The sequence below is a fragment of the Cyprinus carpio genome, chromosome B17 (assembly GCF_018340385.1).
Source record: "Cyprinus carpio isolate SPL01 chromosome B17, ASM1834038v1, whole genome shotgun sequence".
In the NCBI taxonomy this organism is placed as follows: domain Eukaryota; kingdom Metazoa; phylum Chordata; class Actinopteri; order Cypriniformes; family Cyprinidae; genus Cyprinus; species Cyprinus carpio.
Window position 1 is genome coordinate 23,252,961 of NC_056613.1, and position 72,089 is coordinate 23,325,049.

General features: G+C 37.6%; 1 protein-coding gene, 1 long non-coding RNA gene and 1 pseudogene across 2 annotated transcripts; 2 read left to right on the top strand and 1 right to left on the bottom strand.

Annotated features, from left to right (window-relative positions):
* Positions 1-2,154: 2,154 nt before the first annotated feature.
* LOC109107375 lies at positions 2,155-31,866 on the bottom strand (annotated as a pseudogene).
* Positions 31,867-48,950: 17,084 nt separating this feature from the next.
* LOC122140190 lies at positions 48,951-55,514 on the top strand. Its single transcript, XR_006156880.1, has 3 exons — positions 48,951-49,814; positions 53,742-53,777; positions 54,930-55,514. It is a non-coding gene; the product is annotated as an uncharacterized LOC122140190 (long non-coding RNA).
* Positions 55,515-59,855: 4,341 nt separating this feature from the next.
* Positions 59,856-64,390, top strand: LOC122140136 (intraflagellar transport protein 43 homolog A). The gene is given in 6 exon segments (XM_042742054.1): positions 59,856-59,873; positions 62,718-62,756; positions 62,759-62,793; positions 63,695-63,770; positions 63,990-64,052; positions 64,182-64,390. Coding segments are annotated over 6 exon segments (300 nt in total). The 3' UTR covers positions 64,251-64,390.
* The last annotated feature ends 7,699 nt before the right edge of the window (positions 64,391-72,089 follow it).

The following is a 72,089-nucleotide window of genomic DNA, read 5'->3' on the forward strand; positions in this document are numbered from 1 at the left end:
CTCAGCTCATTGATTAAGTGTTTTTCACAAGCGCCTATGGGAATATTACTGTACACGCTGACCAGGGTTGGAAATAAACAGCCTTGGGGAAAAATACCACCAGAATAAACAAAAATGCAAGAAAATGCCCCTACCCAATTATACTAGATTGATTGCGACTGTTGTGACGAAAGTGTAATGTAAAATGAATGAGTGGAGTAAATCAGGTGTAGCCAAGCTTCAGCCATATGGTTTCACTGCCAAAAAGCAGAAAAAGCACTCGAGAGACTTTTGCACAAGATTGCACTTTTGTTCTTTAAGTGTTACGAGGGTCCACTTAAAACATCTAGTTTTAGGGACCAATTCTCACTATTAACTAACTGCTTATGAGCATCCATATTACTAGTGTATTGGATGTTTATTAGTACTTATAAAGCACATATTATTCACTTAATCCTCCCCCCTTAATAACTACCTTAACTCTTAATAAGCAGGAGTTTTTTCAAGCATAGTTAATAGCTAGTTAACAGTGAGAATTAGTCCCCGAACTAAAGTGTGAGCGAAAAAAAACACATGAAGTGTAAAGATGTGACGGTTGATTCTTTGTATGACTAAAAAGTATCAAGCATTGCAAAAAGTATCATTGTTATTTCACAGATTGAAAACACCTTTGAAATGATTGTGTATTTAAATCAAAAGGAAACCCCTGGATCGCGATGCATCATCGGTGATTTAGTTTCAGATCAGAACTACAATGCAGCTCACACATGTGTGTTTGTGGGTTGATTTCATTGTGTTGTTGTGTGTTCACAGGTCTGTCAGTGTACAGTAAACTCTTCCACACTCAGGGCTCCAGGAACAGATGAATGAGGTCAGAGGTCAGCTGCTCTGTGGGATCGCTTTACACACTGAGACACGGACATGAAGAGTTCACCTCTTCACTCTCAATACGCTGTCTTCTGATAATCATTATTTCCCTTCCAACCGGCCTTATGTGTCTTTTTTGAGTGTGTGATTGTACGTGAAATCCTTCGCTTTGATTGGATCTGGTCGACAGTCTGAAGGCGTCCTGCTTCTCGCTGTCTCATGTGTGTAGTTGTCCAGGCTTCACATCTGATGCCATGTGAAGGTTGTGCGGACTGACGGCTCACAACAGCTGCGACACGCGCAGCAACAGCAGACCCCGAGCTCACGAGAGCGCCCATCACGTTTATCCATGTTTACATGTACAGATAGAAGATGTAGTCTTTCAGCACCGCTTCTGTTCAAGTGCCTGGGTTCATGTGTGAGGAACCGCTGGAGCAGCTCTGAGCTGCAAACTAGAAACATCGACGTCCAGGTAAAGCTGTGATGAGTTTCTGTGCAACTGAACACTTGAGCATTTTTGACCAATGTCCTGGTAATACTTGATGCACCGTGATCAACACTGCTGTGCTGAAGAGATGGCATTGTTTTCAGTTTGATTTTAGTTTAACGCTTCACTTTTAGTACCTGGCCAAAAACTAATAAATGACAGGGCCTCATTCATGCAGCAGAAAACGGAACATTTCTTATCTAAATTGTTGCATTGAATTGAGAGTATCGGTTGATGAAAGAACAGTTTACAAGGATTCATACTGCGTTTCATGAATGAGGCCGATTATGCAAGATTGAATTTATGCAACACAGTTTTATTCTCAGAATTTTAATGTTTGTATAGCATTTGTATTGCATTTTCTCTCCTGAATTTACGCATGACCAGATGAAACTTGACCAATTATTTGTGCATTTATGCTGTTGTACCTTTTTAGCATGGAGGAAATCTCAGCTACTTTTTGTGATTACTTCTGTTTTAAGGGAAAAAAATATACTGTTTAAAGCAAGCTATGCAACCTGTCGAGATTTTTAACAGTCGAAGATGATGCAGATTCTCTGAAACTCATGACAAACTCTTTTTGTCCAAGACTGTTTAATTAAAAAAAAGTGTTTTTGAGGAGTACGACAATTAAAAACCACAAGAATAATGCAATCTAAAATAACATTTAAAGACATAATTCAAACAAAAACTCCATCTTCATTGAAGAACTATAAAAATCCCTAAAACTTCTGCCGAGTGAACAGAGGTAAACATAAGTCAAACACACATGTTTTCTCAAAAGATTTCTTTCCAGCATGTTTGTATTAAGATTAAACACCGTCGCGTTAGACAAACGGTGCTGATTACACACTACAGCGTTCAGTCTGGGAAATGCCGTGCTCAGATGAGTTATACGAAAACACTAGGGTCGGTGTATGTCGATCGGTGTCGTCCTCAGTGAAGCCGCTTCTGTGGATCTTACGAAGGTCAGAGCTCACAAATGCCCGTGAGGTTCGCCGTTAAAAGAGCTGACCAAAAAATACACATTAAAACTGGACAAGTCACTTCAAACGTCAAACTAGAAGTCCGAGGGATCGTAGGGCAGCGTACTTTCTAGTGCTTAGAGAAGCCTCTGGCTCCCGGGGTGGATGTGGGTGAGAAGGATGTATGGAGGTATTCATTCAGAGTCCAGTTCCTGGCACGCAACCTTCCTGTTGGCCCTCGAGCTCTGGAACCCGCGTCGGGCTCAGTGCCGGGGTCTCGGGCCCCTCAGCTGCACTTGCAGGATTTGACGATCATGTTGGAGAGCTGCTCCACTTTAGGGGTTCGGCCCACGTAGTAGAGGATGGTGAGCGGCTCCAGGTCTTGAGGAACGCAGCAGGGGGAAGCGGATGCCTCGGGGTTCAGCGTGTTGTACAGGCTCAGCAGCTGATGAGAAACCAGGAGACACATTGTAATGCTTTGTCCAGAAAGAGACAGAGTGCATTTATGCCATGCCCACACAATCCAACCCTCCCCATTGACTTTGTATTACGGGAAGCTGCCTCCTTGTCATTTCTGACTCATTGACAGAACAATGCCTAAAAGCTGCTGTGGGACAAGGTGTACAGTAAACAAGCTAAAAAACCCAGAACTACATTTTTATAAGCTGTCCACCCAAAAAACTTGTCGTAGATGTCGTTGTAGATGTCGGGGTATTTTATGTTGGGGCGTTCAGTTGGATCCTTTCTCAAACAATAAGAAGGTAAGGAAATACAATTTAGCTTCTCAATATATCTCCTCCTCTCTGATTCACATAGGCTTGTGAAATAATTCTTTTATATGGTTAAAAATAATAAATGGTCTTGTCGCCGGTTACGTTTCCCTCCTTTGGGCGCAGTTCTCAGAGTAATATGACATGTTGTGCTCTACTTTTGTGTCCTAAATGCTCGTTCTTGGGCGGACCGCTTATAAAAACGTAGTTCTGGGTTTTTTAGTTTGTTTACTGTACACCTTCTCACATAGCAGCTTTTAAGCATTGTTCTGTTCTTTATGACTCAGAAATGACAAGGAGGCAGCTTCCCGCAGTAAAAAGTCAATGGAGAGCGTTGTTGAGAGTGGTTTTCAGATTATGATGCGTCTCTGTACCCACACTTGCAGTTGTTGCACTTGACTACTTGACTACTGTGTCCAAGTGAGGATGAACTCACTGTCCTGATGGGACACACTTATGCTGTAAAAATGCAAGTGTTTACATAGCTTTATTTTATTTTAAATACTTTATTTTAAAATCAGCTTCTAAATGTCTGTTCAGTAATCCCAATAACATGACAATTTAATTTGTGAAGTGATTAAAAGCAGTTGCAAATGATGTACAAAATAAATATCACCACTACTCATCTTTGCACCAATAAAACGTGCACCCTTGTTTTTCTACAAAATTATATAATATCTAATTAGCCTATTATATTAATATTTAACTTACATTGGAAAAGTTTCCATGACCTTGCGAGATCTTGGCCAAAAAGTCTCACGATTTATTTCCAGAACATGATGCATGATGGGATACACTAAGCTTCGGATAGCATTAGTTTTAAGACTTGGGACAGTCTTGCACACTTACTTCCTGTCGCACACGCATATGCACACTTTCAAGTAGCCAAGACCGCAAGTGTGGGTAACTGGACAAAGGGTTAGTCAAGTCACATTTGCTTCTATAGCGCTTTATACAATACAGATTCATGAAAAAATTAAACGCTGAAACAAAGCAGCCCAACAGAAGAAAGTAGTCTCGTTATTGAGCTCAATTTAGACCAAATTTTGTTCAAATTCTGATGCCACCAAATTAGCTATATTACTGAATAATAATAGTCATCAATTAATATTCAAATGAATCATTCACTCACCCTCGTGTAGTTCTAAACCTGTATGACTTTCTTACATGGAACACAAAAGATTAATCAAGCACGTTAGTGATTTTGATGTTTTAGTTTTTACTGAAACAACAAAATCGAAATTAAAGTTTTTATTAAGCTAAAAACCGAAAGTGGAAATTTTTGGGGTAATTCACCTTGGGTAACTGGGTGATTGCGCTCTTTATGCTTTCATGTCCACATGTGATATACCAGTCATAGTAAAGTTCTTTGGCAACAATCCACCTCTTGATATTTCAGCCAAACCAGTTCTACACATTGCTAGTCTAGCATCATTTTTGTTATGCTGAAGTGCACTAAATAAATGCTAACACAATTAACAAAATGTGCCATCGGAGAAGATGTTTTTGGACTTCTAGAACTATTTTTAAACTGTTGAAACTACTAATTCAGCCAATTATTTTTTTGTTTTTGGTTGCTAAAAATTTGGTGCATCACATGTGCATGCCTCCTTTTCAATACAATGAGTGGAAATAGAGTCAAGAATCTGAAAAGCACCATAAAAATTGTCGTTTTCTTTTTCATCTGAAGTCTTCTTAAGTCCCGTGATGACGCTTGTGAGGAACAGACTGATATTTAAGGTCTAAATTGACCAGTGACATAATGGTATTGTAGAGTATATAATGTACTGTAGCTCTCAAATCTCATTTGAAACTCTTAAATCTTAGGATGGCTGTGATCAGATACGAGTTGCACAAGAACCGATGCCACTTGGCATCACTGACCTCTTGTCTTGAAGCAGCAAATTTGTATGTATGCAAACACAAAGTGGAAGATTTTCAGTGAATAAAGGCTGTTTCTCACACAGAGCATCATGTGACATGATCTGGTGGTCCTGGTCTCAAGACATCTTGGTCTGAGACTCAAGGGTTTAGTCTTTAGCCTAAACCTCTGTTTATGGTGCATTTTTGGACAGGTCTTTCCATTTCATTTATTGTATTGCAAAGAGCAGCTTGGACATTCTTCACACTCTCTTTCATTTTTTCCATGAAACAAAGTCACACGTGTTAAAGCGACATTAGTAAAGGTGTGAAGGAGACTCTCACCGAGCTGTGCGTGGTGTCAGCGCTGCGGAGGTACGGGCACGGCCCCGAGCAGAAGTTGGCGTGATACCCTTTGGGCTCGTGGATCCACCTCCAGCCCAGATCCTGCCGGAAGTCGATGTACAGCTGCCGAACGCAGCAGTTCTCCTCGTAGTTCCTGAAAGCAGAAGGAAAGCCGTCACTTTCTCCACCTGCCCGTTCACATCCTGGCGTGGGTTCTGCATTCATTCAGAGATGTTTCCATGCACTTTTCACTTGGATGTTTCGGAGACTTCTATTTCGGTTCTGCATGGCCTTATAAACATGTCAGACAGTCTTTTGAGGCTCAGAAATTCCACTGTGAGGTGTGTCATTTTTTCCCTCCTGGATCCGACCCAGGTGTGGAGTGCTAACAGAGAGCCACACACTAAGGAGCCAGTGCACTACATAGCATACTGGGACAAATTCAAACTTGCAAGCTCTTGCAGAACCTCCTAGACGCTTCGAGCAGTCAGGTGCCAATTAAAAAGTTCATTCTCAAGGGCAAAATCTCTCTAGACACATGAGGTACGCTGCTGCTTACTGCAACATGAAGCAGAGACGAGAATACGTATTTTAAAGGTCTTGCCATCTTTGAGAGGAAAGCAGATTGAATTCACCTTGCATTCTTACCTACAGATTAACATTTACGTTAATGCATTTGGCAGATGCTTTTATCCAAATGATACTTTTCATAGTTTATCTTTTATACTTTTAAAAATCACTTTAGAAAGTGGCTTATGATAAATCAATACTGTAACCGTTTTACCTCTAAATTTTAAACAATGTTTTTGGGGTATTTTGTATATTTGTGCACCTGCCAAGGGACTGTGGATGTACTGTACATTAGCAATGTTGCTATAATCCGGCTTGTTTACATTCTGTATTTTACACAAATGTTTCTTTACATGCATTGTCCCTATCAAATAAATATGCAATCAAACAATAAGCCCCTGCGATGCATTTAATTGTCTAGCTAGGCAGCTCAGTAATTTTTGGAATAGGGCTGCAGTTTCAGTAAGCTTAGTTTTATTAGTATGTTGAAGAAATGCTCACGAGAAGCAGTAGTTGGTGTCCAGCGCGCGTTTGCGTCGTCTAGAGGTGGGCAGCACGTCCAGCCGGTGTGGCGGCAGCATCATCAGGATCAGATGAGGGAGAAGCTGCTCCTTCTGCTTCTTTAGTCGACCCAAATCCCAGCGGTTCTCCTCGTACTCGCTCTCCATCCCTGAGGACGCAGCAGAAGCACAGTCAAACCAGAACTGACAGAGCGGCTCGCATTAGAAACCTTAAAGCACAAATACAATCTGATGTTCATGAATTCAGTTCTATTCAATTCCAACGTGACAGCTGCCAGATGAGGAATACAAAACAACCTAATTTATTTTAATAAACACAAGCAGTGAGATTTACTGACTACGGATCTACAGGAATCTTCTTTGTGATGTCATTTCAAGTTCTATGTTGGTGAAGCCACACTGACTTTTGATTTAGACCCAAGTTTGTTGCTTTTTGCCTGTTTGAGGTACAGAAGTCTTTTAATGAGACTTTTTAGCTTTAGAATCTCAGGACAATCTCAAATTGAAATTCAACGTCTGTTTGTATGAAATGTACTTTTCTTTATGCAGAATGCATATTTATAAACAGATTGGCCCGACCGCAAAAAGAGACGTTTTTCAAACAATATAGTCTGTAATAAATAAATGAGGTGGCATCGTCGTGCTTGCTTCAGAGCACTCAAGCACATCATGTCACAGAGCGTCTGATGTGTACTGCGCACATTAAAAAGAAAGAGCTTCGCAAAACAAAACCAGTCTTTACACAATGTCTCAGTGCACTCAGTCGTGATACAGCGAGTTCTTCCAGTCACATCCATACAGTCTGCCTTGCCTGAAAAGCATTGCTTGCAAAATAATAGATGGAAATTCTGACATCTACACACGTTTTCCACTCAGCTGTTTTCTGCGATTCTGCAGCATTAGTTTACCACTTTGTTATGTGCTATTATTGCAGTATCAATGGTTTTGGATAAAACCACGCTGAAACTAGAAGTGCGTTTGGTAGTTTTATGTGTCAGAACCTGTGTCTCGCTGCAGAGTGGACCAGATTTCACGCTGGCGGTCTGGATTCGCCACAGACGGCAGCTCTCCGTCTCCTGGAGCATCTGCGTATTCAATCTGTTTGTGATCGCAAAAGCAGCTCGGGTCCCAGGAGAGGCATTGCCCGTAGAGACAGACGCCCCTCTTTCATTGAGGGCCAAGAGTCTGCGTGCCCGCAGTGACGGCACATTCCAGCCAGCGCGCGCTCCCAAAACCCCAGACACCCCGAGGCCCCCAGAACTAAGTGAGATTCCATACGCCAGAGCCTTTATCTCAGCAGAACGCATGTGCGGTGAAGCTCAGGGAAGAAACCTGAGGAACTGACTAATCATCATACTGTACGCTGTGAAAAGATGATTGGATACTATAATACTCTTTCAGTCTTCTTCAGAATTTCATGTTTAATTCAATGTGTTACCATTTCTTTGGAATTATTTGTTGACGGTTTCTAAGTGAAGTATGTTTCAAACACCAGCTGATCGTGCACCAGTTTTTTCAGTGTCTTAGAAATAAACAGTACGGAGAGTCTGCAGTACCACGATCAGCTCTAACTCTCACCTTAATTTATTCCTCATCCAGGTGTTATAACTATAGCAGATGACCTTTTTAACTTTTTTAAACTAGTTAGTGTGTAACGTTACTGTTTGAGCATTTAAAAAAAAAAAAAAGATCTGGAAGGTTATAAAGCTCAAAGTCTACTTTTAAAAGAAATGTGTTACAATATTGCGTATAGTTATAAATGTAACTAATTGCTTTGCTTAGTTACTTTTAATGGATAGTAATGTGTTACATTACTTTTGCGTTACTTTTTCTCACCTGGGCTGGGCTTGCTTTTTGTTTTAATATAAAAAGTTGTATTTTTGGCAAACGTAAAAGACCTTTTACACCAAAAGTGAAATGAATAAGCCTCAGGCTGAAGGAAACTTATGAAGAACAGGATGCAAGAGAAGAAAGCTCAACACTCTTCAGCAATACAAATTAAAAATGTTATGTTTACCTAAAGTAGTGTTTTAATATTAGTATGGCTGAATGGGATCACTGAAGGTCAGAAGCAAAGACACTGGATAATAAAATAGGATTAAATGCATAAATGATATTTGGTTTATTTAACATTTAATTATTGCAGGTTTGTATAATATTCTGAGTTTGCGTTAGACTGTTTTTATTCAATTTGAGGAACACTGAATGTGTTTGTGTGCAGGTGAGATGAGTAAACACATGTTCATATTTAATGTAAGATCATGTTCACACACAACGCTCTGCACTTACTCCTGATTTCTCTCAACATGGCAACACCAGAGCTGTCAGTCTTTAAACAGGAAAAAACAGTAACTGGCATTACTTATTTGAAAAAAGTAGCTCAGATATGTTCTTGTAAATTAAAAAGGGTGATGTTTTACTTTACTTGAAAAAAACCAAAAACAAAAAAAAAGTAATCTGATTACATAACTTGTGCTACACACTGTCTTTACACAGAAAACACTTTTCAAGAACTGTTCAGACTACAACATGCTTCTTCCAGATCTTGTGAAGTCACAATGTCACTCTGACGCAATAACTGAAATATCTCCACCCACAGAATACACAGAAAAGGGGATGAGGCCTGGTTCAGCTGCGCTGGAGACCGTAGGAAAATCCTATAAAACCTGTGCTTGAATGGGTTCTCTACAGTCCTCTTGTTCATAAACATTCTCTGGCTCTGAATCAGACTCAAATTCATATGGCAAAATTGGCGCCATTGTTAATATTTACAGATGAAACTGAGCAGATGAGCGTAACTGACCAATCACAACACACTGGGCCAGCTAACCAATCAGAACACATTTTGTATTTCAGGAGGAGGGGCTTCTTCGGAGCGGTTTTTTGAGACGGAGTGGGAAGAGAATTGCACCAATAATGTAAAATATGTGAAAAATAATGCTTTTTTTGGAACAATCAAGCATGAAAACTTTTTCTAGTACATCTCAAAAACTGAATCCGGTTTTGAAAAAAGGCAAAATAAGAAATAAATCCATTAGAAAGCTGGTGCATGCTGGATGTGTTTGATTTCAGCATTGGTTTTTCTTCACTCACCTTTGAATCTGACCTCCAACACCTCATTGATGTTCTCAACGATGTCTCCGTTGGGGCTGAACGTGTGGCACGGGCAGTGAACGCTGACCTCCAGGCCGAGGTTGGTCTTGAGCAGTGGAACAACACACAGATTTTGGGATACGGTTTCTGTGTGTGTTTGGACATTCACAGCCTAAACAGCATCTTTGAGCAAATGTTACTCACGGTATTTTAGCCCACATGAGGCACTGGCCAAATTATTTGAATAAAAACTGCTTCTGCGTTACTAAACACTGTTAAAGTAATGGTAATCTGCCAGATTTGGGCTCTTCAGAAGGAGCTGGACCTGTGTAGTTCACAGCCAATTACTTTTCTGTACGTTTCTCAACTTTTTTAACATGGGTTTTCAAATTGTCATTTTTTTCATTACATGCAAACTGGTCGTTCATTGCAGGGTAACTACAGCGATTCCTACACAGATTGAATATTTAGTGACTCTTGTGATTCACAATATATTCAAAATATATTATGACAGAGTGTTTGGTGCAGTTTATCTCATTACAACACATGAAGCTGTCTCTGTGTGGTCAGAATCACTCACACAACTCAACTGGGATTTTTTTTTTTTTTATTTTTACATTTGTACATGCTCTGCCAATATCCTCACTAATTATAGTGACAGCTGTAAATTCATACACACACTTTTGCTGGAAGACCAGAGAATACAGCGAAAAACACTGATATGTTTATCATTTTAATGGACAGTGTATGTCATTCAGATTAATTACTTCAACCCTGAGGTAAAAAAAATGATTACTGGAGTCAAGGTTTTACAAGTATTATTTCAGTCTTTCTACTTTGTTGTTGTTGTTTTTAGCACAGCTGACATAGGCCTATTAACAACAACAATCTAAAGTACCTGATGCAAACCACATGGCATAAATCACATGTATCTGATTCAGTGTCCTCATACATCAGTTCACATATTAACAGGACTGACCTCTGATGTAATAGCGTTTGGTAAAGGTTTACTGACCTCTGTACATGAGCCACTCCCGTACGGTCTCCGTGACGTCAAAGGAAACCCACTCCGGCGTTCCTTTCGTCAGAACGTTCTTGCCGCCGATGTACCGCTGCTTAGCGATGTGCTCGTCTGGACGAAGAATCTACCAACAGACACGCCACGCGTGAGCTTAGAACTGACATTATATGCCATCAGCATTAGCAAACAACTTTAAAGGGATAGTTCACCCAAAAATTAAAATTCTGTCCTTAAATAGTCACCTTTATGTTGTTCCAAACCCACAAGACCTCCGTTCATCTCTGGAACACAAATTAAGATATTTCTGATGGAATCTGAGAGCTCTCTGACCCGTAAACAGCAATGCAACTACAATGTTCCCAGGTCCAGAAATGTAGCAAGGACATCGATAAAACGTAATCAATGTAATCAGCGTTGATTACTTTCAGGAGAAAGGTGCACGTGCATCGTGGTACTCCACAATGGTGCAGAAGAAGAAGAAATTGTTATTTTCTCGTAGCTTCGCAAAATTGAGCCACTGGTGTCTGGGAACATTTCAGTTGTGTAGCTGTCTATGGAGGGTCTGAGAGCGCTCATATTTCATCAAAAATATCTTAATTTGTGTTCCAAAGATGAGCGAAGGTCTTAAGGTTTGGAAGGACATGAGGGCGAGTAATTAATGACAGAATTTTCATAATGGTTTTAACAGGTTTGCTGCTCACATACTAATTGGTTGAGTCAGAAGTTGACATGTCACATAACAGGAACAACACCGTTATAAACAAAAATCTATTGGAACAATATGTGTCACCTGATTAAACATGCATCATCATATTCAAAAGCCTCCATTTTCACAGTCCACACTACAATGCAAACACAGCTTTTTCAAATTTATCCACTTTGGAAAGCAACTCAGTGTGGACAGAAGGCCAAAATGGAGATAAAAAGATGTGTTTTCAAACTAAAACGTGTTAGTGTGGACAAGGCCTAAACTGCATGTAATAAAAAGCATAGCCTATATAGTAATTCAGTTTACAGCATAAACACATCCAGTGCACATTCATCATTCTGTCCCTGCAGAGTTGAAAAATCTCTTTGAATTTCATGCAGAAAATGTACATCACCATCTTTCTCCGAACAAAGTGATTTAAATACACCTGACATCGTAATTGAATTTCCCATCTCAACTACATTCAACTTTCCAAGGGGACCTGAACGCACCAGTTTCTAAAAGCATCTCACAGTCAGTGTTTCACTCTTCTGATCACTGAACTGAGATACGAGAAAGTGTGTTAACATGGAAAATAATGACACACGTGAGCTTGAGGAGAACACGAACTCTCTCCTGCACACTACAGACAGACAGCGAGGCCCAAGGCCAAACGCTTCTGCTCTCTCACTCATGGAAAAACTGAGTCTGACAGCCCATAATACAGCACGCCTGCGCCTGCGAAGGAACGGCCGAACCCAGTCAACACACGCCGAGCTCCTCGTTCACGCCTCTGATTGACAGCTACATCTGAATGCAGGTGGAGATTCTATTCAGAACCAGTTCCATTATTTTCAAATACTGGAACTGAATAATTTCCATGATGTTGTTGGGACGGTTTCTGAGCTAAAATACTCTGGCAGACATCGGCTCTGTTCCACTCGGTCTACATAGACAGCATCCCAGACAGAAACTCATAAGGGAACCATCAACTCATCACACACACATAACTTTGTATTGATACTTTTCAAAACTGAATTAATTCAGTTTGTTACCAGGCGCTCTGCTTGATCCTGATTGGTCAGTCGCGACTTTAACAGATCATCATCACAACATTAGATCAATCAGTTTTAACGTGTTCACTTCAGTTTGGTGTCTAACCTGACTAAAATAACATTCATCCAGATATCTGAAGCTATGGCATTACAATCTTGCGTCTGACTAATTATTGATTAGAAAATGCATCTGAGGACTTCAGTATCATTAACAATGCATTTTTATTGTATACTACAATAAGTAGTATGAATGATTATACACTGTAATGGATTATAGGATAATAAACAGGTATGATTTTAAAACAGCTTCATCTCAAATCAATATTTAATGTCAACATAATTCTTTATGAGGTTCATTTACTACAATAAGTAGTATGAGTGTACCTTATCCCTTACATTTCTCTTGTTTGAACTTGTTTGTTCATCTTGGCCAAAAGCCACTTTCTATGAACTGTTATTCTTCTCAGAAGCTTTGTATTTAGTGAGTTAATGAAAAATGTAAACTCATATCTATATTTTTGTGTCCAGTTGTGTAGTTCTGTGGAGAGCAGCCGTGTAATGAGCAGGATAAACCTCTTCATGGTGATCAGGCTGTCAAGGTTTATTTGCAATAACAACCCATCCGGATGTACATTATCCCTTACTTATAACTGACATTTCTTTCCCTTTGGATATGTTTTTTTTCACTAATCTCTTCACAATGCATTCTGGGATTGCCTTCTCCATGATGAATACTATACACTTTGCTCCAGTGTACGTTTAGTGTATGCATTTTGTGTTCAACAGTGCATGTTCAACACTCAACACCTAATGTTTTCAGTTAAATAAGTGCATCCCCAAGTGCACCTGCTTGTTGGGGTTTTCAGTGTGAACACACTACTTGCACTAGGCTATTTATACAACAAAATGGCACAGAATAGTGCAACATTTTGACGCAGCTAATGTTTCCTGCATTGTGCTGCACTGCTACTGAATATACAGCACTACGGCATGAGAAATGATGTTTCAGCTGAGAGTTTGCAGTCTGAATCAAATATGCATAAAATAACACAAAGGTAATATCCACACAGGATGTGTGATTCACAGATGGATGAGTCATATGGTTGATTTAATGAATCCGTCAGTCTCAGTCTCAAATGCATGAGCTATCAGTTCGATCAGTTTAATGACTGAATCACTGACTGAAGTCATTACTGTTGTCATGTCCAGCTCAAAATCAGCCAAGAGCTGTTACTGTGTCTGCTCCAGAGACTCAAAGCAGTGTAATCACTGATGTGTGCAAACGCCAAACACAAGCTCAACGAATCATTAACGTGATTATTGAGGAAGCGGATTTCATTTTTAAACTGTGAAGCTCTCAAGTGTGACTTCTTTAAGGCCTTTTAGCCTTTTCTAATCAATTTCATAGATTTTTATTTTTTTCTGTGTTCATATGCATATTCCACAAAAGGAACAAAGTTCAGTACTTCTGAAGTACTTCTAAAGAAGTAAAACATTACAAAAACATAAAATTGGCTACAGAGAGTGGGGCTCTAGACTGCAACCATTTCAGTCAAGTTTGAAACCAAAAATTCATATGTGCGACTGAAAATATATTTAGGCAATGAAAATATTTTCAAACAAATCACAGTTTGCACATCTAAGAGCAACACAAAGATGTGTTTCACTGCTGAATGAATCAACATTTTTTGAATGAATCAGTCAGTGATTCAATGACTCATTCGTAAAAACAGTCACTTGCTTCACTTATGAATGATCAGCCATTCTGAGCGAATCAACTGAATCCGTGAATCACTCAATGACTCAGTCGTTAAGACGTTAAACATGCTGCCACCTACTGGCAGTTTTAGTGTCATCTTTAGAGTAAAATTCTTCCCCATCATTTCATAGTTCTATATTCAAAAGTTAAAGGCGTTGCATGTAATATTGACAGCTAGTGGTTGAAATGGGTACTGTGGTCCAAATTCAAAATATTGTTTCTCCCAACCCTCCTCCAAAGACTCCACGCTCACATGGGTTGCCAGATTGAGGACACACAACAAGAATGAGTGCAATTGACAATGCAAGTTACACTGCAAGTTGATTTATTTGTGTTTAATATGCTTCTGTTCAGAGCTTTTTCCATGTTTTTTTAGGTTGGGTACGTTCTGCAATCCCTGACCCAGTTCGTTTGCTGGCTTTCATGGCTGCGATACTGCTAACTGAACTGGCAACCCAGGGTGTCGAAATCCTATTGGGTAAACTGGCAGTGGGCGGAGTCACACAGACATTCCAACACAGAAAGCTCATTTCAAAGCAGAATAACTGCTGTAGCGCAAGTATGTGGACTTTGCGTTTCCTAAATATCTGTGAAATATTTAAAGTTATTGTCTGTCATTGATCACAAGGTGCAAATTACAAATTTGTTAACTGTGCAGAGTCATTTAATTTCTTACAAAGCTATCCCATCCATGAACTGCACAGAAATTGCAGTAGGAAATCAGAAGACCCTTGAAAGCAGCTGTAAGAATGCGGCCCCTCGCTGTCTGACGCTTCAGTCTGCCAGATAAAATCACAGAGGTCCCACCACGGCTTGGCCCATGAAAAGCAGGCTTGGATAAGTAAGTTCTGGAGCGCTGCGAGGAGCTAATCTAACATCCTGAGAGTGCGTCTGTGGAGAGCACTTGAGCGGCCCACGCCAGAGCCACGGCGCTCTCTCCTGCGAGGTGAAGCAGCTTCTGACGCGAGGCCCACGACCAGCGGCTCCTTCACAGGAAATACTGGAACCCCGTCAGGAAACCCCCACTGAAAGTACAACACCTATAGAACATATACTCGCGGAATGAATCTGTTATATAACGGCTCTCAGGCCTGCAAGCCGCAGGGTTTATATTGCGTTCTGAGGCATCGGCATGTGAAAGTAAAGCTCTGAGTTTCTCAGAATGCTTCTTTTGTTCGCTCCCAATTGTGCAAATGTTCTTCTGTATAATCCATCAGCACCTGGAATACAGATCAGGCCTGGAAAAAGACTCGCGCTCCGTCTCACTTCAGTACTGTGCCATCATCTGTGTTTGTTCTGTGTGTGGAAACTCTAGTATTTGAGGCTTAGATGTGAAGGATGTGTTGCATGGTGTATTGGCGCTGTATTTAAAAACCTGCAAAAAACGACAAAGGCTGTGTCTGTATGAACCAAAGCATCGCCTAGAACTGAACTGCAGAAAACATCTGATGTGTAGGCATTTTAACTGATCTATCAAGATTTGGTTAATTGTTAAAAATATTCATTTACACTACAATTGGGGATTTTATAAAATGTTTTTGACAGAAGTCTCTTCTGCTATCCAAGACTATATTTATTTGATCTAAAATACACAAAAACAAATGATTACAGTTTAAAACAGCTGTTTTCTACGTGAATATATTGTAAAATGTAATTGATTGCTGTGATCAAATCTGAATTTTCAGCATTGTATGATCCTTCAGAAATCATTCTAATATGCTGATTAAAACTTTATTAATATTTCTGAAAATATTATGCCGAAAACAGGTGTGCTGCCAAATATTTGTGTGGAAAGTCATGAACAGAAAGTTCAAAAGAGCAGCATTTATTTGAAACAGTCACATTTATTTGTGACATTATACATGTCTTTACTGTCACGTTTGATCAATTTAATGCACGCTTGATAAATAAAATACTTTCATAAACATAAAAATTTTACTGACCCAAAACTTTAGAATTGTAATGTATACAAATATCTAAGCAGTTTCAGAGTGTTGGGAGATGGACTTGATCATGTCATTCACTGTTCTTTGTTTTCTGTTTTCATAATAGCAGCACCTTCTCTTATTTATTCACTTTTTTAACTGAAGTTTAAATCTATATGGTCACAGAACAACCTCAAGAGCTCATGATCAGTCCGTTTTGAAAGATTTATACTAAAAATGTATTCCAGTATAACTTTTATCATCTGCTATTCTATTTTAGTGTACTAAACTGGTTTACTTAAGTCTGCTAAACAGGAACAAGTAAGTTTGTGCTTAACGCACTTTAAATGTGCTGAAGTCCAACTAAAGATGTACTAAAGTGTATTTGATTGTGCTAAAGTGGAACCATTGCAAATATACTTCAGGTCCACATTAAACGCATTTAAACACAGATATTATAAAAATAATCCTCATCAATAAAACATATTTTAGGCTTAATATTAAGAAATGTGCATTGTGCACAAGCAGTACTCCAAATAAAGTTTAATCATAATTTTTAGTAAGTCTTGAGCGATATGTCAGTAAATATGTTAATAGATATGAACTATACTTAGTATGAAATAAATGTATTTTAAATATATGCGTTTTTTACTCGGGCAGTTTAGCACATTAATACAGTTCATACACAAAGAAGACAGCAGCACTTCTCATATGAAGAGCTACACACAAACACATCAGACACAACAAATTAATCATATGTTTGCCATTAAATATTCATTTTGGAATGAGCTATATGTGTAGGGAGGGTAAGAGGAAAAGCATGCCTTTAAGAATATTTTTGTCTAAATTATATTGTTTTACTTTGGCATTCAAATGTAAAGAATGTTGATATAAAGAATAATATTTGAGTATAATACAATGTGGGCAGTGGTCCTCAGTCGAGTTTGGTTTTTGGCTCTTTGCTGTAAAGACTGAGTTTCTCTGCTCAAGGGTGAATGAATGTTGTAAACGTCATTATATGATTGGCCTACAAGCTGCAACGTTTTTCCAGTGAAACACTGAGACCTCCACCATCTCTTCTCCTAATGATCCTTTATGTTAAAGCATGATAAATGCGTTTACTCCTGTGTGGAGTCACGGCTTTGCTTACTGGGATCTGCAGAAAGCGCTGTAACTCAGCCTTTGTGTTAGTTTTTGGCTTCATAATGCTTTCAGCTACCAGTAAGACTGTCATACGCTCAGCTCAGTTTCACATTCTGTTCATTCACATCCATTCCACAGAATTCTGCAGATTTTCCCTTTAAAAATAGAAGAGAAAATAACAAAAACATCCAGAGATCCCACCTGGGGCCTGATCATAAATCCTCTAAAACTTCTTGGAAAAATAAAAGTATTTTCTTTTTCTACCCTATAAAGCCTACTGGATCATATTTGAAGGTCTCTAAATGATCAAAACTTTGCTGTTAAACCTGTTTGACACTCAATCTACTTCTATATATATATATATATATATGATCTATATAATATATAATATATATATATATATATATATATTATATAATATATATATAATATATATACACACACAGTACAGACCAAAAGTTTGGAAACATTACATTATTTTATGTTTTTGAAAGAAGTTTCTTCTGCTCATCAAGCCTGCATTTATTTGATCAAAAATACAGAAAAAAACAGTAATATTGTTAAAAATATGATTACAAACTTAAAATCAATAGTTTTCTATTTGAATATACTTTTCAAAAAAATAATTTATTCCTGTGATGCACAAGCTGCATTTTCAGCATCATTACCCCCAGCCTTCAGTGTCACATGTAACATCCAGTCTATCACATGATCATTTAGAAATCATTCTAATATTTCTGATATTGTTTATTATGAGTGTTGGAAAAACAGTCTGCTGTCTAATATATTGTGATGAATAAAAGGTTAAAAAAGAACGCATGCATTATTCAAAATCAATAATAAAAAAATCTAATTAATATATATTCTAATAATATATTTGTCTTTACTATCACTTTTTTATCAATTTAACCACACATCCTTGCTGAATAAAAGTATGGATTTTATTTAAAAAAAAAAAAAGAAAAAAAAATTACTGACCCCAAATTACTGACCAGTAGTGTCTATTGTGGTTATTACAAAATATTTATATTTTAAAAAACATTAGCTTCTTTTTTTTTTTTTTTTTTTTTTTTACGTTTTATTCATCAAAAAGTATCCTAAAAAAGTAAACATGTTCTGAAAAAATATTAAGCAGCAGAAACTGTTTCCAACTTTGATAAGGTGAATCCATCATATTAGAATGATTTTCTAAAGGATCATGTGATAATGATCCTAAAAATTCAGCTTTGCATCACAGAAATAAATGATAATTTAAAGTATAATACATTTAAAAAAAATTATTTTAAATTGTAATAATATATCACAATATTAAATTTTTTTTTGTATATTTTGATCAAATAAATGCAGGCTTGATGAGCAGAAGAAACTTCTTTCAAAAACACTAAAAATAGTAATGTTTCCAAACTTTTGACCTGTACTGTATGTATTGTTTTTTTTTTTGTTTTGTTTATTTACTCTAAAAGCTCCAGTAAAAGCACTTTTAGTATCATAAAGTAACACTATTTAGTTCTTTCAGCTGGAGCTTCTGGTGTCAGATCTTGAGTGATTTTGATCAAGTAAAGGTCAGAATAACTGCAGTAATATCTCCAGATGAACTCTTACTGGACTGAAGCAGCTCAGCTTTACTTGATTCTCCATCAATCATGTTTTAGAGTCTCAAATCTGATCATCAGGATCTTTTGAGGATCGTCTCACTCCAGAAGCTTTACTTTCACTGCTCCTCAGCGGAGGAATGATCTTCACAAGCCTCCAGAACATATCACATCTTCTGAGGAGCCTTTATTTCTTCAGCTCTCAAACTCACTGCATTATATGTTTGGATCATTTACATCTCATCTCACTGAGACACATTACTGCAGATATAGAGAGATGACTGATATTTATATTTTATGTCAGTATCTGCTCTACTGTTATAAACATCTCATTGATTTACAGTACAAGCAGCAGAATTCGTCATATAAATATCAGCATCTGCAGCAAATCACATTTCTCCATATTCTCACCACTATTGAGCCATGGATCAAATATGATTATCAACAGAAACCACCAACCACCATATGTAACTGTGCAATATTCTGTCTAAGGTTTTAAATAAGCGGTTCCCTCTGGAATAATTCAGTTTTTCTGACTATGATTTGATAAGTCAGGCTGTACAGGTTGAATGTGACTGAATGAAAGCAGCAGTGTGGCACCTGGTAGACCTCGATGCGCTGCTCGTTTCTCTTGGCGCTGGAGTTCGGCACACGCAGCGCTCGAAACTCTGCCCGGAAACAGGTTGGTGGCGTTCTTCTCCATGCTGGAGACGTTGAAGCGGAAAACCTTGGAGGTTATTCCCTTGGGGCAGTAGGGAAGGTCATCTGCAGTGGGAGAGAGGTCAGAGAACAGCTATCAGTTTCCTCTGCTCTGACACATTCAGGTAAACCTGTCGTCCATCTGTTTATGATTTCGTGCCACAAGAGTCAGAAGTTCAGAAATAAACCCCAATGTGTGAAGACTGAACTCTGTTACTGGAGAACAGGTGCAACAAAGCCCTCAGTTTTACATGGATAAATGTCATATCATATTTCATTTTACATCAACTGCTCTGAAGTACAACACTGTAAACAAATCTGGAGATAACTAAAGTACATTTACAAGAAAATACTATTACACATATTTATTTCACTGTGTTACTTGCCATTTCTTTGTAATTATTTTGAAAGTTTACTAGCAGTTTTTGAGTGAAAACATTGTTTCTATACCAAATTATTTTCAATGAAGGATTGATTCACCCAGAAATAAAAAGTTTGTCATTATTTACTCATCTCATTTTAAGCCAGACCTTTTTATTAAGACATTTAAACATACAGCGGGTAAAATAAGTATTGAACACGTCACCATTTTTCTCATTAAATATATTTCTAAAGGTGCTCTTGACATGAAATTTTCACCAGATGTCAATAACTACCCAAGTAACAAATACAAAAAAAAAATTCAAATCAAGCAACCACATAAATAAATATACTTACCATACACACACTCAACACACACTACGTACAAATAAATTACATATAAATCATAAAAAACACAAAGACCCTAATAAGAGACACAGACAGAGACTATAGACACAGAAAGATGGAGACATTAAACTGTAAAAGAAATGATGCAAAAACACATTGGAAATTAAAACACTTCATCTGTTAATTGCATATGTTATTGACACACACACAGTAGTCTGTGTTGTTTTGTTACTCTTCTCCATTATCTGCTGCCATTTTCAGTAGAATACATATTTATATCTTTGAGTTGTTGTTGTTTTTTTGAGTGTAGTTTGCCATTAAACACACCATACAAAAAGTGGACATCATTCACTAACAACAGCTTATATTTTCACAGAATACACTCTCATTGTAAAAGGTGTGCAAAACACTTTCAACTGTTCTGTCCCTCCTTCTATAATGCTGATGAATTAGATTATTAAGAAACTTGTAGAAACAAGTCCACTCTCTCTGAGTTGGTCAGCAGCATAAAATACTCCCAAATGCCATGCCAAAACCATGTCTGTTCAAGGTGTTTCCACACAAACTCCTGCACAGCAAACCCTACGCTGTCTGAAGTCTCTTCTGCTCAACAAGGCTGAATTATTTTAATCAGTAAATATTGTGAAATATTATTACAATTTAAAACAGCTGTTTTCTGTGTGAATCTCTGTTAAAGTGTAATGTATTTCTGTGATGTGCAGCTGTATTTTCAGCATCATTACACCAGTCTTCAGTGTCACATGATCTTCAGAATCATTCTAATATGATGATTTGCTGCTCAAGAAACATTTCTGATTATTATCAGTGTTGAAAACAGCTGTGCTGCACAATATTTTTGTGGAAACCGTGATACGTTTTTTTTCACAATTCTGTCCCAGTTGACTAAACCTTTTAATTTAATACTTTATATATATTACTCTTATTAACTCTCTTTATTTATTATTTTATATTTTTTTTAACCATCCTTAGAATTATTTTTTATGGAATTAAAATAAAAAAAAAAAATTTTAGTCAACTAATAAAAATATTTACAGAATAACAACGTAAAGCGTAAAGCGTTTCTTCTGGGTCTAAAGCTACTGATGACAGACCACAATCCATTAGCAATCCACTAAATTCCTGACTGGCTGGCTGGCGAGTCAGATGTGGAATATTTATGTACTATGAACAGATTATGCCAGCTGGGGCTGCTGCGGTCCAGATCTGTCCAGACGCGCTGCGCATACTGTACCTCATGCAAACTGCACGCTTATGCAAGCCTCCTTCTTGATTTTGGTGCACATAATACAAACGTGTACAAGTTATAACCTTCTTTCCATTTCAAAAATCAAAAAAGAAAAGCAGTGCACAAAGAGCAGTTCCTGCACCATATGAAAATATGGTGTGATTTTGTATATTTGTGGTTATATATATATATATAAAATGCAGTGCCGTGCAAAGGTTTTTGCCCCCTTCCTGGTTTTTTTGTTTTTTTCCTTCTTTTGCAATATTTTGTCACACTTAAAAGATTCCGATAATCAAACAAAATTATAATATTACACAAAGAGTAAAATACAAAGTACAGTTTTGAAATTATGATTTCATTTATGAAGGGAAAAAAAAGCTGTCCAAACCTGGGCTGGCACTACGTGAAAAACGGGTTGTGCCACCCTTTGCAGCAACACAACTGCAATAAAGCATTTGCGATAAGCGATAACTGGTAATGAGTCTTTCACATTGCTGTGGAGGAATTTTGTTTTATTTGAATCAGCCCACATTGGAGGGTTTCCGAGCATGGATGGACTGTTGTTTTAAGGTCAATGCCACAGCATCATACAGCTCTCAATTGGAATTAAGTCCGGACTTTGACTAGACCACTCCAAAACCTTAATTGTGTTTTTCTTGATCCATTCGGAGGTGGACTTGCTGGTGTGTTTGGGATCATTGTCCTGCTGCAGAACCCAAGTGCGCTTGAGCCTGAGGTCACAAACTTGCTTCTTCATGCATTCATCAATTACGGAAAGTCGACCAGGTGCTGAAGCTGCAAAACAGCCGCAGACCATCACACTACCACTACGTTTGACTGTTGCTATGATGCTCTTTTTATGAAATGCTGTGTTGGTTTTAGGCAAGTGTAACAGGACACACACCTTCCAAAAAGTTTTTTTTTTTTTTTTTTTTTTTTTTTGTTTTTTTTTTCGCATCAGTCCACAGAATATTTGCCCAAAAGTCTTGGGGATAATCAAAGATATTTGTTTTTGCCAATGTGAGACAAGCCTTTGTGTTGTTTTTGGTCAGCAGTGGCTTTTGTCTTGGAACTCTCTCATGGATGCAGTTCTTGCCCAGTCTCTTTCTTACTGTTGAATCATGAACACTGAGCTTAATTGAGGCGAGTGAGGCCTGCAGTTCTTAAGATGTTGTTCTGGGTTCTGTTATGACCTCCTGATTGCAAGTTGTCGTTGCGCTCTTGGAGTGATTTTGGTAGGCTGGGTCACTCATGGGAAGGTTCACCACTGTTCCAAGTTTTCTCCATTTGTGGATAATGGCTCTGACCGTGGTTTTGCTGGAGTCCCAAAAGCCTTAGAAATGGCTTTATAACCCTTTCCAGACTGATACATGTCAACTATTTTGTTTCTCATGGTTTGTTGCTTGTCTTAAAGGGTTAGTTCACCCAAAAATGAAAATTAGGCTGTGTTTTACTCACTCCCGAGGCATCCTAGGTGTATATGACTTCCTTCTTTCAGACGAATCCAGTCAGAGTTATATTAAAAATTGTCTTTGATCTTTCAAGCTTTGTCATTGCAGTCAGCGGGTGTTGCATTGTTCAGTCCAAAAGAAGTTAAATGAAAAGCACCCATCCATAAAAAAAAAGTGTCTCACACAGCTCCGGGGGGTGAACAAAGCCCTCCTGTAGCAACTCGATGTTGTTTTTGTAAGAAAAATATCCATATTCAAAACTATAATAATCACTTTAATCTAGCTTGCGCCAACAGTTGTACACAGAAGCTGTTCCGGGGGAATTACGTATGAGGTCAGCTTTGCGCTTGCACCGCTCAGAAGTGACAAATGCAGAAGCGTAGTGGAGAGATCGAAACAAAACAACGGTCACTAACTAGAAGTACAAAACTTTCAATATAAGCCAAGAGGAGACCTTTGCTAAAGTAAGGAAACTTTGCTTCCTTTGATCCTGTAATCAAACGTTGGTGTTCACGAGACTCACTGGCGCATGCACAGCTCTGACCTCATACATCATCAGCCCGAAGCTGCTTCTGTGTATAACTGTTGCGCAAGTAATTATTACGCTTTGAATATGGATATTTTTATATGGACAGGAGGGCTTTGTTCACCCCCCGGAGCTGTGTGAGACACTTTTTTTTATGGATGGGTGCTTTTTATTTCACTTCTTTTGGACTGAAGCACTGCAACACCCGCTGACTGCAATGAAAGCTTGAAAGATCAAAGACAATTTTTAATATAACTCCGACTGGATTCGTCTGAAAGAAGAAAGTCATATACACCTAGGATGCCTCGGGGGTGAGTAAAACGCAGCCTTATTTTCATTTTTGGGTGAACTAACCCTTTAAGCATGCTTCACTTTGTCAGGCAGGTTCTATTTAAGTGAGTTCTTGATTCAACAGGTCTGGCAGTAATCAGTGGATAGTGAAATTTAACTCAGCTTTCTAAAATAATGTGGTTAATCACAGTTCGCTCATGATTTAACAGAAGGGGGCAATTGATTTTTTCATGTAAGGGCAGGCAGGTTTGGATAGCTTTTTTCCCTTAATAAATGAAATCATCATTTAAAAATGGCATTTTGTATTTACTTGCATTATCTGTGTAATATTAAAATTTGTTTGACGATCTGAATCTTTTTAAGTGTGGACAAATATGCAAAAAATAAACAAAAAACAGAAAGGAAAAATGCCACTGTATATATAGGTTGATCCAGTTCGTCTCTCCATAAGCTTCTCACACCGCTCTCCTTCTTTAAGCCCCACTTTGAGATTTGAATTTACTAATCAAACTCTTTGGTTTCCTTTCTAGATGATCTCATTTTTCTACTGCGGTGTTTTAGGTGGATTTTCACATTATGGCTGTTTTTTCGCCAGGGCTCCAGTGTTGTAGCTCATTTGTTCCAGGAATGGAAGTGCAGGGATTGTTGCTATAAATGAAGTCGAATACAAAAGATTAGTTTGCAGTGATCAGATACGGGTCAAACAACCAGAGAGTGACATCACAGCGATCGCACGTTTGCCCAAACACCTCCAGGCTTTACAAACCAGAAAGAAAACAGACTGCTTTTATCAGCAATACTAGCTAGTTATTGCAAACCAGTGTTATTTTAGCATTATGGTAGCAGTTTATATTAAGGTTCTGTTATTTTAATAGTAGTTAAGTTCAGTGTGAAAAAAAAATTTCAATTACTTCTGAAATATTCATTAATCTTAGTTCATTTAAAGTTTTACTAATACACTATTAAAGTTGCATCTATTATTAAAGCCTATATTATTTAATGGACCTGAGATAACATGAACTTACTACAAACAGTATTTTTATTTACTAACATTAAATACTGTAACAAATACAATGCTCATTTTAGATAATATTACTAAATAAGACTAATTTCATCTTATTTGAAAATATTGCAGTATTATTTATATATATATAAATTATATATATACTTTTGTAAATTCTTTTTTTTTTCGTTTTGTTTTATATACTTTCAAATTTCATTATAATTTATTATTTTAACAATTTTATGTGCTTTTTGTTATTTTTATTAGTTTTTGATTTTTTAGGGTTATTCATTTATTTATTTATCACTTATTTATTTATCACTTATTTATTTAACTCATTTCCACTATAATCACTTTAGTATTTTAAATTTAACTAAAAGGAAATGAGAAATGTTGCTTTGGCAGCTATGTTTTTCTTCTTTTTATTTTAGCTTTATTTCAATTAATAATGATGTTTTAATAGTTTTAATGACAATAACCCTGTTAAAGGGATACTTCACCCCATTATGAAAATTTTGTCATTATTCACTTACCCCCATGTCGTTCCAAACCCGTAAAAGCTTCGTTCATCTTCAGAACACAATTTAAGATATTTTGGATGAAAACCGGGAGGCTTGAGACTGTCCCATAGACTGCCAAATAAGTAACAGTGTCAAGGTCAGGAAAGTATGAAAAAGCATCGTCAGAATAGTCCATCTGCCATCAGTGATTCAACCGTAAACCGGTATGAAGCGACGAGAATACTTTATGCGCGAAGAAAACAAAACAATTCAAAACAAAATAACGACTTATCAACAATTCGCCTCTGTGTTTCTCCGCATCACCGTAGCGCCATTTTGGAGAATCTGAGCTGAACGCAAGCAGCTTACTCTCTTCTGTGTCAGCCGCGACACAAGGATACGTTTTCTACGTGAATTTACGTTTTGCAGACATGTGATCAGCTAGACACAAAAAAAAGTAAAATCTGACCACACCCCAAGCCACGCCCCCAGCACTCATTATTAAAAATATATATATTTTAGCACATTAAAAGATATATCTTATATTCTAAAAATACAAACTGTCCTGTAAAAAATAAAAAGTAGCATTTAATAATCATGACAACAATATAGTAATATATTATGATAAAGTACTATAATATATTATAGTAAAGATTATTGAATTGTTATTATTATTAAGTACCTGCCAAAAGTTTGGAAACATTACAATTTGTAATAACTATCTTCTGCTTATCAAGGGTGAATTTATTTGATCAAAATAAAGTACAGTATATATATATATATATATATATATATATATATATATATATATATATATATATATATATATATATATAGAGAAATATCATTACAAATACAAAAAAAGAAATCTGGATTTTTTGATAAATATAAAGTTTAATGAACAGCATTTATTTGCATTTATCAGATATATTAATTAAATCTGTTAATGCATTTATTAAATAGAAATCATTTTAAATGTCTTCACTCACTTTTTGTCACTTTCATGCATGATGATGAAAAATTATTTAATTTCTCTCTTTTTTAAATCTTATACAAATGTTTGAGTGGTATCATTGCTTCCACAAAAATATTAAGCAGCAAAACTGTTTTCAACATTGATAATAATCAGAAATGTTTCTTGAGCAGCAAATCAGCATATTAGAATTATTTCTGAAGGATTACGTGACACTGAAATTTCTTTGTAAACAACAAATTTATAAACGTTTCTAATGAAGAATGTTGCGTTCCCAAATGCAAATTAAAGCAGCTCTAACAGTGAGTCACAACTAAAAACAGTAGGCTACTGTAACAGCAGACATATAGCATGCTACGCTGGTGCTACGCTGATTTGAAAAGACACAGAGGAGAGGAATTGTTGAATAAAGTTGTTATTTTTGTTTTCTTTGTATACAAAAAGTATTCTCGTCGCTTCATAACGTTACGGTTGAATCACTGATGGCAGATGGAGTATTCTGCCGATGCTTTTCATACTTTCCTGGACCTTGACATTGTATTTATTTGGCAGTCTATGGGACAGTCACAAGCCTCCTGGTTTCATCCAAAATATCTTAAATTGTGTTCCGAAGACGAACAAAGCTTTTACAGGCTTTTAACAACATGGGGGTAAGTGATTAATGACAAAATGTTCATTTTTGGGTGGAGTATCCCTTTAAACTGATATGTTTAGACATGATAGGTAAAAATTTATAGCGTGAATGCACTGTAAGTCGCTTTGGATAAAAGCGTCTGCTAAATGCATAAATTTAATTTAATTTAATTTTAAACTGCAACATGTTTGCAAAAATTAGTGCATTGTTTCACCGATATGCTTTCACCAATCCATCTTATTCAATTTCACTTTCTAACATGCTCTCAGAAACGAGCCTTTGGCGGGTTAAATCTGTTTTCTGAGGTCCTGTCGTTGGTTAGACTCTAAACACGGACCCTACAGAGAGACTCGGAGGCGTCTCCCGGCTCAGATATAAGCATCCTGTGTCTGGGATGTCCTTCCTCTCCTGCCCGGTGACATGATCCAGAGCTCCTGAGAAAGCGCTGAGGTCGGAGGGAGAGGAGTAAACAGAGGGCAGATATCAGGAACGAGAGCACAAGGCGCCGACTTTCTGCTGTCTCAGGACTAGATGATGAAACTTAATCAGTCTGTACGTAATTACACATATCTCAGCCTCTTATACCTTATATGGTTACTTATATTACAGACAATCATAAACTTTAATCGTTTTAAACGTTTGTTTTGTGACCCTTCAATTACTTTCATAATTTTTAAGTGCCGGAATGCACTTTATAATAATTTTTAAAGGGGTAGTGGTTTTTATGATTTGTAATTTTATACAAAAACAACGCTGTAACCTATATGAATGTCTTTATCATCACAGCAAACATTTTAGAACACAACTTTCAATAAAAAACTTTTATATAAAAAGTCTAAAAGCCAAATTAAACATCTCAACTTGCCACAGAGAAGAAGAAAAAAGATGAGTGTATAAACAACCAGAATTTTCTCAAAAATAATGCAAATAGATTCATCCACAATACTACAAAAAGAGCACAGTGGATAGTTACGAGGAAAATGTTTTGAAATAAAACCTGAAAAAGTTCTCAAAGCTTAATGTTGGTGACGCTGAAGTCATGTGACTGGTTTAGTTTGTTTATATCGTCTGTTTAGCTTTTTGCCTCTGGCGATTGTATTAGGCCTTATGAAAGTGCGTTCACTTGTGAAGAATATCATAATGAACAAAACGTGTAAGAATCATAAACTTATGTTAGTCACAGAGCTCATTCTCTGCAATAATCCAAAATGTAATGGAAAAACCCTATTGGGTTTTTTATGGCAGGAACCAGAGTGATATGAACTTATGAGTCGGGTCTACAAAAATGCATCCCTGTAGTGCTCTATGCCAGTTTCAAGATCAGAAATGTTAATAAAACTGCTAGCTAATAGGACCTCCAAATGGGTTTCCAGTATGTTTTTCTCCAAAGGCAGAGAAATATCATTACCATCACACCTCTCAGTACAATGCCACCAAAATCCACTGGAAAGCTGATTAAATATCTCATCCAGGAAGCGTAGAAGCATTCAAAAGTTTCCCTCTGACTGAACGCAAATCAAATCAACTCGAAAAGGCCGATCAAGACACACTATCTTTAAAGAACATCGTGTGTTTTCTCTCAGGTCCTGTGCTGTCTTTTTTCTGCTTCCAAATGGCAAGTCCGAAGTGAAATGAGGTCATGCGGTAAGTATTCTGAGTGCATTTATCAAGCGCTGTATAATAGTGAGATGTGAAGTGGACTGTTGGACTCCTGCGGTCGGTTTTATTGAAGTATCTCTTGAGCGAACGTGGAATCCCTCAATAAACGACACGACGGCTGAAAGGCCGCAGACTGCCAGATGAGATAATGTGCAAAAGCCTGCTGTGCTGACTCCAGCGCTCACGTGACGAGAAACGAGAGGAGAAGAGAAGAAAAACGTGCGTGTTTGTGTGGTTTTGGCCTGAAAATTGCGATCTCTGTTTTGCTTGGAGAAATTTAATCATCACCTCTAACTATTAAACATTTCAGAAGAGCCGCTTTCTGCAACTTGAGAAACAGAGAACATTTCTGGAAAGTTAACTGTGACGATGGCAGTTTCAAGGGTTTGAGTGGCCAATTCAGTCCGCGGGACTGAAAGAGGCTGGAACAAACAGGGCTGCTCCTGGTTAATGGATAACATAAACAAGGTCTGGAATGGCCAAAAATGCTTTCCAGTGATGTCACGCAGTCATTTTTGGATTGCGCCGATAAGAAAGCGTATAACCTGTTGATGCACTTGGACGCTTGGAAAAGCACGATGCGTAAATGATTCCACACGGGCGCGAGCTTCCAAAACACAGCGCATGAAAAGCCATTAGTTTAGCTGATGTGAATGGAACGTGAATATACATTACTCCATCCCTGCCACGTATCTCCCATACCGCGCTTGCTGAAACTGAACACTGCTTAATGGAAAGAAAAGAGATCCTGTCGCCAGTCTGGTGTGGATGCGCTTCAGTGCTAAAATTCTTTGGTTTGTGCTCCAGTGGGACGCTGAGCGTTTGCCATAGTGGTGTGCGGAGATAATCATTTAATACGAAGCTCTTAACATATACGATTTATGTGTTGCAATCACGCGTCTGCCATCTTATTTCCGAAAATATAAAGAAGGGTGTTCAAAAAAGAACAAATGAAATCAAAACGGGCATTAACTTCACGTATAAATCTCTTTACAATCCTAAAAGTTGACTAAACTAACGGCGTCATTCTTCATTTGTGGTGGCAAGTGTGTCCCCTCTTTCAAACCGTTGAAATAAAATTTAAATAACCAATAAATCATAAACATGTTCGGCATTTTTGTATTCTGTAGGGTAAACCCAGTTTGTGACACTGCTATAGTTACATTATGTTTTTAAAATCATATTTTAGTTGAGTTTGAGAGATTGCATTTGGAACAAAATATGCATATTCCCGCCATACCTTAGAGAGGTATCATGGAATGTAATTGCAACAATATAACATTTTTAAAACAAATGAAGTGTTTATGATTTTATTTAACATGTACAATTTTATTAAATTGTTACAGATTTTGTTTTATTTCAGAAAAAAACTTGTGTCCACCAAATTCATGTCAATAATTCAATAAATTCAATAAATTAATATTTTAGAATAAAGACTATAAAGGTACCACAGACCATGTTTGCTGTCTTTTTTGATGTATAATATCCAGATTTTTAAAAAAGAAACTATTCTCCTTTGGGAGAAATTTTTAATTTCTAAAAAGACTAAAAATTAAATGATCAAGAAAACTGAATCCTTAAAGTTATAATTAATTTATCATTATTACTTAAAGTTGCATAGCCCTGCTCATTTGAGAACAAAACCAAATTTGGTAACCCATAGGACATAAGTGGCTGTGTCACCAGTGTTTGGGTCAAAATTATTGAAAAATAGAAAATATTCTTAAGCTTCTATTTTTAATGGATTTTAAAGCATATTAACTAACCCTAACCCGATTGAAGAATGAACCAAAATAATGTGCATAAGCTTTCAAAATTCTTCAAGTGTTCTTCGTTCCGAGATAAAAAAAAAAAAGTTGACTCCTTGTTACTGCACTCACAGGCACATGTCATATTTTGTCCAATCAGATGCTCTCTAGAATAAGAAAGGCCCCTCCTCCTAGTACTACCTGCCACCAACAACTCACAAATCACAGTTCACAAAGACGACTACGCATGACGAGTGGGGCTTTGTATAAGTGTTACACTCTAGGAAAAAGAAGATATTTGAGACCTCTCTTTTCTGAGGAAAGTTCCAAGTGGAACTCCTGCAAGAACTTCTGTTTTGTGCTTCTTCCAAGTTTACACTCTTAAACATAAAGCTTCTTCATTGGCATTGATGGGCTCCCATACCATCCAACGAATCATTCCATTTCCATAAACTGTTCCTTTATAGTGGAAAAACGTTGTTCAGATCATTAAAATGCTCTTCACACTAAGAAAAACTGTTCTTTAAGGAAAATATTTTTTTGGGGAAAACCCCTTTAGCAACCTTTATTTTTTTTGAGTGTACCAACACCACAAGAGAAGATCTTGAAATTATATATAGAAGTTTATTTGATTCAGCAAGTTGTTAGGACGAAGGGTAAACACCAGCACAGTAATAGTACCGTCTGGGTTTGATCTCACTGAATCCCATCAGCGTTCTCCAGAATCTCCGTGCATCAAGTGTGCTAACTAGGGAAGACATTCCCACAACTGACTGTGTCCTTCAAATAATCTGGGGCCCGTTCTGGACTTGGACTGGACCCAGAGACACATGGAAAGTTTGGTGGGGATCGTTTTGCACTGCAACTCCGATGAGCAGAACAGACCAGACAAACCCCGTGAATGCTTTTCAGATGTCAGCCAGCTTTTTCCATTTATGAACAAACTGTATTAAAACCTGTCTGGTTTCGTCATGTGAAAACAGCATAACGTGGAGACACAGCTGCGCTCTTATCACCTGCCTGCAGCAACTCAGAAGAACTTTAACAAACAGAATGACATTATACTAACTCTTCACAAGTGGAACTGCTTGATCAAAGTTCATTACTCAAATATTTTTTTGGTGATTGAGTGAAATAAACCAAATGCTCCAGAACTTCTTTAAAATTGCATGGTTTATTCTCTAGATATCAGCACTGGCCATTAGAGTACTTTATCCATTATTTTTTTTGTTTTTGCATTTATATGACCTCCTGAATCTATTTCGATGGCTATTTTAAAGTTGTTACTAGTTAATACAGAAGGCTCTGCTCTGTCCGTCTCCGGTGTGAGAACCTCCTCCTCGCAGTGGAATTTACTGTTTTCAGGGGAGCCCTGGATCATGTTGAATTTGTGTATCTCTTTAGCGTAGTATTCGGTCTCGGTGTTTGTCCTGGCCGCAGCTCATGATGTCTGTTCTCGCCCTAACTCCTCCAGCAATTCCCTAGTGCTGTGTTATAGAGGGCCCGCACTTGATAGGGCACCCGACTAGGGCCCGGATCTGCGGCGGGCTGGTCAGCCCCGCAGCTTGCTGAGGATCTGACCCCGGATGCTCAACCCTCTTTTCTTGATGTGGTCGATGTCCACCGTGGTGCAGGTTGACAGAGAGAAACTCATGGTCACACTGTTCAAGAGAAGGAAAAACAGCAGATTCCTCTGCCTCAAATGCATGGTTTGTTCTGTACACTTGTCACGCTAGTAAACACAGTTCCAGTTCAGTTGAATAGGTTTAGAAGGATAATGAGACTAATTCCAGGTGTCCTCTCTGATAGGCTGGAGTTCAAGTGCCTGAGCCTGTTTTTTCTCATGAGATTCCATGCTGCAACTTTATTCAATAGAAGGCACTGCACAGTAATACCATAACATCCTTAAACATCCAGCAATGGCGCTTTACAGGAAAACCAGAGCTTCAGAATAGTGTTTCCCCCAGCCGGCATTTCCCCTGAACCGAGCTCAGTGACAGGACTTCTCTGTGCAGAACGCACTCTCTCTCGCCGCTCGCGCAGGTACTGCCAGGCTTATTTCGATCCCGCATGCCGCCTTTTTATAGTCCAGAGCCGGAGTGACCGTGTGCGGTGGGCGGAGCTCTCCTCCGCTTTCCCATTCCATGCAGGTCGCTTTATTTATATATAGCTAACGCATAGAAAATGGAAATTGCACATTACGTAAACCAACAAGGATGGCAACGAGTAGAATATTTTAGAAATGACTGTTGCACGCATCATTATCCCAAACGCCCCCGATTCCTTCTTCAGCTGCAAACAGGAGAGCTCAGTCTGACCGATGGGTTTGTAAAGTCTGTGCGCCGCCTGACTGAAGGTTTAATTCTGATTTCGCAAAATTACTAACAGAAAGTGATATTCTTCTCTTATATTAACGTTAGCTCACACTTTATATAGGTGGCCCTAAACTACTATGTTCGTTAAATCATAATCTATTTCTGGTGTTAATGTTGAATTGCTCTACACACTTCTGCTGTATATGAGGTGGGATACAAACGATAGGTATGGTGATAGGGGTCGTTTAAAGTGTGGGTTAAGGTGTAAAGGGATGGGTCCGTAGTGTTTTTATTATATATAGTGGGTGTGTGTTGGTGTGGTGTTTGGAATTACAGAAAACGAATTACCAGATATACTGACATGCATGTATTTTTAAAAATATACAAGTGCAATGGTAAAAAAAAACATGTATGTACACAATAAGTGCTTTGTATCAAATGATTAATTTAAATGTAATGAACATAGTTAAGGCCAACCTAATATAAATGGGGACTTACATTTTATAAAGGTTTGGATTAATAGGGAATGGATGGATGAAATGAATGAATGACGGTCTTAAAAAATAATATCTAAAGACAGAGTTCAACAACCTGTGGCAGTATTTTTAATTATTTAAAAAATTTCAGAACAAAAGTCTTCAAATTGAAGAACTGAGGCGGGCAAAAAAAATACTGCAAACGACATGCAGACATGTGATAAATCGAATTCAACCTACCCAACAACCCATAAACGGTTGCAGAGAAAGTACAAATTTCATAAAAAAAACGTCAGTGGCAGATTTTCATAAACATGGCACTGTTTGAAAAATATACAGAAACAAATATCAAGTTCAAACACACAGAACAAGATCCAAGTCATGCTGTCGTCTAAAATTAATTAAATCTAATGGACACTACCGTAAAAATTAACTACTTTACTAATCATAAGAAGTGGTGAGCCACCGGCTCAAAATTACCCAAGGACTCCGCGGGCTCGCATTACTCCACTTCTACAACACATTATCATCCAAGCAGTTTAGAGGACCCATCATGCAAAACAGTTACCGATCATATTAAGAACCTCCTAAAGCACAAATACATGCCATGATACTTTTCAGATTTTTAATTGTTCAGACCCAAGAAGCATGAGGCACCTGAACATAATGATCCCCCCATCTTTGAACAGCAAAAAAAACAAAAAAGAAAAAAAAAAAACAAAGAACCTAAATGTAGTTATTGCATGGTGCTTTCTTCATCACAGGGTGAGGGTTGGTCAAAAGGGTTAAATCTTCAAATATGTGTGTGGATCATATCACAATTTTGTTTAAGTTTGTGGTAGAAACAATGGAATCAACTTCCCCACACGGCTCACCCATTGTGAATGATATTTAGTGTCTTCCATAGGTATCATTATCTGTACACTCGGTGGCGTGTCTACGAGAAATGAAAGAACATTCGTTATTATATTCAGGGAAGGAGCATAGGTTCAATTTTAAGGAGCTCTTGTATTTTGAGCAGTGTAACCATCAGGTTACTGTTTCACACATGCATCTGAGCAAAGAAACCTTTTTCCTCTTGTAAGATCTGGTGGGTCTTCATTCAGATTTCACTGTCCCATGACATACTTCAGGTTGCATGAAGTCAATGATGTCAAGTTTACAGCGGAACCTTTCTATATTATGGCAAGAGATCCAAGTGGCCTTAAATCAAAACATGAACAGGACAATGTCCTAAAAAACAATATAAAGAGCCCAGTTTACTGGCAACACATCCAACTATCCTCTTAAAAAAACAAAAATAAACAACACAGCTATGAGGTTGGCTGTAAACCGTTACTGTCCAACGGACACGCACAGACAGTAAACCACACATTACATCACATTCTCTTCAGGAGGACAGAGAATACGCATCATACTATCTATCTACTATCTATAGAATCGATCTATCTATCTATCTATCTATCTATCTATCTATCTATCTGTCTTTCGGCTGTTCTGTCTGTCGGGTCTGTCTGTCTGTTCTGTCCGTCTGTCTATCAATCACTCAATCTATCTGTCTGTCTGTCGTCTGTCTATCTATCTATCTGTCTGTCTATCTGTCTGTCACTGTCTGTCTATCTATATCCAATCTATCTGTCTGTCTGTCGTGTTCTCGGCAATGTTCTGTCTGTATCTATCTGTCTATCTGTCTGTCTGCCAATCTATCTATCTGTCTATCTGCTGTCTGTCTATCCTATCTGTCTGGCTGTCTGTCTGTCTGTCTGTCTGTCTGTCTTGTCTGTCTGTCTATCTATTACATCTGGCTGTCTTACTCTAGTCTCTATCTATCTGTCTGTCTGTCTTGTCTATCATCTATTCTGTCTGTCTCATCTGTCTATCAATCTGTCTGTCTTTCTGTCTGTCATCTATCTTCTGTCTACTGTCTGTCTGTCTGTCTGTTACTGTGTCTATCCTGTCTGTCTAATCTATCTGATAATCTATCTATCTGTCTTTTGTCTGTCAATCCTATCTGCTATGTCATTCTATCTGTCTATCTGTCTGTCTGTATGTCTGCTCTATCTATCTATCTGTCTTAGTCTGTATGTATGTCTGTTCTGTCTGTCGTATATGCTGGTCTATCTGTCTGCTCTGTATGTGTATGCTGTCTATCAATCTGTCTATCTATCTCTCTGTCTGTACTGTCTGTCTGTCTGGTCTACTCAAATTGTCTGGCGTCTTCTATCTGTCTGTCTGTCTGTCCTGTCTGTCTGTCTATCAATCTGTCTGGGTGTCTGTAGGTCTGTCTGAGGGTCTGTCTGTCTGTCTATACAACTCAATCTGTCTGTCCTGTCTGTCTGTGCTATCTATCTTGTCTCTCTTTGTCTGTCTGTCTTTCTTTCTGTCTGTCTACAATGTTCTGTCCCCCTGTATGTCTTCCTAGTCTGTCTATCTATCTATCATAATCTAATCATCTTGTATATAAATCTATCTTCTATCTCTCTATCAATCTATCTGATCTGGCTGTCTTCCTTTCCCTTCCTGTCTGTTCTATCTTCTATCCTCTTCTATCAATCTATCTATTCTGTCATCTGGCTATCAATTGTCTTCTTTCTATCTTATCTATCTTTCTGTCTGTCTAGTCTGTCTATTCTACATACTATCTATTACTTATCTCTGTCAATCTATCTGTCTTTCTATCTTGCTGTCTATATCTGTCTGTCTATCTATTTATCTTCGTATCAATCTGTCCCATTATGTCTAGCAATCTGTCCTATCATTATCCGGTCTATCTGTTCTATCTGTCTACTGTTGTCTAGTCATCTGGCTGGCTCATGTTCATTCTGTCTAGTTAGCTGTCTGGTCTGCTAAATCTTGATCTATCTTTCTGTCTTGTCCTGTCTCTAATCAGTTTATCTACAGGTCTGTCTTATGTCCTGGTCTATCAACTGTCTGGGTTATGGTCTGGTCATTCTGTCTGTTTATCTATCTGTCTTGTCTTGCTTTCCAATCTATCTGTCTGTCGGTATCATTTTTTGTCTATCTGTAAATCTGTCCTTGGTGTTCTATTTATGTTCTATTCATGTATTTTCTAATGGTACTGTCTATCTGTCTGTCTGTCTTTGTCTGTCCTATCTGCGCCTTCTTGTCTATCTTTTTAATTTGTTGTGCTGTCTGTCTGTCTCTCTAATTCTATCTGTCTGTCTGTCTATGCTGTCTATCAATTTCTTCTGTAGTCTATCTGTATGTATATGCTAGTCTGTATTCTGTCTAGCTGTTCAATCTGTTGTAGGTCATGTCATCTGTCAAACTATCTATCTGTCTTTCCTTTCTGTCAATGTTCTGTATGTTATGTTCTGTCTGTCTGTCTAACTGTCTGGCTATATCTATCTATCAGTCTGTCATATATGTCCTAATCGTCTATAATCTAGCTGTCTGTCTGTCTATCTATCTATCTTGTATCTATCAATCTGTTCTATGTAACTCTGTCTGAATGTCTCTTTCGATCAATCTATTACTCTTTCTGTTATGTTTAATCTATCCATCTGCTATCAATCGTCGGTCTATCTTTCTGTAATGTATCGTCCGTGCATATTCGGTCTGGTGGTCTGTCATACTGTCTATAATCTATCTGTCTTTCTAGTAGGCTCAGATATATCTGTTCTGTCTATCCAATGTGTTGTCTATAAATCTGTCATGTCTTTCTTATCTTCATTTTATTTGCACATTCAATTCCGTTTGACGACTTTTTCCTTAATTATGATAATCTCTCTCCCCTTTACCATGCTCATCTTATCGTCCGTTTTCTTCTTTTAACTTCTTTGTATCTTTCTTCTTTTGATTCCCCAGGATCCATTTCTTCTTTCTTTCCTGTTTATTCATCCCTTCATCTATCGCGACCATCTAGCTATTCCGTTTTATAATATCTCTAAGTATATTTTTTCTAGACTTCTTCCCAGCTCGTTTTTTCCTGGGCGCTACTGTGGCTGCTATGCTTCGTTGAGTTCCTGTTCTTTCCAACAAAACCAATCACAACGATTGGCAGGACGGTGGATTTACTAAAAATGTGAGTTTGAATACAAACATTAAAACCGTTGTGTTTTGGAGATTTCGTCAAACCACTGTGAGCCAGTTCAGACATGTGGCAGACACGGAGCAGCTCGCTCGAGGAAAGCTCGCGCTTGCGTTTGTTTCGCGCTGCGACTGAAAAACTGCAGTTCAGGAGTGTTGTGTGTGGGGCTAAAACAGCTGATGTCCCGCAGAATCAGATAGTCCTACAGGTCACTAAGATATAATACACAGAAATAACAAGATCTAGAGTTGTTTGTGTGCTCTTCTGTAGCGTGTAAACAGAGCTGACGCGTCATGTTGCCATAGCAACAGTCATGCGCCCGTGCACCACGCTGAACATGCTTTAATAAACATTCAAATTCAATGACACGATACTAAATATGAATATATTCACATGTTTACATCAGATATAAAGGTAGTACAAATACAACAAACACTTCCAGTATGTATAAATACTTTTAAATCATACTTGTTCTGCATTGCAGTAATGTAAATATGTGCAATTTTGTGATTGGAATGCATTCTGGGATGGAACATGAGAAGATTTTCACTATGATGATGATGATGATGATGATGATGATGATGTTGGTTAGGTTGCCAGATCAGGCAGAAGAGCTCGTCAGGCCGCTGAGATGCTGAGCGCTGAAGACTCTCGTCAGAGGAGATCATCTTCGTCAGTCAGTAACGCAGCGGACAGGTCAGTGATGGGATGCATCTGAACTCAAGAACACGGGCCGTCACACGCCTTTCCTTCCCTTCACACAGTCTGGTGACCCTGGGTCACGTTTATAATTAATAATAATATGTGCTCCATGTGTGAATGAACAATAGGGAGGTAGAATAACAATATATTGTGTCCCAATAATTGGCAATACAAATCGCAACAAAATGTATCATGGATAGTTCTTCTGCTCATCAAGCCTGCATTTACTTGATCAAAAATACAGAAAAAACAGTAATTATCACATGATCCTTTAGAAATCATTCTAATATGATGATTCATTATCAAAGTTGGAAACAGTTCTGCTGCTTAATATTTTTTCAGAACATGTGATACTTTTTTAGGAATCCTTTGATGAATAAAAAGTAAAAAAAAAAAAAAAAAAAAAACTAGAAGCTATGTTTTTGAAATATAAATATTTTGTAAACAATATACACTACTGGTCAGTAATTTGGGGTCAGTCATTTTTTTTCTTTCTTTTTTTAAATAAAATCAATACTTTTATTCAGCAAGGATGTGTTAAATTGATAACAAGTCATAGTAAAAGAAAATATATTATTAGAATTTTTTTTTTTATTTTGAAAAAATGCAGTTCTTTTTTAACCTTTTATTCATCAAATATTAGACAGCAGAACTGTTTCCAACACTCATAATAAATCAGAAATTTTAGAATGATTTCTAAATGATCATGTGATAGACTGGATGTTACATGTGACACTGAAGGCTGGGAGTAATGATGCTGAAAAATTCAGCTTTGCCATCACAGGAATAAATTATTTTTTTTTAAGTAAAGTATTCAAAATAGGAAAAATAGTATTTTAAGTTGTAATAGTATTTCACAATATTATTCCTGTTTTTTCTGTATTTTTGATCAAATAAATACAGGCTTGATGAGCAGAAGAGACTTCTTTCAAAAACATTAAAAATAGTAATGTTTCCAAACTTTTGACCATTACTGTATATAAACCTTGATTGACACACAAACACAAAAAACACAGCAACAGTAAATCCACAAGCTCACACATTTGAGCTTCCATGTATATTAATTATTAATAACTTACATTATTTAATAAAATATAACATTTATAACCAGTGCAAGCATATGTGTCTAACAGTAATTCTGGTTAAATTTAGTTAACGAATGATACATTTGGTAAATGTTTATCACGTCTTACAAGTAATAATATATATAAAAAATCCCATGTCAGTATTGTATTGTGAGATCAGTGTATAAAAGCGAATCATGACATGAGGTTATTGAACACAATGGTCTGTCATTCTTTTTTCTTTCCATATAGGGCTGTATTTTTTTTGTTGTACTGCTCAATAACATGCAAAATAACCTTAAAATCAACATTGAAAAATATCATAATGCATGCCTGAAAAAACCTGTGATATATTTTTGCCAAATTTCCCATATGTTTATTGTCAGTTTTCAAGGTCTGAACACATGGCTAATTAAGTGTGCATGCGGTGTGAAGCCTGTTCTCAAGGCGAGTACGGCAGTCCGTGTTAATGTTGTTGAGCGCGCTGGTTGTTCTGGTGTGTGCTATTTTAAGGAGCTCTCACTCAGGGAACTTTCTCCCTTACACGTTAACTAAGGATTGTTTGAGGCATACTTGCTGAGGTCTTGCAGCGTTACTGCAGAGCATCGGCATCCGTGGCATGCATCTTTGGTTTGTCCCCAAGAGCGCTGAGCAGCCCGAACGTGAATTCTGCTCGGAATTCTAGCTATGTTTTTTTTTTTTTTTTTTTTTTTTAAAACTTTCCAAATTATAGGCTGCGTTTTTGACAATGTAAAAACAGGATTCTCAAGTCCCCGTGACCTCACATCTACATGAAAATACATTTTTCTGGCATGAAGCGTGACAGGCCTGTTTCCATGTCTTGATAGTCAGTCAGTGTTTAATTTAGCTCCTTCTTTAAATATGTATGCTTTACGTTCTTACATCCAGCACTGAGCCCTATTGATCCTCATGTTAAATACTGGCTCTATTTACTCTTTGATCACCGATCATTTATTTGTATAAACTGATTTAAATAACATATGCACAACAGTTCTGTCTGGTCTGATCATAATTAAGTTCAGTTTTATGCATTTAAATAATTAGACATGCTAAAACACAGAATTAGGTAACAATAAAACATGGTGATGAAAAAAATAAAATATTTTATAGGGCCCTAAACATGTAATATTTGTTAAACTTCAAACGGAAAAAAACGGGATCCAGAAAAATTAAAACGGAAAAAACGGATGTTGGGAAAAAATAAAACGGATTTCATAGGGCCCTATATAAGCCTTATGCTATTTATCTTATGTACACGATGGCATGGCATTCTATTATAGTTCAGTTGTCTCTTTGTTATGGTCGCGCTCTCTGTACTACGCACAGCGGAGTTCCCTGATGCGCGCTCACACACACACGCTTGCAGTGATTTTGGCGTCTGCTGTCTCACTAAATGAGGACATAAATACGTGAACAACATCTCTAGAACTGCTCTGAGACTCACTTCATGAGCATTTGACCGTTTCATTTGAGTGGTAGTAAAAACTATCTCATATCATATACACACAGAAATCTAAAGGTATTTCACGACAACCCGTCAAAAATAAAAGTTGGTTGATAACTTGAAGACATTGCGGTAGAAATATTAGCCGACTTTTGTTCAGTAGAATGTATGTAATAGGCTGCTACTAAGTTACTAGTAAAATGATTAAAATATTATTTTTAAGGAATAATCATACAGTATTTCTTCAGTGTTTTAATTGTAATATTAAATGACCTTTATTTTCCAAAGAAAAATTTATTTTGTTTCATTTTCATTACTTAAAAAGATAGATTAAATGAATGTTTTATACCTTAAAAAAATTTAAATACACAACACAGAATTTCTGAGCAAAAAATCGTAAGGCCATTGTAAGAATAAATGAAACCTGTTTTTATAACTTGCCGTAAACCTGGGGGAGACACTGCATTTGCAGTATGTTGGGCTCTCTCGGCAAAGATACCGCTTTCCTTGGCGGAAATTCAAACTAATGTTTTATTGTGAATATGAGATTGAGCTGAAGAATGAATGCTGTATCAGAGTGATATTTTGAATTATTAATGAATTATTAATCTAAGCTTCTAAACAACCAAAAAAATATCAAACCTATATTTGAGTCCATGGCAGAAGGACATAGTTCTGCATACAAGTTTTTAAGACCCTTTGTGGTTGTTTCTTATTTATTTACACACTCGCTGTTGTATAAATGCAATATCACACTCGTAGTCGTTTGATATCGCTCTATATCAGCATGTACCACCTTTAACTGAATTTCAGGGTAATTTTTTCCTTTATAAGGACATATTTTTCTAATATTATTAGATGTATGCATCATAGTTTAATCTATACATTTAAATAGAAATATAGACCCTCTGTAGACAGCAACAGAACTACCACGTTCAAGGCCCAGAAAGGTAGTAAGGACATTGTTAAAAGTAGTCCATGTGGTTCAACCTTAATTATATGAAGCTATGAGAATACTTGTTGTGCGAAAGAAACCAAAAATAATGACTTTGTTGATTCAACAGTTTATTGATTCAACAATTTATTCTCTTTCATGTCAGTCTTCGACCTGCGTTCACGATACGCACTGTTATCACATTGTTATGGTGTGGTCAGTGTGTGGTGACAGTGGTGGACAGTCTCAATATCAGCTTGGAATCTACCACCATTTTCATTGATGCGTTATTCGACACATGGTTTGGTCTGTCAAAAAGCTTTTTGGTAACTTTTTGTCAGCATAGTCTAATATTCTGATGTCTCATAGTCAGATAATCTGAGTAAAAATTCGATGAAAATCAGACCAAGATCTCAAGAGGAGTTTGAAAAGATTTCAGAAGATTTTCAAAGAAAAACAAACTGAAGGATGGGACGTTCGGCTGATTATGGCATAATTGATTTCAATGTTCTCGGCATGATCCGAGGAATCTATGACCAGCCAAAAATCATCAAAAGCTGTTAGCATTTTTTGATATTTGATTTATAATTTCTGACCACCAGGTGGCACTTGCCCAAACTTTTTGAGTACTTTTAGGGCATGGAGCTGAGTTTTGAAGAGATCTGTCAGTGTATTCCTAAAATATGTAATTTTTTGACCAAATAAAAAATGGCCGACATGGGAAAATTGGGTAGCGTTTATTCGTGTTGCTGCTTTGAATCTAAATAGACCAGTCTTGTGATTTTTGCCCAAAGGGTTCAGAAGTTATATGCAAAAATAGGCATTTTTCATATCTCCTGACCACTAGGTGGCACTCTCCTCTTGAGTACAGGAATCAGAGAAAAAAAAATTGTATTTCTAGCCCTTACAGTTCAAAAGTTATTATCATAAACATGAGTAAAACTAATAAGTACAATCGGTGCCATTGGCCCCTGATAACAAGACACTAAGTGCCAGCTTTACTTACAACTTGCGGCAGCACAATACCCTTTTAGCATTAACAAAAAAAAAAAAAAACCTTTCCGGTTTTACTAAAGACACAGTGAAACATTAGTGATGAGAAGGTGTGGACGGTCATTTTTTCATGTGGCTTTCTTTATTCCATATGCATTCTTATTTGTATGCCTAGAATGTCAAAAAAACACAAACCGTCATGTCTTGCCACAAGTCAAACTTACTGTAGTTCTTACATTAAATTGCATACATTTTCTTTCTCTTTGCTTTTTTATATCAGTATGGTACATTTAATAGTAAGTTTAAAACAAGTTTTATGAAAAGTAATCTAAAATTAGTCAGAATACATTACCTAAAACGAGTAACCTAGATTACATTACTAACTACAGTTTTCATCATGTTATCTGTAATCAGTAATGGACTACAATTTGTTAGTGATCTACCCAGCACTGCCTTCAGTACAGGAGATTTTTATGTGATTTTATTCAGGTGAAATGATGGGACACTCTTCTGTCATCATTCACTTTTCTCGTTCTCTCTGTGAACCGCTTTCCATGAGTTGCACAAAATGATTTGTTCACTCAAAGCATCTTATTTGAGGCGGTATGCACTGCATCCCAACCCCCCGCAGCCGTCTCTGATCTCTGACATCAGAATTTTCAAATGGCCCTGCTGAAGGAACCCAGGAACGGAAGGATATTTGCTCTGCTGTGCTTTTTTTATGTTGAAAGTAACTGAATTCCTGCAGGCCTCTGGCTTATTTTGCAGACCCAATTTGGTAATGAGAAATACGTCTTTTTTCAAGTGCATTTGTGGGTTGCCCACCCTTGTTGTGCCCGAGGAATTCTGTCATTTTAAAGCTCACAGAACCGCCACCGCAATCCAATTTACTATTTTCATAATCAAACAATGACATACACACATTTTATTTATTTCCCCTGTGAAGCTATTTTGGGTCATGTATGGCCAGAGCAGTTCCCACACTTACATACCACTCAGACCCCTTCATTGCTCTCCCAGTGTCCTACACTCATTTTATTTAGTGTAACTACATTATCTATATTAATCATATTATCTATATTGTATTACAGCTTATTATATAAAGTTGGGTATATACGTCCAATGTATGTCTAACCTTATCAACATACATACAGTATATTTGCATGTACTATATAGCAAATCTTAACTAACTGATTGTTCAAAATGTATCTTCTCAAAATGTAACTATATTATTGCCCAGCTCAGTCCTAATCTGCTAAATGCTACTAAAACATGTGAAGATATTAAGGTATTACATCAAGCACAATCAATCAGACCTCTAAAAAAGATTCAATGATACAACGATACAATGATACAAATGATTCAGAATGCAGCGGCACGACTGGTCTTCAATGAGTCCAAAAGAGCCCATGTTACACCACTCTTTATCTCCTTGCACTGGCTACCGGCTGCGGCTCGCATCAAGTTCAAGACACTGATGCTTGCATATAGAACAGCCTCAGGCTCAGCACCTCCTACTTCCACTCACTACTACGAGTCTACATCCCCTCCAGAAGTCTGAGATCCGCAAGTGAGCAACGCTTCGTGGTACCATCACAGAGAGGCTCAAAATCACTTTCCAGAACATTCTTGTTCACCATTCCTGGCTGGTGGAATGATCTTCCTACCCCTATCTGGAATACGGAATCCCTGACAATTTTCAAACAACAGCTGAAAACTCATCTCTTCCAAAGCTACTTGATTTCATCATCATAAAAAAACAAAACAAAAAAAACAATTGTCTTTCTCTCTATTTATTTCGTCTCTTTCTAGCTTGAACTTGAACAATGTCTAAAACTTGGTATTACAAGCACTTCCTGTGTCTGTTTGCCTCTTTAAGAAGAATCGCTTTATGTATCCCCCAATTGTAAGTCGCTTTGGATAAAAGCATCTGCAAAATGACTAAATGTAAATGTAAATTACAAGCAATGAAGTATGTAAAATAGGGCACAATGTACTGTTAATATGAAGGACTTTTTCACATAGGTGTTTTAGCTGTATTTGCAATGTGTTGTGTTTAAGGATTAGAGGAAATGTATGTATATACATAGTTCACTTCAATAGATCAGTGAAATAAAATCATTAAAATAAACCTTTAGCTGAAACCGTGGTCCTTGGTAGTATATAAAATGAAAGTCAGTGGCTAACGGCACTTGAATCAACAAAGCATGCAGGCAACATATATTGTTGCTCCTGCTGATATTGAGGTCTTATGAAGCGAAACGATTGGTCTGTGCAAGAAACTGAACATTATTTACAACATTACTACATGTAAAGCCCAAAGAATACTTCAGTTCCCTACCCGATGGTCACTACACTAGTTATGTTGTGATGACATAGGGGGTTTACTTGGGAGCACCAATCCTCTCTGACTTTAAGAGAAAACGCCATAGAATTTGGCTACTGGATTTTGCATACCTGAGCCACTCCCCGTGCACATGGGTATAAATAGGCGACAGGTGCATCCACTCATTCAGATTTTTGCTTCAGAGCCGAGTGGATGAATGAATTTCAACTCCACAAAGCCAATAATTTCTGAGAACTGGAAAGAGAAGAGGCTGTTCTGGTTGGCGCTACGGTGCATACAGCGGTGTCCCTGTCCCTGTGATTCCCCTGGTCGCTTCATCTAAAAAAGAAGTTTCTCTAAAAGAGCAAATCAGGGATGATACATGATCTTCACATGATACCTCCCTACAGGTAGGATGTGGCCTCTGTAGCGCCCTTCTCTGGAAGGCTTGCTTCCCATCATTACTGCCAAGCTGTAAACAACAAACAGGAAAGGCGTGAAGCTCCTTTCATGAAGGTCGAGATACCTTCTCTTAAGTAAAGATTTTCTGTGGTAGGAACAGCGGCATGGCTATCTCCAGCAGCGATGTACTCACCTTTTTGGTCTCTTCGGGTACCAAGGTCTGCGGATTTGCGCTTGGGGCGTTGGGAAGGTTACGACCTTTGCATAGCGTTTGTCTGACTTGCGGCTGCTTGTCAACATTTGCAGTTCTACAGGGTTGTAACGGGGTTCTGGTTGTGGTGCTTTCCATGGACCCCCTATGTCGTCACGACATACATGCGAAAGTATTCATACTACTTCATTTTATTTCACATTTTGTTATGAAGCAGCCTTATGTTAAACTGGTTTAAATTACTTTTTTCCCACATCAATCTACACTCCATTCACCATAATGACAACGCAAAAACAGACTTCATAAATTTATTAAAAATAAAAAAAACTGAAATAAGTACATTGCATAAGTATTCATACCCTTAAATAAATATTTAGCTGAAGAACCTTAACAGCCTCAAGTTTTTTTTTGGGTATGATGCGACAAGCTTTGCACATCAGCATTTGGAAATTATCTGCCATCCTTCTCATCTATTCACCTCTAATGCTCTTTCAGGTTGGATGGGGGCAGATGCACATTTTCAGGTTTCTCCAGAAATATTTGACTGGGTTCAATTCCAGGCTCTGGCTGGGCCACTCAAGCACATTCACAGAGTTGTCTATAAGCTACTCTTGCTGTGTGTTTAGGGTCATTTTCCCGTTAGAAGGCAAACCTTCTGCCCAGTCTGAGGTTCTCAATGCTCTGGACTGGGTTTTCATTAAGGCTGTCTTAATATTTTGGTGCATTGAGCTTTTCTTTTACTCTGACGAGTCCCTCAGTCTGTGCTGCTGAAAAACATCCCCACAGCATGAAGCTGCTACCAGCACACTTTACTTTTGTGATGATACTCTGCAGGTGATGAGCAGAGCTGGTTTCCTTCAAACATGATGCTTAGAATTGAGGTTCATCAGACCAGATAATCTTGTTTCTCATAGTCTGGGGGTCATTTAGTTGCTTTTTTGTAAATTTCAAGTGTGTTTTCATGTGTCTTAACTGAAGAGAGGATTGAGTCTTCCCACACTGCCATAAAGCCCAGATTGGTGGAGTGTTGCAGTGATGTTTGTCCTTCTGTAGATTTCTCCTATCTCAACATATGATCATGGAGCTCAACTAGAGTGTCCATCAGGTTCTTGGTCACCACACTAACCAAAGCCCTTCTCCATCAGTTTGGCCAGAAGGCCAGCTCTAGGAAGAGTCCTGGTTGTTTCAAACTTCTTCCATTAAAGAGCAGGTCAAATGGGTTTTTGAAAAATATCTCTTTTGCAGTTTATAACATAGCTTTCCTTAAATGAAAACAATCTGCAAAGTTGTTAATCAAAAAAGTGCAAGATAAATAAAGATTTTGTCTCTCAAAAGAGAGTCGGTTCTGAATTGCTTTAACGAGTCGTCATATTTTCTAATCTTTTGCCTGTTACCGGTATACGTCACTGCCTGCCCGGAAATACGAACACTTACCTGCCCACAAACACTTCCAAAGTGTTTACATCATGTTGAGAAGATGCTGTGTTCAAGCCAAGGATACCACAGAAATACAATTCAAACCTTTTGTTGTGTGCTTGTCATTTTACCAAGGACTGCTTCTCTAATCTTGGCTTTTTATCTTTGTTGGCTTCTAATCTTCTTTATTTGGACCAACAAGCATCTCGGAACCGCAACCTGTAAGTACGATTGATACGTTATATGTACATTTTCAATTGAGTGCTCAAAATATCAAGTTTTTGTGCCAATATGTGATTTATACCTAGTGCTGCATTAGGTTTCCAGGTAAAGCACGATATTAATGTCTTACTGAAGTAGTTCTGATAATTCGCTGTGAACCTAAGAATGTGTCAATTAATGTAGACTGACGTTGTTCTAATTACTTCGTTTAATAATAAAGAATGTAGTGTAGCACACAGACTTTATAATCATAGTGAAATTGCTGTTTATTGTGCTGCACCAGCAGTTACAGGGTTAATGCGGGAGAGACGAGCAAGTAATAGGCTGGTGCTCCTGTGATACAACTGTGTTCTGATTAAAAGTTAAGACAGAGCGTCTTTTGTCTCTCATTCTTCAAGCATTACAGTAGACATATTTTGGTTTACAAACTGTATTGTTTCATCAGTTAGTCACGTTAGCACTCAGCTAACATATCCACCATTATTGTTTTAAGTGTTCACAGTTTAGCAGCTAAACTTTAGCTGAGGGAACAATTTGCTTGCATAAGTGTTTTTGTATTTTATGTCATTATTATAAGAAAGGGTTGGAGCACTATATTATTGTTTTATGTAAAGGTGCTTTGTCAATGGTAGCGCTGGCTAACTGGCTCAAGGACTGCTCTCTCTGCCAATCACAACAGGCTTGGCCAGCTGACCAATCAGAGCAGAGTTGGCTTATGGAAGGGAGGGGTTTGCTCCGAACTTGCTTGTAATGAATCGTTTCAAAATCATTGGCAAATGACTCTAATATTAAATGTATATTCTGAGAAAATTATAATGTTTCTTGATTTTAGATGCATTTAAACCTGTTGTAAGGGACTCCAGCACAATATTTGGACACTTTAAAATACCATATGACCTGCTCTTTAAGGGTAACAGAGACTACATGCTTCTGTAACCCTTCAATGAAGCAGAATTTTTTCTGAACTCTTCCACAGATGTGTGGGTTGACACAAACATGTTTCTAGGCTCTACAGGCAGTTATTTTGACCACATTGCTTTATTTTTGCTCTGATATGCATTATCACCTTTTATTAAAGGGGTCATATGATGCAATTTCAAGTTTTCCTTTCTGTTTAGAATGTTACAAGCTCTTGGTACATAAAGAAGATCTGTAAAGTTGCAAAGACTAAAGTCTCAAATCCAAAGAGATATTCTTTATCAAAGTTAAGACTCATCCACACCCCCCAAGACGGCTCGTTCTAACACGCCCTCACATCTCTACGTCACTGTGTGGGAAGATTTGCATAACACTGCCCAGATGTTCACGCAAAGAAAGAAGGCGTACCTTTTATTCTCGTTGTAGTATTGTTGTTGCCACCACCACCATGTCGTATAGACGCTGTGTGTTTCACTGTGAAAGCGAAACTACTTTGTTTGGCCTTCCAAAAGAGGACCATATCCGCTTCGTCATGCCTGGAGCTGATCCGTGCTGGTCGCTGAGGAAATACATCAACTTAGCACTGTGGATCGCCGGATCGGCTTTCCAGCCTGGGGTCGTCACATGTGGTTGCCGTAAGCTCCTTCGTCGAATCCACCGGCCGCGCCGTTCTCAACACCCCCCCATACCCCCCCCCCCCCCCCACCTCTGCTCACTCAAGGTCTGTGACGCTGAAAGCGAATCTACTTTGTTTTTGCCTTCCAAAAGAAGACACGACTAGAAATGTTTATAATGGGTTTTATGTTTATGTCTCGTTGCTCTGGCCAGACAGGGCATCACAGTATGTTAAGAGGCATAACATTTCCGTCACACGCTTGATGCATTCCGCCAATCACAACACACTGGATAGCTGGCCAATCAGAACACACCTCACTTTTCAGACTGATGAGCCTTATAAAAATCGACGTGTTTCAGAAGGCAGGGCATAGAGGAGAAACAATAATGTCCAGTATGTGGAAAATAATGTGTTTTTTGAACCTTAAACCGCATAAACACATTTCATTACACCAAATACACAAAATAATGTTCTTTTAAGCAGCATCATATGACCCCTTTAAGGCATGTGTGCCTTACCAAATTTGCCACAGGTCAACTTCACTTGAAGTTTAATAACATCTATATGCAATATGAATGCTCCTGAGCTAAATTTCAACTGTCCCAGATGAGGGCATGAATACTTATGCAATGGAATCATTTTAGTTTTTTTATTTTTAATAAATTTGTAAAGATGTAAAAAAACAACAACATATTTTTACTATACCATTATGGTGTATGGAGTAAAGATTGATGTGGGGAAAAAAATAATTTAAAGCAGTTTAACATAAGGCAGCAACATAACAAAACGTGAAAAAAATGAAGGGGTATGACTACTTTCGCAAGGCACTGTAACTCATGACCGAGAGTTACTTACGTAACCCGTCATGTCCGAGACATTATGTAACCGAGACGTTATATCCCCATGCCACAACCTTGAACCATCACTGGTTGGCAGGGACCTGTTCTCGGCTCCTTAGCGTAAAACCTGAATGAGTGGATGCACCTGTCGCATATTTATGCCCATGTGCTGATAAAAATGTTGTACTCTTTTAAAATAAATTGCAGCTATAACACAAGCACTTGTCAATGCGGCCATCTGTTGTTGCAGTCCCAGTATTTTATTTTTATTTTAATTTTTTTTGTTTTGTTGGTTCTTACCATTTCTTAAGTTTAATTTTCTACTGTCAAACAACGGCCTGGGACACTGTTGCCACCTTGTGGAACAACTAATTAGTGCAAAACAAATTCTACGTGCCTGTGTGACCTGGGCTGTTACAAAAACCAGGCGGTGTGCATACAGTATGCACATACTACTCTGGTGGCGAAATCTGCATCAAATGCACTGTACACAGACCCTCGCTTACACATAAAAACCGAAGTGTACTTTCGGCTTAACGTATGGAAAATAGTCATCAGAAAATCTGTAGACATCTGATTTGTAGCACACACCTGTTTTTTGTTGATCTTAAAGCTGTTGTTTCAGGACACTTTATCAGTAAACTATGATTTTGGTCATACCTGAAATACTTAACAATGTGAAGACACACCGCTGTGAATGTGTGTTTGATCTCAGGGACCTCCACCGAAACCGGCCCGGCGGCAGGGAGGATGGGCGGAGGAGAGCACAGGAACCGGATCTGCCAAGTGAGTCGAAGTCTCCCTCTCTCTGTCTTTCTGAGACACATAAATGTTCTTAATGTTCAGCCTTTCTAAAAGCCCATGCTGTTCTGTCCCACAATCAAACAAACACTTCTCACACACAGTCAATTAAATGCAAAGATGAGGATGTTCCACAAAATGTCTTCACTCACAAAGCTTTATTAAACCGCAGTGTTTCAGTCCAGCATTTTTAAGTGATAAATCCATAAATTATTATACATTTCTTAATATTTTTAGCATGTATCAGCCAACTTTTGGACATCACACATTATTGTGTGAGCTGTGTTTACAATCCACCAGTAACGTTGTAGTATTACCAAGCGGAGTATATCTTAGTATTTCTCTCATTTTTTTTTTTTTTTTTACATTTTTTGTTGAATGTGTGTTCTTTGCTTTAGTTCTTTTTCATCAGTGTTAACGTCCTCTTATCTCCGCTCTCATCTATTTGATTTAATTTTAGGTTTTTCATCTCACTTAACAGCATGAATTACATAATCTGCAGTTATAACTAAATTGAATGCTTGTAAACTGCTTTTGGATTTTAAGTTTTTTTTTTTTTTCTCCATTATTATGTGAAACTAATTATAGTGAATCCAGCGCCAGTGCTGTAGGGCTCGTTGTGGGCCCCTATAATCCCATTAGCTGCAATGAGCGTCAGTCTCCACATGATGGTGTCATTTCCTGTTAAATGAGTTTTACTGGCCCGATCAGAATTATAATGATCAATGAGCACTCATACTGCCAGCGTTTATTTCAGTAATTCACCTGTAAACACTAATGTAAGAAAACAGAAACACCTATATTTCCATATGAAGTTTTTGATAAATATGCTCATAGTTTTACCACTCTGAATTAATTAAATCCAGCTACAAATTCTGAATGTATATGTACCCTGAAGTCTGCCTAACATTCATATATTCTGAACACAATTTCTGTGCATGCGGAGAGCAGCTTTTACCATAACACTGAGAAGTCATGTTAATCCTATCAGAGAAAACCACAGAATCAGCTGTATAAAGAAGAGCCCTACATTTATTTAACAAAACAGAAAGAAGCAGTCATTACTCCAGTCTTCAGTGTCACATGATCTTCAGAAATCATTCTAATATGATGATCTGCTGCTCAAGAAACATTTCTGATTATTATCAATGCTGTGCTGCATAATATTTGTGTGGAAACCATCATACATTTTATTTTTCAGGATTCACAGATGAATAGATTTATTTGAAATAGTTCATAACATTATTAATTATACATGCATTCATTTCCTAAAAAAATACTACTACTAAAAAAAAAAAAAAAAAAAGAAGATAACGTAAAAATAAATAAAATTTGTCCCCAAACTTTTGAACGCTAGTCAATTTATGGTTAAAATAAAGAAATAAATAAAATAAATATAAAAAAAAAATTGTTTTACAGATTGATCTTTTTAAATCTATGGTGAATAAAAACCTTTGTATGGAACTGATGCAATGTTAATACACCAAAGTTAATAATAAAAAAGGTAGTTTTTATTGTACATGAAAACCACCGTGAAAACAAGGGTGGTGAATGAAGTCGAGTCAAGTCTCCTTATTTATATAGTGCTTTTAATAGTACAGATTGTGTCAAAGCAACTGTACAGCATTAATTAGGAAAATAGTCTGTCAATAATGCGAAAGGACAATAGTAAACACTCATTGTTTCAGTTAAAGGCAGTTCATCATTCAATTCATTGAATTCTTTCATTAAAAGAAGCATGACGAATCAAAAAAGCATTTCCACAGTCTGACTATACTAATCACATGACCTCATCACACTGCATGTGAGGTTGTCTCGTTATCAGCTTAGAATTTGTTATTTTGCATTTTTAATTCAGTTTTGTGTAAACGTGTCGACTGATCGAATAAAACAAGATGTTTAAAATCATGGTCAATGATCTTTTTTTTTTTTTTTTTGCACTTGAAATGGACCTGGCAAACGCAGCAGCTCAGTCTTATGCATACAGTAAGTGTGCATACTGTGCACAGTAAACAAGAAATGAGAAATGTTAGTATGTTAACACGGCCTTTGGCTCAGTTAGCGGGGAATAAAGCAAACTCTACACGTCTCTCAGGAAAGGTCAAAGTGTCGCTTCTGCGCGTCTGCCAAACTTATCTTGATTCTCTCGGCTGGCTGGGAGGTGTTAAAGGGCTTCTCGACGCATTGATTCTCCTTCTGAAACAAAGTAATCGTCCCCTCTGAAGAAGACAAGGACTTTTTCTTCATCTCAATGTCACCCTCGTGCTCACTCACCGGCGCTCTGTTCCCGCTAATCCCACAGCAGAAATCCCGGGATTTGCAGATCTATCACTCCTAATTGACACTAAGTGATCTGTCAGTTTATTGATGAAGCTTTGAATCCAAGTTGTCACAATATATTTTATCCTGAACAAATTTTTCCAGACAGTTTTACCGTGTTTATGGTGCTGTGTTACACAGGTCTTTATGGAGAGCTCCGTGATGAGTCTTAGAGGACTGGCAGCGTGTCAAGAGCTGGACACACTAACACTGTGATTATCAGCATCTGCATTACTGTTTACACATTACTTTATTACCCTGTGGTGCTCCTGAGGTTAAAAGTCCACGGTTCCAAGCTTTTGAGAAGCAGTTGCACTGTATAATGAACACAGTCAAATCTCTGAATACACAGTAGCCTCAGGATATCAATGCACTATAAAACTGATTTGATCTTTTAATTGTTTATTATCTTAGGGTAAAATATATAGATTATGTTAAAGACTTTATGAGATGTACATAGTTGTCAGGATCCATTAGGTGGCACTCAACACCAGCAAAAACCAGCCTGTATAGCACATTAACCCTGTACATATGACTTATTACATAAGAAAAATATAATTATTTGAAATGGAACATTTTATTAAACCTTAAGACTAAAATTCTAAAACAGAATGTTTGCATATGTGTTTTTTGTTGATCCATCAGGCTTTTATGGCTCATATAGTCTTATATTTAGTGAGAATATGAAGGAAAAAAACTGATACATTTTATTTAGACTAAGCTGAGCAAAAAAATATTTTTTTTTGTGCAGATGCTGATATTCATATGATGAAATTCTGCTGCTTGTGAGACACTGACATAAAATTATAAAAATAACAGTTCACACTATATATCCACAAAAATGTCTCACAGAGATAAGATATTAAAAATACAAACATATAATGCAGTGATTGAGAGATGAAGAAATAAAGGCCTCCTCAGAAGATGTGAGATGTTCTGAATGGATGGAGAATCAAGTAAAGCTCATTAAGAGAAATCATATATGTGTCCCTGCAGCACACGCTCCTCAAAAGATCCTGATGATCAGATTTGAGACTCTAAAACATGATTGATGGAGAATCAAGTAAAGCTGAGCTGCTTCAGTCCAGTAAGAGTTCATCTGGAGATATTACTGCAGTTATTCTGACCTTTACTTGATCAAAATCACTCAAGATCTGACACCAGAAGCAGCAGCTGAAGCTGATTACACTAAAGAGCTTTTACTGCAGCTCTGAACTATCAATCAGACGACAGAAGACATGAGGAGATGAGTGTGAAACAGGTTAAACAGCAAAGTTTGATCATGTTAATCATTTTAAGACTTAACACAATTTGTGTATCAAATATGGTACAGTAGGCCTTATAGGGTTAGTGCTGTATACCTGCAATAAAGGGCCTAATGTATTTTTTTATTTCAGCGTTCCTCTCTATTTAAACAGTGTGCAAATGTTTTTTTAAAGAGTAAAAATGATTATTTTAAAATCAAAGACATTAAGTAATGCTGTAAAATGATGCGGTGTGCTGTATATAAGAGAGCACGCTACAGCAGACACCAGACTGAGCAGACGAGCTGTGATCCTGAAGCTGATTGTTGATTTGTGATGTCCTCCTCAGGTCCAGACGACAGTCGGCCGCTGAAGAGCTGGAGGAGTGAGTGTACACCTTCACTGTTTCACTTTGACACGCAGTGATTAGGAGCTGAAATCTCAAGAAACGGGAATGTTTGTTTATACTCTTGATTTAAGAAGGAAATTACCCTCGTGCTGAATTTGTCCTTGGTTAATGTGAGAACAATCACTCTGATTAAAAGACGTGATGGTGGGGGTTCACATAAATAACCTGCGGTTAGGGTCTGGATCACTAGCGCCTCACCACTAGGACTGGACCGTATATCACAATATTCACATTTTATTCATAGTGATTTGTCCTTCATTTTCCTAAAGATTGTTGTTAAACAGTTACACCTTGTCTTGAGACTGGCAAGTATACAAATGTTGGTAACACTTTCCATTTATTAACAATAGTTAACACATTTGCTATCAATGATTAATCCATTATTACCAATTATTAATCGTTGTTAATGCTAGTTAATAAAAATAGTATTCTTCATTATTTGTTATGGAAGCTTGTTTTTGCCATGGAATAAAAAATAAAGAGAATTGTAACTTTTCACCATTCTGAGTTTACAGACTAAAAATTAAAAAAGCACAGACTTTTTATAGCAATTTTTTTCTTGGAATTCTGAATTTATATCTCGCAATTCTGAATTTGTTTTCTCAGAATTGCAGTAAAAAAGTCAGAATTGTGAGATAAAAAGTTTTCCATCAGCTTTTTTTCATCGCATGGTGGAAACAAGCTTCAGTAATTTGTTCATGTTTACTCTCAGTGCATTAACTAATGTTAACAAATGAAACATTAGTGAATGAAAATGAAAATTATAAAGTGTAACCAAAGTGTTAAATGTCAAGTATTTAATTTCTGCACCAAACGCTGCAAACCAAATACAAAATAATAATTATTCTCACACAGGTTTCCTCAACACTCCCATCTGCCATGACATATTATTTTCTGAACATTTACTTTTTAACTTTGCAATGAATCTGTCCTGGCTATAATGGTTGTTTGGTTAATATGGTCTTCTGATTGAAAACTAAGCCATTAGTAATTGCATCAGTTTCAAGGTATGTTTTCTGAGCTGTATTTCAAATCGGGACTGAAGAGTGTGTGTGTGTGTGTGTGTGTGTGGGGAGTATTTGTCCCTGATCTCTTGTGTTTAACATGTTGTCTGTCCCGTGTCTGAAGCCGACGACTGAGGCCACAAACCCCCGAGGGCTCCGACAATGAAAGCGGTGAGTAGATGACTCCCGTGAGCTCTGTTTCTCTCAAACACATTTACTCTGTTTAACCAGACAGCAGCTCCGCAGCTTATGAAATTCAGACAGAATTCAAGCTAATGGCGGATCATTTATTGTATGACGTTACAGAATGGTGCTGGATAAAGCAGCTTATTCAGAGAGAGTCCAGCTGCTGTGATTGATAAAGTCTACACATTCATAAACGCTATTTCATATATATTTCAGATACAAAAACACTTACAGTACAATACACTAGGCTTAAAAGACCTGATAGCGTGAGGCTCAGAAACATGTGATCTTCAGGACATATGCTGCTTTCACTTACAGTCTCAAATAATAACAAAAATAAATAAAAAATACAATACTTTTCTTTTTTTTTTTTTTTTTAATAAATCAAGAGATGTACTGGATACAGTTGCCAGAATATTCATTAAATGACATTCAAAAGCATCAGTATACATATACAAACCATTATATTTATACTGATTGAGCATCAAAAAAAAAAAACTAAAACTTGCTAAAAAAAACTTAAAATGTAAAAATACTTCAGCTAATAAAAATGACAAAAACACAAAATTACTAAAACTTTTTTTTACTAAAGCTTTTGAAATTAAAATGAAAACAGAAAATATATTAAAAAAATAAGTCTCACCGCCGCAGTGCTTGTGATTGTAGATGGTTGCTAGGGTTTTGTGATGCAGTTGCTAGGGTGTTCTGGCTGGTTGCTAGGTGTTTTTTACTGCTCAAAAACGCCTCAGATCTGCCTTTGGTCTTGGGTCCTTCTTTTAATATAAGTCTGTGGAATTTGATCATCTAGCATGTGAAAACATCAGGAGGGGCAAACAGAAATGTGATTATTATGCTTATTATTATCATCAGTGTCAGTAATATATTCATACTATGCATACTGTGCACTCTAGTGTGGTCCAATGATTATTTAGGTTCTGTTTTTACCAAGTATTAATATAAACAGTTTTTGGTTGTCAGAATCATGAGCTTCTTGACCTCTTCATGGAAAAGCTTGCCAAACTCATGAAATAAATAAGAAAATCGCATCATCTAGAGCCGTGACGCATGACTTTTGTTGATAGAATCGCATCAAAAAAGAGGTTTCTGGTGCACATCACTGTCGATTCCCCCTCGACCTCGTGTCACAGGTGGCATCGCGACCTCATTTAAAAACCGTTGTTCTCTCTCGCCGCTTAATCGTGGTGAGCTTTACCTCGTCGCGCTTCACATTGAACTCTGGCGCATTTGTGTCGATGGTGCATTATTCGGAAACGTTGAGATCCAGTAGAGCGCTTGCGAAGGCTGGACGTAGAGGCTTTTTGATGTCATTGCACTAAGACCATTATATTTGACTGGGGTCCGCGGGGGCCCGAATCTGCTGAACGCACTGCTTTAGAAATGAGGAGACGGTGTCAACCTCGCGCTCATGAATATGAAGCAGCGCTCGTGGCGCGCACTGCATTTTATTTGTATATCAGGAACACAGATGAATCTTGTCAGTGACTAAACGAGGCTGGCATTTTTAATTAGCTTAATTAAAAATGAGAGAAAAGGAAGAGAGTTATCAATGTAGGATAACGGGGCTTGTTACGAGGGTCAGGGAGATGGAACTGAACCGTGGCTTTTGTGACAGGCATTCAGAAAGTCTGAGAGAGAATAAAAAGTTACTTCAAAATGATCACGTTCATCTCCTGTGCGACTTTGAGGAGGAGCATTTTAAGGCATCTGGGCTGCTTCATAAGATACTAAGGCAGCTTTGTGTGTATTTGTGGAGTATTTGTGCAATATGAGAATGCATGGCGTCAAGCTCAGTTAAATAAACCATATTCAATACCAATAATTATGTATTAAAAATTGTTCAATGTAATGAAAAATACTATTTTTGCCCATTATATGCTACTGTTGAAAAGTTTTTTTTTTTCTTTCTTCAGTTTTGGATCTGTGAATGGAAAGGGAGTGTATTAAGCACTTTTATAAACTTTAACCCTTTAAAACCTACTGTATCATATTTGATATGCAAGTTTCTAAAGCTCCAAATGATCAACACAATCCAAACTTGGCTGTTAAACCTGTTTCACACTCATCTCCTCCATGTCTTCTGTCGTCTGGTTGATAGTTTAGAGCTGCAGTCAAAGCTCTTTTAGTGTAATCAGCTTCAGCTGCTGCTTCTGGTGTCAGATCTTGAGTGATTTTGATCAAGTAAAGGTCAGAATAACTGCAGTAATATCTCCAGATGAACTCTTACTGGACTGAAGCAGCTCAGCTTTACTTGATTCTCCATCAATCATGTTTTAGAGTCTCAAATCTGATCATCAGGATCTTTTGAGGAGCGTTTGTTCCCGAAGCTTTACTTTCATGTGTTCCTCAGCGGAGGAATGATCTTCACAAGCCTCCAGAACATCTCACATCTTCTGAGGAGCCTTTATTTCTTCAGCTCTCAATCACTGCATTATATGTTTGGATCATTTACATCTCATCTCACTGAGACACATTACTGGAGATATAAAAAATAATATATAAAATATATTAAATAAACATTTAGCAGAATGTCCGAACTGCTCTTTGCCATACAATTAAAAGTGAACTCTTTATTTGCATAATGTAAAATGTTTGTTAATGACCTATGAAAAGTCATAAAGTTATTATTAAAAAAAGTGTTTCCCGTACAGAATGTAAAGTGAATGCAAGTTTGTTTTTATAGTTATTGTTCCAGTCGTGTCGGTTTTGAACTGATCAGCTTTGAGTGGTCAATGTGACAAAAGTTTTGTTCATGTTTTATGTATCAGCCTCCCCCCCGCTGGTTTAATTAACAAAGCTTTTCTTTTACTTTCTTAGCACTGTCAGACTGTGTTTGACGGTGATTTTGTAAACGTGCGCTCTCGTGGCACACCTGAATGCACTCCAGCAGAAGTCTGTCACAAAAAGAGGAGAAGGGCTGTGAAAGTTTGTCCTTCATTTGGGAGCGCTGCCACACTCTGTCCTGTTGAGTTTTGGCCAATTAAAGCGGTTCCTCCCACTGTTCCGGGCAGCGGGCATGCGGCTCTTGGCACCGCGGCTCCTGCCAGGGCGCGCCGTGACTTCCGACCCCACAACAGATGGGCTCGCAGGCAGGCCTGCGCTCCTGGAGCCCGGCCCGGCCCGAATGGACACGGAGGTCGCCACTCTGGCCTGAAGGGTCCTGAGGGTGGGCGCCGCTGACAGGGCCCAAATGCTCAGCGCCGGGATGAGCACAAGGTGTGTGTCGTGTGCTTGGGGGGGGGCTTTCTGGGGAGCCCCTGGCCGGATCGCCGCCTCACAGCAGGAAGAGATACTGTCTTGATCACTGAATATTCATGGCCGCCTGGTCGCCGTGACAGGGGGCAGCGCAGAAGAGGATGTCAGTGCGAGAGTGAGAGAAACACAGAGAGGGAGGAAATCAAACGCCAGTTCACACACAATATAAACACAGCCGCGCCGAGGAGACAGACAGCATCGTGAAGATTGCCGGGGATTGTGGGAAATGCTGCAACTCGCTGTAACACAACAACAGTAGCTGAGCATATGTCCGAGTGCATCTTGAGAAAAACTTTATGCTTCTCACATGGTCGGTTTAAATCCATAATCAGGCTCCAAGATTCAAACAAAACTGGCTTTGCTGAGTAAATAAACCTGACTGTAATAAACATGTAAGTCAATTATGACAAAACTTTGATGTGGAAACAGTTTTCACTCATAAAAAAATTGCTAGTTATTTTCTGATTGACACTTGAAGCTTAACATTAGTGTGCTGTGCATGAAAACTTTGATGTGGAAACAGTTTTCACTCATAAAAAAATTGCCAGTTATTTTCTCAAAGAATTACAGAGAAACTGCAAGTAACACGTGGAATTAAACATAAGATTTTGAAGTAGAAAATCTTTTTTTTTGTAAAATGTACTTCAGTACTCTTTATTTTATTTACATTATAATGACTTACACTGTGTTTTAGTGTATCGTGCTGCGTGAACATAAAACCATGTCTGCATTTGTGATCTGAGAAACGACAAACAAGAAGCGCTACTCTACACTGCTCAAAACTCACGCGTTTGACTCATCAGCGCAAATTCTTTTAATATGAAAATGTACTTACAGGCTGTGATTCAGAAGTGCCAGACTGTCCTTGCAAAGTTGGAACTGCCCAACTTTATAGAAACAGCCTTTGTGCCACAGACGCATTGTATGCTACTGGTTCATTGTATGCTACTGGTTCCTCATCCTCCATAAAATGCACAGCACACATCTGAATATTTGGGTTGAACTGTTCTGGAACAGTGTTGAAAATACAACTTCACCACACTGATTTTCTAGCTGTGTCTCTTTTGGAAGGCCAAAGTAGTTTCACTTCACAGTGAAAACACAACAGTGTCTCCACAATATGGCGCTGGGAAGCAATAGCGAGAATCCAAAGGTTATCCCTTCTTTCTTTGCGTGAACATTTGGGTGATGTTATGTAAATCTTCCCACACAGTGACGTAGAGATGTGGGGGCGTGTTAGAACGAGCCGTTTTGGGGGGTGTGGACGAGTCTTAACTTTTATAAAAACAATCTCTCTTTGGATTTGAGACTTTAGTCTTTGCAACTTTACAGATCTTCTTTATGCACCAAGAGCTTGTAACACTCCAAAGAGAAAGGAAAACTTGAAATCACATCATATGACCCCTTTAAGACAAATTATCCATCTATGGGAGTCCATATAATGTAAGCGGATGGGACCCTCAAAGTTGATGCTTCAAAAACCATGCAAACTGAACATGGTGGTAATTCATGTGACTCCAGAGTTGATAAATTAATGTCTTTTAAAGCAAAACAATAGGTGTGTATGAGTAAAATACTAATATTTAAAACAATGGATTCTGAGTTCATGGTAACACATTTTAGTTGTATTTATTTTGTATTTATTTTTTATTTTTTGCTTAATTAATTTATTCATACAAAAGTGAAAGTGACGTGATATTCAGCCAAGTATGGTGACCCATACTCAGAATTCGTGCTCTGCATTTAACCCATCCGAAGTGCACACACACAGAGCAGTGAACACACACACACACTGTGAACACACACCCGGAGCAGTGGGGCAGCCATTTTATGCTGCGGCGCCCGGGGAGCAGTTGGGGGTTCAGTGCCTTGCTCAAGGGCACCTAAGTCATGGTATTGAAGGTGGAGAGAGAACTGTACATGCACTCCCCCCCACCCACAATTCCTGCCGGCCCGGAGACTCGAACTCACAACCCTTCGATTGGGAGTCCGACTCTCTAACCATTAGGCCACGGACTTCGAGGATCATTGGCTGGGATCTTATGGATTACTTCTTCGTCTTCGTTCGCATGGTTTTTGAAGCATTAACTTTGAGGATCCTATCCACTTGCATTATTTGGAATCACATAGATGGATTATTTTTAAAGGGGTCATATGATGCGATTTCTATTTTTCCTTTTCTTTAGTGTGTTATGTAGCTATTTGTGCATGTATAAGATCTGCAGAGTTACAAAGCACAAAGTCTCCCACAAAAGGATGTATTCTATCTAAAAGAGAAGGCTGATCCAGACTGGGCTAAAACGCCTTGTTCAAACACGCTCCCACATGTCTACATCACGATGTGGAAATATTTGCATAATGCCACCAAAATGTCCACGCAAAGAAAGAAAGCGTGGTTACAGTAACCGCAGTAGTGTTGAAGCAGCCATGTCAAGAAGACGCCGTGTGTTTCTGTGCCGAAGCAAAAGCACTTTATTTGGCCTTCCGAAAGTAGATGCAATGAGGAATCATTGGTTAAGATTTATGTACAACAGAACAGCACAAACCCAGATTTGTGCAACGCATTTTATGGACGACAGTTTTGTGAACCTAGAGTAGCCTTCAAAGCGATGGCTGTGAAAAGGCTTATTAAAAAAAAAAAAAATGACAGCTACTGTTAATTTACTCATCTATGACAAACCCCCTCATACTCAAAAACATACACTTAAAAATGTTTTCTTAATAGTTAAAGTATTTGGTATTGACTGTTCAAATGCAGAGTTTTGCGCATTGTAGAGTGTCACGTTGTGTGTGTGTGTGCGTGAGAGAGAGACAGTGTCACTCACAGTGGAGTCAGCTGTCTTAACCGTCCGTGGCTTGTGTACTGCAAACACATATGAGCTTCATCACTGTGTCTGTCACCTGACTCTGTTCCCCTTTCAGCTTGAACTGATGGTAAAACTAAGGACATTATTAACTGTCTTTACATTTATGTTGAAAGCTGAAGCTTGTGATTATGGAAAGGGGCGTTACATTTCCTACGCGTGCTTGTGGTGTTCGGTCAATCACAGTGCACTGGGTCATCTGGCCAATCAGAGCAGACTGCGCTTGTCGGAAGGAGGGGCTTTGTAGAAAATGACGCGTTTGAGAGATGTCTCTTGCATGTCTCTCTTTGTTAACACACCTGATTCAGATTATCAGCTCATTAGAAGTGAGCTCCGTGCATGAACTGTGTTCCCATTGACATGCTCCCTACACAGTGTTCATTGCAAATCTGTTGAAGTTTACTTTACTTCGGAACATTCATTCACAGATTTGCGCTGCGCAACGTCTTCACACACGGACAAGTGTGACATCATAAACATCTGTAGATAAATATGGTTTAAATTCACGTCTCGCACAATTCAATGCACTTTGAATGGAACATATACGTTCACTTCGAACTGGAATAATGGCTGAATATCCTGTGATGTCCACTTCGCAGGGCACTTACGTTCAAATAGAACAAACGTCTGAAGCCATAAGAGAAACATACAAATTGTGCAGAACAGGGGGCGCGAGGACTGGAATTGAGAACCGCTGAAGTACAGTATTTGAAAAATAATGTGTTTTTTGAACATTAAAGCATGTCAACATGTTCTGTTACACCAAATACACCAAATAATGGATCTTTAAAATAGCATCCATCTGACCCATTTAAAGACTTTGTGTTTATTTGAAGAAAGAATTTCATAAATATCTGAACAACCAAAATACAGAAACATGCTGCAAATACTCACTACTAACTAGTGCTGTTAAACGATCAATCGCGATTAACTGCATCCAAAATAAAAGTTTTTGTTTACATAATAAATATGTGTGTACTGTGTCTATTTATTATGTATATAAATACACACACATACAGCATATATTTTGTGAATATTTAAATGTATATATTTATATCTATAGAATTTCTGTCATATATAAATATATTTAATATATAAACGTAACATTTTTCTTAAATAAATACATGCATGTATGTGTCTTTTATATACCATAATAAATGAACACAGCACACAAACATATATATATATATATATGTGTGTGTGTATGTATGTGATGTAAAACAAGTAACTTTTATTTTTCGGATACGATTAATCGCGATTAATCTTTTGACAGCACTACTCACAACGCAACCAAATACTATACAACGCTGAAAATACAACACAAACTATATACAGAAAACTGCAAATACTCAAAAAAAACCAAAAAAAAAAACAAACAACAATAATAATAACAATACATTTGTAGCAGGTGTTGTAAAGTGAGGGGTTTTCTTAATTTGCTGGTGTTTTTTCAATTTGCATGTGTTTTCTTTAGTTGCAGCGCATCGAGCTCTCTTGGCCACCATAATATTATAGGTAGTTATATGAAATGTCTTGTATTTCCCACTGAACTATTAACAAGATTAACACATTTCACATGCATTTTCTAGACAATCCCAGTGATTCCAGACCTGGAGGAGGTTCCAGATGGAAGACCTCACACATGCAGATCGCTGCTCCACCCAGGTATCCTTCGGTCCAAACAATAATCATCAAGCAAACAAACTCTCATATGCTTCAACATCTGCTAGATCTTGCTGAGAAGCTTAGTTAAGTTAAACTGTCTATATGCTTCTGGCTTAAAAGACACTTTGGTACTTAATAAAGAGACTTTATTTCCATTAACCTTCCTGCTGTATTATATTGTAATATATTATATTTTATTATATTATTTTATATTTAAAAACACATAGGAAAAAGTATAGTTTTATGGGTTTTTGGTGCCAGTGACCCTCAAATATGCCGATCCCCTTGTTTTGGACCCCTTCAATAAATATAAAGGCAGCTATTTATTTTCATGTATACAGACCCATTTATTCTCTTTGTAAACATAATAAGCAGCAACAAATCTTAAAGTTATAATTTCCCAAATAAAATAATTGGTGTTAGTTTGTTACTGTACTGAAGCCAAAACAAGTGACTAAAATACTTTGTGTTGAGTTAACAGAAGAGAAACATTTTTCAGTTACATTCAGATTTACTTGTATAGTGCTTTTCACAATAAATATCACTCCAGAGCAGCTTTACAGAGAACATTGTTTCACAAAAAGTCTACCCACATACAAGACAAAATAAATAAAACAGCTGGTCTTCAGTAGTTACCGCTTTATATTTCCACTAAACGTGTATAATTAATGTCCTAACACAAGCCTGTGCACACATATCTGCCAAAAACACTTGTATATGTCGTGCAAACTGTTTGTTTCCGTCTCATGAATAATGGGTTTAACAATCAGTGTTCATGTCTGTGGTTTGTCATAATACGTCGTCAAAGTTTGAATTCATTCTTAATTGGATCGATGGAGCTGAAGCGTCTATAAAATAGTCTTTAGACGCCTACGTGTTTATGGATCTCTCTTGTCTGCAGTATCCAGGTGAACAGAGTTATGACCTACAGAGACCTGGACAACGACCTCATGAAGTACTCGGCTTTTCAGACCCTGGTGAGATGGTGAAGCCGCTCACCCATCATTACCCATCATTCCTCAACAACAAACACTGCTGCTTTGTGTAAATCAAGGAGAAATAAAGTTAACTGCCTAATTCATCCGTCACGTCCAACATCTGTTTTGATTTTTGGACTGCCCTGGCGTTATATTGCAATGCTTCAGTGTAGTCAGTGATGGCTTGGCTAATGTTTGTGTGTGCTGAATGTTTCTCAGGATGGAGAGATTGACCTGAAGCTGCTCACGAAGGTTTTAGCCCCGGAGCAGGAGGTGAGAGAGGTGAGCTCTGCCAGGTAAATATAGCGTCTGTCCGGCTCTTTCTAGGCCGTGTAAGAGGGTCAGACCAACAGATTTATGAAGTCCCCAGCAGCATTCTTCATCTCATACTGTCCCACAATGTGTTTACAGGACAGTTCACCCAGAGATGAGCGCTCCGTCTTCATTTACTCGCCCTCATGTCGTTCCAAACTTTTTTGACTTTATTCTGTGGAGCACAAAAAAAGATATTTTTGAAGAAACCTTCACTCTTCTATATAGAATGACAGTCCATTCTGACTAGGATCAAAAACATTATAATAATAATATTAATAATAATAATAAAAGCATCCTGAAAGTGCATATGATTAATAAAAAAAGTACATTTCTTGAGAAATAAATTTATTTGAATTGTCATATCTAGAGTTAAAGAATCTCGATTTATTATTCAGCATTTTGATGATATTTAGTCGGTCTTGTATCTTATGTATTTGTTTATTTTAATGGTTTAAAAGATGAAATCATTCATTTTAAACAGTAGATCTCAACATGAAAAACAGTGAAAACGGCATGTTTGACCCAGTACTGTAAAACATGTTCCATCCTTTAAATTAGAATTGAAACTAGAAAACAAAATATAAATATTAGAGAAAAATATTGAATTATTGTTACTGAAACACATATATTTTTTTAAATAATCATAATATACTATAAATGCCAACAGCCACATTACAAAAATACTAAAATATTTACAATTGCAACACATATGCAACACCCTAGCATTCCCACTCCGATTAACGCTAGCAACCTATCCTGGGAACCCTAGCAACGGGCCCTCAGCAACCATCATGGGGACCCCAGCAAACCGCCCCTAGCAAACCACCCCAGTTACCCTAGCACCACATAGCAACCACCATAGCAACCACCCTGATTACCCTGTGCAAACCACTCTGGGTACCATAGCAAATGGCCCTAGCAACCGTCCTGGGTACCCTAGCAACCACCCTAGCAACCCACCCCGGATACCCTTGCAACACACATAGGCAACACCCTAGCAACCACCCTGATTATCCTGGCACACACCCTGGGTACCCCTTTCATTTCCCTAGCACCACCCAGAATACCATAGCAACCACCCAGAATACCCTAGCAACCACCAGAGGGACCCTAGCAACTGCCCTAGCAACCAACCCGGGTACATTGTTTACCCAGCCACAACATAGCAACACCCTAGCAACCACCCTAATTACCCTAGCAACCCGCCCTGGGGACCCTAGCAACTGCCCTAAGAAAAAAAAAAAAAGCAACCATCCTGGGGAACCCTAGCAACCACCCTAGCAACCACCCCAGTAACCTAGCAACCAAATAGCAACACCGTAGCAACCACCCCAATTACCCTAGCAACCGCCCTAGCAACCACCCTAGGCACCCTAGGAACCGCCCTAGCAACCACCTAGAAACACTTAGCACCGGAGGGCCGAGTTTTTGGCCACTGCAAGCACCACTCACAGTTTCTTCAGGAAATGTACATTCTATAATATACTGTGGTAAAATTTTTGAATCAAAAACGACAATAACACTGCTTTCCACTGTAGCTCAATACAGTGTGAACATTTTTAAGTGATGACAAATTTATATTTTTGAATCAAATTAATTGAAATTGCAGTTTTAATGTCAAAGATATTCTGAAGAACCCTCTCTCTTGTTATACAATGACATTATTTAAGACAGAAATGATTAATCAAAATATTTTTAAAAGAGCACTATAGAAGTACATATGATTTGCGTACTATATTCTAAGTGTGAGGAAGTGAAACATGGCACACAAGTCATAAAATCTTCTTTATTCCTACATTTTTCAATCATTTTGGAGCTCGACAGACATGCTAATTATGAACAGTCCTATATATCACATTATATGGATATAAGATACATAAAGATCTGTCAGAAATTCTCCTTTTGTGTTCCTCGGCACGAGTGTAAGTGAAGCTTCACGTGGAGCTGAACACTGTACTTCTGGTTTGGTGGTGTCTGTGCAGGAGGGACGCGGGCTGGGATTGGGATCATCTGTTCACCGAGGTCTCCTCTGAACCTCCAGACGGGAATGGGATCAAGGAGAGCGGGAAGATCAGTCTCCCCGTTCCTGTGGCCTGAGGATGGATTTACACGTCATGTGTTCAGATAATATTGTTCATATTGAATGTGTTTCTGGACGTGTCATTGCGTACACTCTCTGTGTGTTTCTCATTAAGGATAACCTTGCAAACCCAGAAACATTGCTTTTCTTAACTGGATCAATCTGGAGACATTTGTCACCGTTTGTAGTATCTGAAAAAAACAAAAACGTAAATCCAAGGTTAATGAGCGAGGAAACTAAAATCCAGTTGATTGAGTTAAAATGAACTTTGCACATCCGAGCAAGCCGGGCCTTATCATTATTGACCCACACCATCGACCCTCTGAGCTCGTGCTGTGCTCATGCGCTTCATTCCTGTGTTTCTATCACACCGTGTGGATTAACCTGCTTCACTTTCCACAGAATATCAAAGATATGTGTTTAAATTGCCACTATTTGGAAAAATGTTCGTCTCATGAATCATTCATATCATTAGTTAAAGCTGAAATGTTTCATTGTATTTTGTTGTTGTTGTTGATGATAATCAGTATGTATCTTGTATACTATGTATCTGTTTTTACAGTTTTTCTCAATCAATTTGAGACTTTTTTCCAGTGCAATGGATTTGTTCTCAAAACATTTAACACAGCTTTAACCAAACAGTTCAGCTTTACTGCAGAATGAAGCACTGCATTTTTTCTAGTAATGCAGTTATTCAAATTTAATATTAACATCAAATCTATAGTTGTGTCCCTTATTTATTATATTAAAACACATTTCGCTGTAGATGCACAAATATGCTAATGAAAATATACATGTTTATTGCATTTTTTTTAACAGGGCGTTTTGTTTTACATATATCGTGTATATCTAAACTGAATGAAAAATTGTTATTAACACCTGTTATCATCCATGAGAAAAAACTAGGGCTGTCAAATGATTAATCACGATTAAATCACATCCAAATAAAAGTTTTGTTTACATAATATATGGTGTTACTGTGTATATTTATTATGTATATATAAATACACACACATGCATGTATATATTTAAGAAGAATATGTTATGTTTATAGATTAAATATATTTATATATAATATAAAATATAAGAATATAAATATATAAATGTATATAATGTAAATATTTTCTAAATACATAATTTATGTGTGTGTATTTATATATACATAATAAATATACCCTGTACACCATACATATATTATGGTAAACAAAACTTTTATTTTGGATGTGATTAATCGTGATTAATCATTTGACAGCCCTAGAAAAAACAAATTGCCCTTTTAAACTACAAATCTGTTTGTGCCAGAACTGCAAACAAACTTTTCTGAAAACTACAGATTCACAGCACAGTGGTGGATATATATATATAATTTTTAATTTGTATGAAATGAATGAAAACGTTTAATCTATTTAGGAAAATTACAGATTATTCAGATCAGTGCGTTGACTGGATTGGAGACGTGTGTCAAATCCATTGAGAAAAACTAAACAGGTTAAAAGGTTAAAAGAGCATCCATCATTTTGACCAGTAGACTGAAAATAAAAACAGTAAAAATAGCATGTTCTACACTCTGTCGTTATTGATAAATAAAACTAATAAAATTGTTTTCAATAACTTAAATATAGCTTAAATAGAATAAAATAAAAATAGAAATGTTTTATGACTAAAACACACTGAAACTGAAGTACTAAAATTGCTTAAACTAAAACTGAGATATATATATATAAATTAAAGCAAAATAGAACTATTAAGAAAACTAATGCAAAAGCACGTAAAATTACTTAAACTGTTAAAAAATAAAAGATAATTTAATACTATAATAGTTTATAAATCATACTAAAATTTTTCACATTTTTTTCACTATAAATGAACACAGTGTAAACCCTTTTAATGCTTTTTAAAAGTTTTTGTTTTAACGATGACAAAAGAATAGTTTAATCATAAATCATTATGGGGGAAAAACACAAACTTACTTGAGCGAGTTGCCAAGGCAACATCTCTCATTTTTGTTTAAAGTTGAAATATTAAAACAAGTATACCTAAATATAGAAAAACTACTTAAAAAATACTTAAATGACAAAAACACACACAAAAAATGTTTTGCTAAAAGTTTAATTAAAATCAATCATCAGTATCAAATGTAATTATTTTTCCAAATATACTGCAATAATATATCAAAAGGTAACACTTTATTGATAGTCCAATTATATACATTCTACTAACAGTAGTAACTTTGCAACTACGTGTCCACTAGCAGTCATTGGAGTATTAGTAGACTGTCTGCTTAATATCTGCTCACACTTTTATTATTAAGGTAGGGTCCCAACATACTGACTTTAAGAACGTTTGCAAGTATATTTCAGCTTATTCTACTAACCCTAAACCTGACCGAAAACAGTCTACTCTGAGAGTTAGTACACATGTAGATGCAAAGTTACTTATAGTTAGTAGAAGTCTGAGAGTGGACTGACAAAATAAAGTGTAACTATCCAAAGATACTAAACTAACACTGGCTCAAGGTCTAGCACAACTTCCAAGCCGATGCAAGAACGTTTTCTCAAGAACCTGTGATGTACATGAATACATCCACACACACAGAAACACACTCTTGCTGCACTTCGTCTCTCTGCTCTCTCCTCCTACATGAGCTTTTTTGGGCTCTTTTAATGAATTCTGCCATATGCCCCGAGCAGCGCCGCGATGCCCCTTCCTCCCCCCCCGCCGAGCTGGTGAAGTGCCCATCCATGTACACGACAACCTCTAGCTGTCTCTCTCAGGGATGCCAGCGCCTGGCACGCGCTCACAGCCAGTTTAGGAGGCGGTCAGCCGCTCAGATTAAAGCTCTGTGATAGCGGGTAACTGACCCAGCCTCAACCAAACGCTCCCATAACCGACCCCGTCCGTCGACTGAGGATTAGGTGACAGTGAGAGAGAGAGAGAGAGAGAGAGAGAGAGAGAGAGAGAGATGCTTGGCATGAGACTGAGTCCAGATCCTCAAAGTCACCTCTCTCTCTGTCTCTCTCTCTCTCTCTCTCTCTCTCTCTCTCTCTCTCTCTTTGTCGTTTTATCTCTCTCCATCTTGCTTTCTGTGCAGCTCCACTGTACTGCGTCTCTCCCCGAGATTATAGCTTATTATAGAGATACAGCACCAAAATTCCGAATCATCCTGTCATCAGTTACTGCCCTCATGTTTGGTTCTAAACCTGTGTGGACTTTAAACCCTATGAGTGGTTCTGTATCATATTTAATAATGCTCAAATTTTCTAAGGCCTCAACACGATCAAAAACATCTCCATGTCTTCTGTCGTCTGATTGATAGTTTAGAGCTGCAGTAAAAGCTCTTTTAGGGGTAATCAGCCTTCCGCGGCTGCGTCCTGGTGTCAGATCTTGAGTTGATTTCTGGATCAAAGTACAGGGCAGGAATACTGCTGCAGATAGAAGCTCTCCAGATGACCTCTACTGGAACTCGAAGCAGCTCAGCTTTACGTGAATTCTCCATAAAGCATGGTTTAGAGTCTCCAAATCTGATCCTCAGGCTCTTTTGAGGAAGCGAATAAAAATTTTTGTTTCCAGAAGCTTTACGTTCACGTTCCTCAATCGGAAGGAATGATCTTCACAAGCCTCCAGAACATCGCCCAATCGTTCTGAGGAGCCTTTATTGCTTCATCTCTCAATCACTGCATTAGATGTTTGGATTCATTATACTCTCATCTTACTGAGACAGATTATTGGTCGATATAGAGCACAGACTCATATTTATATTTTAATGTCAGTATCTGCTGCACTGTGTCATAAAGATCTCACATGATTTACAGTACAAGCAGCAGAATTGTCCTCATCTATAAATATCAGCAAAATAAACATCTGCACCAAATGCTGCATATTTTTTTTCTAACTATAACTAAAATTTAGCTGCTTTTGTCCTTCAATGCACACCATATCCGACTATATAAGCCATAAAGAGTGATAGGATCCAAATGTGATCCTCAATTAACACATCTACTCAACCACAAACGCAATGATGGAGATTTGAGAGGAATGCCAGAGAAGACAATGACAAGTGAGGATAAACATAATTTTAATCTGTTTCTCCCAAAAAGCTCTATTTAATTATTGTGATGATGCTACTGATGATAGAATTTTTATGTTTTTAGAACTATTTCTTTAAGACAAAGGGATTGGTTCATGCAAGACAACTACATTAGATAACCTCCAGTACGGTTTTAAAGTTGTGAGTCAACCTATGTTATGCCAGAAAGGCAATGGCAAAAAGAAAAAAAACAAAACAAAAAAAAACATACTATTTAAAAAAGGTCTACTATTGTAATATTTATTGCTTGTGATCAGACTCCAGTTCTTCAGTCACAGATCTTCCCGAAATCATTCTAATTGATGATTGCGCTCACGAACATTTTGCTAGATCAATGTTAAAAACAGTGTGCTGCACACTATGTTTGTGGGAAACCGTGACACGTTTTTGTTTTAAGGATTCACCGATTAACAGAAAGTTCAAAAGAACGGCATTTATTTGCAATAGAAATCTACTGTAACAAATTACATGTTCTTACTGCATTTGATTATTTAGCACTTGATGAAAAAAGCAAAGAAAACTCTGACTATATCGGAAAGCCAAAAAAGACGGTCTTTTCCCCCTGTTTCATTTCTCATAGCTACTAAAACAAAGCAGGGGGAAGTCTTACATTTTTATTAAAAATGCCCTCTGGCCCTAAAAGTGAAGCTGCCGGAGCTCCACGGGTCTGGATTCATGTATTTGGATAGAGTCGGATGCTTAATTGTCATTCAGAATGGAGATAATTGCCTTTGGTGCCGTTCTAATATGTTTGGGTGGTGACAGAAGCTCCTCCATCTTATCTGCTCTCAGTATCGCCCATCCATACGGCCCAGGGCAATATACAGCCGTGTAATTAAAGTGTAAGAAAATGTGCAGATTGAGAGATATGGGAGAGTGAGGGGTGCGGACAGACGTGACCAAGCGTGGAAGTCACAGGATGTTATGAGCACACGCTTATACCTGTCCGACCGTGTGCCGGGCCTCGGGTCCCGACCTCTTATCAGGGGCCGTATTGTTTGATTCCTCACTGGCTTTGGCTACAAGAAAGCACATGACTTTATGTGTAGATACATCAGGGGCATTAATGCACTGAGACTCGTATCATGAGGAATCAAACTGTCCTTGATCTTTAGAGATAATACAGACATTCATTATGGAAACATACTGTAACTTTCAGAACTCAAATTATTTATAGGAACTGAACTGTAAAAACAGCTCATTCTGAACTGCTCCAACTTTGTCACACAGATGAACATTTACACATCAATGCAAACTTGTGCCATCCAGTCACAGCGAGTAGATACTGTACTTTTATGTGGTAAAGTGTGTGAAAGCTTTAGCTTTTCTTGTCCGCTAGAAACCAGCAGCTCATGTTTAAAGCGATCGTTCACCTAAAACTTAAAATTCTGTCATTGTTTACTTACCTTCATGTCCTTGAATAGTTTTCTTTCTCATGTAAAACACAAAAGATGGTTGAAGAGTATTCAGCTGTTTTTTCCATGAAATGATAACAAACAGGGTCCAAATGTTTCCACCTCCAGAAATAACGACAGAGTACAAAAACTCAAACAACTCAGTACTCTGAAGCAATACAATCTCTTTGTAGAATGAACTGAGAAGAAATTAAAGTGGTAATGTGACCTCACATCAAAATATACAGACTTAATTTAAATAAAAATAAATACAAACACCAGTCACCAGTTCAGCATCTGTCTTTTGATCTTTATTATATTTATTATTATAAAATAAAAAAGTCGAAAATAATGACATAAAATACATATTAATGAGATAAAAAAGTCATCAGTATAAGTAATGTTGAAAGTCTAATTATAAGATACACAAAAGAAGTTAAATT